Source organism: Macadamia integrifolia, unplaced genomic scaffold, assembly GCF_013358625.1.
Source record: "Macadamia integrifolia cultivar HAES 741 unplaced genomic scaffold, SCU_Mint_v3 scaffold94, whole genome shotgun sequence".
Lineage (NCBI taxonomy): Eukaryota > Viridiplantae > Streptophyta > Magnoliopsida > Proteales > Proteaceae > Macadamia > Macadamia integrifolia.
In genome coordinates, this window is record NW_024870588.1 from 543,605 (window position 1) to 613,176 (window position 69,572).

The 69,572-nt window shown below is 38.7% G+C and overlaps 1 protein-coding gene and 1 long non-coding RNA gene across 4 annotated transcripts; both read left to right on the forward strand.

The window, feature by feature from the left end:
• Positions 1 to 8,712: 8,712 nt before the first annotated feature.
• LOC122070514 (beta-glucuronosyltransferase GlcAT14B-like) lies at positions 8,713 to 27,781 on the forward strand. Of its 2 annotated transcripts, none has more exons than XM_042634680.1 (5): positions 8,713 to 9,253; positions 9,440 to 10,476; positions 25,679 to 25,754; positions 25,869 to 25,984; positions 27,031 to 27,781. In XM_042634680.1, exons 2-5 carry the CDS (start codon positions 9,876 to 9,878, stop codon positions 27,576 to 27,578), a joined length of 1,341 nt encoding a protein of 446 aa, XP_042490614.1. In that variant the 5' UTR covers positions 8,713 to 9,253; positions 9,440 to 9,875; the 3' UTR covers positions 27,579 to 27,781. The 2 variants fall into 2 exon arrangements, with proteins under 2 accessions (XP_042490614.1, XP_042490613.1); XM_042634679.1 differs by having other exon boundaries at positions 8,713 to 8,898; positions 9,061 to 10,476.
• A 24,811-nt stretch (positions 27,782 to 52,592) lies between these two features.
• On the forward strand, positions 52,593 to 54,524 carry LOC122070506. Of its 2 annotated transcripts, none has more exons than XR_006137807.1 (4): positions 52,593 to 52,731; positions 53,019 to 53,322; positions 53,420 to 53,493; positions 54,295 to 54,524. It is a non-coding gene; the product is annotated as an uncharacterized LOC122070506 (long non-coding RNA). The 2 variants fall into 2 exon arrangements; XR_006137808.1 differs by having other exon boundaries at positions 52,638 to 52,731; positions 52,874 to 53,322.
• Positions 54,525 to 69,572: the final 15,048 nt, after the last annotated feature.

Here is a 69,572-nt window from a genome sequence, read left to right on the forward strand (position 1 = left end):
AAGAAAAAAAAAAAAAGGATATAGTAAGAGGACTTGGCAAAGGGATGAAGTGTTAAAAGGAAATGTCATTTACCAAACAAAGAGGTGGTTTGAAGGTATTGTCTTTTAAATTCTTATTGAGTATATTCATAGTGTTTTGATATGGTTTTTATTAATTTTGTAACTAAGTGTGGATTTCTTCATGTGTGGAGAAAGAAACATGATTTTATTCAGGAATCAAGATGCAACAAACAACTCTCAAATAGTAACTAGATCACAACCCACTTTTGTAGGAACTTAACCCAGTGTTAAAGAAAGACGGAGGGAGAGAATGGATAGGAATGCAACATCAATACAACAAAGAGAGTTAGTAAAAGAGGAGAGGTACATACCACCATACATACTGACAATCGACAAAATACATCGATATTAAGGCATCAGAACTGCTGGCTAGATACATACTAGCCGTATCAATCTGCCAATCATTGTAGGCTTCTAGTAGTTGTTCGATGCGGGGGTTAGGCAGTCTGCCTATTTGATGGAGTTCCCATGTAGTATCCATTCGAAGAAGGAGAGGGGCTGGAACTTGACTTGGAGAGACATCATTTGCAGCACACATAGTGTGTGAAAAGGATCTCCATTCATCTCTGTGCTGAACTCGGGTGGCAAAGAGGTCATAAGGCTTGATGTTTAACACATGAAAATCAGGAGTATAATGGATGTAATGGCAAGGTTGGTGATTTTCAAAAGTTTAGTGAATGAGTGGAGGTCAATGGAAAAGGATAGTAATGTAGTGTTGGTTAAGGTGTTCTTCTGTGGTTTCTAGGAGATGAGAGGATAGGAGATTAGACCAATGGTTTATGAGAGTAAAAAGTTGAAGGAAGGTAAGGATTGTGAGATTAGGTCACGGAAGGCCTCGGTTGGGTAACATCGTTCGGAAAGTAAACCAGTGGATGGTGGTGAGGGAAAAGCTTAAGGCAATGGTGTAGACTGAGTAGAGGTGCCAAAAGATACATTTGTAGATAAGGGGAGGATCCTGAAGTTCTAATAGGGTAGTAAAGGCAAACAGGGTCAGAAAAGGGTAGTCTGGGTGAAAAGAACTTCTAGGTAAGGATAATTCTTATCGTCGAAGAGTGACTTCGAGAAGGTGGATTGCTGTGGTTTTACTATAAGACATAACCTTTCGCAGGGTTAGATCTTGTAGTATTTCAGGTGGGAGGCTTGGTGGGAGAGAGCAACAAAGGTTATGGTGGCCAATTGGGGGTTGAGAAGAAGAGGAGGCTCCTAAGGTTATAGGGAAGATCAAAGGTATGACTGAAAAGGTTGAGGTTGGTCAGGAGAGGAAGTCTGCCAAAATATTATCTTTTCCTTTGATGTGCTTTACGTCAAATGACTATTGAGAAAACCACTGAGCCCATCGGAGAAGTTATGCATGAGGAAGAACTTTCTACTGGAATTCAAGCATGCGGGGAAGCTTGACATGCCTAGTACAACAAGAAACTTATGACCAATGAGATGGAATTGGAACTTTTCAATACCTCGCATGACTGCTAGAATTTCTTTGAAAGTGGAGTGATAATGAGCTTCTGAAGGCTTAAAAGGTCCACTCTTATAACCACAAACAGTTCTTATTTTTGTTGAATTGTATTCTTCAAGAAGGACTGCACCCCAGTGAGTGTCACTAGCATCTGTTTGCAAAATTCTTTGACCATCAGAGGGAATTTGGAGGGTAGGGAGATTTTTTTAAATCCTCTTTAATGCTTGGATAGCAGCAGTATGAGCTGAAGACCAAGGAGGATCTTTCTTTCTCAAAAGCTGATGAAGCAGGGAGGTATACTTGATCTGTTATAGGAGAAACTCTGTCATGTAGTTCACTATTCCGAGAAAGATTTGAACTTGATTCTTCATCAGAGTACCATCAGGAAACTATTGGAGAGATGTGGCAATATGAGGTTGAAGTTCATATTTTCCTTTTGAGATGGATACTCCGAGGAAATCAATGCAAGAGACTCCAATTTGCATCTTTGTGGGTGAGAGTATAAGACCATATTCTTGAACAATTGTATGAAATTGTTGGAGGAGATGTAGATGTTCTGTCTCATCTCTGGAGAAGAGAAGAATATCATCAATATATATATGAGTGCATGGTCTTGAATAGGGGCAAAGATTTTCATCATGGCTCTCTGAAAGATTGATGGAGCTGTTTTAGACCGAAAGGCATTACTGTCCATTGCATATGGTATCCAGGAACACAGAAGGTTGTTTTTTATCTATCTTCTGAAACTATTCCAAGCTGCCAAAATTCTGCTTTGAGATCGAACTTGGAGAAGATATTTGCATGGGTGAGTTGGAGAAGCAAGGCCAGACGAGTTGGGAGTGGGAACTTATCATCAGTAAAGAAGAAATTTAAAGGCTAATAATTAATCACCATTCTCATTTTTCCACGAATCTGTTATGTTCGTTTGTTAACATAAAATGTTTGACATGCCCATGTGGAGAGAGTTGGTTCCAAAAGACCTTGAGACTGCAACTGTTGGATTTCCTGGACTGCTAATGAGAGATGTTATGGAGTCATGCCAGGATAGCTGGCCTTTGTTGGATTGACATCTTCATTTTTCTTGAAGGGAAAAGTAATGAAGGAGTCAGAGTTCTGCCATAGAGGATGTGAGCACTTAGTGAGGAATTCTGTATGAGAATCTGCACAAGATGTTGAAAGAATATTTCTTTTGATATTTTCAAACTGAGATAAATCTATAAGAAAAAGGTTAGAAATAGGGGACCAAGGAAGAAATTGTTGTTTATAAACAAGACCTTGGGGAGTCCAATGAAGGGGAAGATGGCTAAGAACATCAAAACCTATAATAAGGTCTTTTCCAGGAAAATGGGTTCCTAAAACGGTATGGGTACAGAGTAAGCAGGAGCCGGATTTTTATGGGATGTTTAGACACAAGATTGATATGGAAGGTATCCCTATTGGCTGCCAGAAATGGGAGAGGAGGTTCTTGAGACTTCCAAAGATGATTAGGAAGAACTTTTGGGGCCATAATGGTGGTATCCGCTCCTATATCTAAAAAGGCTATAACCTTAATGGATTTGGCATATGGTTCAGGTATAATTTGGACAGACACATATGGGAGGGAGATAGTATGACAAGGTGGGGGAGATTTTGCAGAAGGGTTACTAGATGAGGGACAAAAGGGATTACTTGGTAGAGGGGATCAGATTCCTCAGACTCGGAGAAAGAAGATTCTGGGTCTAAGTCTGTTTCTGGGAAATCAATAGCAAACAGGGAGAGATCTGAGGGTGATTCATCAAGAGAATACAAAGATTCAAGATCTGCATCATGGAGATCTTCGTGGTGAATGGAAGACAACATGTGCATAACCTTGTCCTTTTTCCGAGAGAGGGGGCAATTCTTGGCAAAATGTCCTTCTTTTCCACAGACATAGCAAGAGGAGGATTTATTTTTTCCTCTAAACTGCTTCTTTCGAAGGAATCTCCATTTTTTCTTGACCTTTGGAGATTTGAAGTGGAAGTGTTTCTTCTTGTGCTTTCGATGTTGTGGAGAGAAGGGTGGAAATCTTCAGTGATGAGAGGACTTCTTGGTAGAACAATCATAGGAGTTGTCACCTTTGCACTTGATCTTGAGATAAGAGGTATCATAGGCAGAAGAGACCTTATTAGATCTATCTTGTAAATCCTTCCAAACTTTTTTGATGTTGCAAAGTTTGTCAAGGGCAGTAAGAGCATAACTGTAAAGAGAACCAATAGAGTAGGAGGCTAAAGAAATGTTTTGGATTCTCAAAACTGTTGAGTATCTGCACCAAGTGGTTCTAAAAGAAAGTTCAAAAAGATCTGCTTAAGGTTTTGATCATCAAGACCGCCAATCTTGTGAAATCGATCTGTCATTCTGGAGAAATGTTTATCAAGATCTGATCTATTAAGTGAGCAGCACTTCATTTGAAGAAATTCATCACAGGCCTTTGAAAGATCATTTGAAACTGGACCCAAGAATTCTTCATAGAGAGTGGTAATAAACTGGCTTTTTATGAGCTGGACAATTTGAAGTTGTCTATAAGACCCAAGAGCTAAATACCATTCTCTGAGTTTTCCTTGAAGTTTCGCAACAAATTTGGACAAGACAATTCTGGTGGTAGCTCCTTCCTGGAGTAATTCTACATTTATCCAGGAGTGAAAATCTGCAATTTGTGATGCCCATTTGGAGATAGGAATATCATCCAGGGTGAAGAACTGTTTTGGATCTTGGTTTTGGTATAGGGTAAAGGGTGGAGGTGAATCAGGATTAGGCCTGTGTTGGGTATTGGGAGGATTGTGAATTTCAGGGTCATCATCCATTGTGGAGACATGGGGAGTAGGTGGGTTAGGACCTTCATTCATGAAAGAAGGAAGTGGATTTGATAGGGTTAGGTTTGTAAGAAATTCAGATAAAACATTTTCTGAGGGGCTGATGATGGTATGGATGGGCTGGGTATTTTGTGTAGAAGGTGTAACAATACCAGAAAGAGCAGATGGCTGAGGTGGAATAGGTAGGTTTTTTGGTACGGGGGGTGGAGGAGCTGGGTAAGAAACCATCATAGGATATGGGGTAAAAGGAGGTGGAGTGTCTTGGGGGGCATTTGGATCGTCATCAAAATCATCACAGAGATCCATCAAAGCAGCAGTAGATGTCCAAGCCGGAGGAAGTCTACCATGAGTACGTCCTCTAGTAGCTCTGGTTCGTCGTGGCAAAGAATGTTGTTGTCTTTGAAGTTCTTTAAGTTCGTCGATTGGAAATGTTCTTGGTGACGAGACAACTGGAGGAGCCAGAGGAGCATACATAGCAAAGGGATCTTGTGGAGTGAAACTTGGCACTATAACAGGAAGGGGCTATTGTCGACTTGTTGCAGAAGAGGGAGGATGTGTCCTTTGAAGACTATAGAATTGAGCTTCAAGGTATCTGAGATGTTTTTCTTTTTAGCCAATAAGGGCAAAGGCAGTAGTGGTATTTACCATACTTAAAGAAATTTCAGCCAATTCCGCATAAACTTGATCAATTTCTCATCGCAAAGACTGGAGAAGATGATCATGTTGAGTCAGTGTGCCTTGAGTTTGTTGAGTTTAAGCAAGAATGCGCTCAAGGTATTGATTTTGGACGATAGCATTCTCTGCTTGCCAATTTAAGGCTGCTTCTGCTGGGGAAATTTCTGAAGGTTACCCAGTAGGACAGATTGGAGGTTTAATTTTCCAAACATTCCGAACACCATGAGTATCAGGACTTGAGTCTGAAGGACCGGGGAAATTTTTAAGAGGGGAAGAAGATGAAGAACCTGGGGTGTACATACAACATGGAGGAAGTAGGAAATGGAAGATCTGGTTTTAGGGTAGGTTTGCAAGTAGAAGGTGAAGGTTGAGGAGTGACCTTGTCATCACCATACTTGACAAAGAAAGAGTATTTGGATTCATCACTAAGAGGGCCACTGTGGAGTCTCCTGACTCATAACGGGCTCGTAAAGTCTGTTGGGAAGACTTACGTCTTAAAGAACGATACCTAGTGGAATAGGTATCTTCATCATCTGAGTCTTGGAGGCAAGATTCACAGTCACATAAAGCAAAATATTTATGACCTGTAACTGGATCTTGAAAATAGTAAATAGGGAAGCCTTGAGAATCAAAAGATCGTATGGGAATGTTTTCTTGGATCATTCCGAAATGAACTAAGGAATTTGTAATATTTTAGAGATATTTTGGTTGTAATATCATCTTTGTATGGATGAGATGAAACTTGTTTAATTCATGTCTTCTTAATTGTTATTAGAGGTGACTGGAATACATTGCCCTGAAAGTTAATGGAAATGTTGTCATTAAACTTGCTTTTTCTAAGTCATTTGGTTGAACATATGATAAGTTCATTTTTTTTTCATATAGGTAAGCATGGATGATAGCTTATGAAACACATATTGTAAAATATTTAGATCCAAATTCTCATTTCGTTCATAGTAAGGAACCACATAGTTCTTTAGAAATTTAAACACAACTTATCCACTCAAATATATAAAAATCACTACTAGTATAGCTATTACAATTTGACCTATCGCATTTAGGGTATTATTCATACTACAGATCTCTTCAGTAAGACTTTTCAACTCTTCCTTCATCTGGTCTGTTTGTACATTTCTTTCATCTACAATTGTTGAGGTAGTATCTCTGGACACAATAAACCCATTTGGTGCATCTATGGGTTCACATCAGGAGAAGAAGCCATAACCTCCTTTTGGCATTTCTGGGCAACATTAATATGGTTTGTTCATATTCTAGACATAATCAGAAATTCCAACTTCTGCCCTTTTTTGACAGCCACATCTTAAGTTCTTATACATTAGTAGAACTTGGGAGCTATTGGTTTCACTGGCATTGCTTGATGACATACTTTATCTACAAAATAAACAATAAAATGGTAGAAATTAGATTCCCTCTTTGGCTGCTAATAGATTTCAAAAATAGGAACACCACTATCTCTCAACAATGAAATGAGTCTTTAATAATGTCTTTGGCTGTATTTGTGTTGTATTAGACTTCCTTTTTCATTGCATTTGTGCTATATTGCTGCAAATAAGAATCAACTATGTCTCTTAAATTGAGGGTAATAATCTTCTCAGTATCCAACCTCAACATCTTTGTATGACAATAATTCCTATCAAGATAGTCATGGTCTCACTAGAAGGGGACTAAAATCAAGCACCCAATAATTTACTCTATACCATTAAACGTCTAGAAGTGAACAAGCCCCTTTAGAGTAGAAAATATTTTCATTCTTGAATCCCAAATTTGCAATTCATATCTTTAAGCCCATAGAAGGAGTATTCCTAGTGGAGAAAATTCAAGAACACTTGTATGATTATTCACTCCTCCCTGAGGCATGGTTAAAAGGGAAGCAATACAAGCATTCATAACAGTTAACAAATCCTTGTGAATAAATCTAAAAACAAATAGAAAAAAAAAAACCCTATGATCACTACATGAAGCATTTAACGGAACTAGGTACCAGCAGATTGGGAGAAATAATACCTTCTTAAGATGGTGTTTGAAGCAACAATCCTTCAATCACTGGGTACCAGCAAATTGGGAGAAATAGAGACTTGGGTTTTCAAAAATTAGAAACTAGAATGGCTACTCAACAAGGACTCTACTCGGAACTAACGAAACCTATTTTGGTCGATGATTGTGCTTTCCTTCGATAAGGGACTCATAATGGTTGCTCCTTCTTTCCACAAGACCCAATCAATGGCTGCTCATTCCTTCCATAGACGCAACGATTAGGTGCTCCTTCATTCTAGGGTTCAACGGTAAGTTTGTTTGATAAAATTGGGGTAGAATGAGAGGAAATGGGTGTTTATATTGAAAGACATAACATCTAAAAAGGGTCTTTTCTAGTTCTAAACTAATAGTGTTATGCTTCAAGGGTGCGGTTGATATTTTTAGAAAACTAGGTTGGTACAAGATAATTCTCCTTATAACAGTGAATGTACCTCTATTAGTTAAAACGGGAACGGCAAAAAAACATTGTTCGGTACGGGCATGTTTTAAACGGATCAAAACGTGAACGGGACGGTAAAAAATACGGTCAAATACGGTAAAAACGGGAAAAAATAAAAAACGAACGATACGTGTTTGAAACGTTTATAGTTAAATAATACGGTGTCAAAAAAACGGCAATATATAGACATAAATTGGCATAATAATTCTTTAAATACCTAGATAACAATCAAAACAAATAGCCCCGTTTTAAACGTTTCTATTTTAAAACGTTTATATTTTTTAAAATCCGTTTTTTTACTATAAAAAAACGGGATGGCGTTTAAAACGGCAAAAAAAACTTCAAATAGCCCCGTTCCCGTTTTTTACCGACTTTTTGTGAAAAATTCGGCAAACGGCATTTAAAACGGCAAAAAAAGGGGACGCCGTTTTAAACGCGTTTTAAACGCGAATAAACTAACTAGGGAATGTACCAATAGAGATTTTCTATGTGGTTGAGTTAGGAACCTTTACCTACATGGTCCTAAAAGCTACCACGTAATAGATCAAATGGGCCGAAATTTTGTAGATAGATAAAAGACCTCATAGGTTTCTTGTTCTCATGCCTGGTTTCAGTCTAATTGGAGTTTTCTACATGGTAAAATAAAGCTTTGAAAAAAAACCAAGAGTACGAGAGACTTCAAAGTATTGATAAAAATAACACAAGAAATACACATAGGGATGCATGCCAATCTATGGGAGGATTTGATTGAATTAGGCTCTCAAATTTGACATGCGGATTATCAGGGCAATGTCCTATCTAACAAACAATTGGATTTACCACATCACTTGTCCACGTGGCTCAAAATGCTAAACCATTTATAAACACTTCAAAAACAGGTCTGGTAGGACAATTTACCTAAACGTGTCATGCTATCATTTTTTTAGGGAAAAAAATACTTATTTGGTTGCATGCCCCTATGAAGAGACATAAGGGAGGTGAAAAGACCATTCTGCCCATGGCTAGATGTTTGTTTACCTCCCCTAATTGGCCTCACACTAGTACAATTATCCAAAGACTAGGTAGTCATCCCCAACCCTATTTTTTAACGGTAACAAAAACAGCTATACTAATTAAAATTAATTAGTTATACTATAACCATTACTTGCATTTAACAAAGCACTGCAACTATTATAATAGCATTCCCTTCTCCCTTCTCCCTTCTCCCGAAACCATAAATAAAAAAGTTAAAAATTCGAGAAACTTCTTAGGATGGGGACAGATGAAAAGCTTCAATTTTTTTTTTTTTTTTTTTCGGGTAGACTGCTTCAAAGCTTCAGTTCTCTGGAGAAAAACACCGAACACTTCAGGACACCAACGAGTTTCAATCTTTTTTTTATTTTCTGGTAAGAGTTTCAATCCAATAACTCAAACCAGTTACCAAACCCACTGGCTATCTGGCATAGTAGAACTACTTAGCTTTATTAAACTATTCTTTCTCCTCGTTTATTATTATTGTTGATCTATCTTTGTCAGTTCTCACTTGTCATTGGTTTTATTCTTGCTAGCGTTGCTACCTATTCCTTTCGTTCTCGGCTGCATCTGGAAGCTTTTCTTGTGCCCTAGCTTTTCTTTCTTGTGAGCGAAGCTCAACTTAGGATCTGAGAACTGGGAGGAAGAAGAAGATCATTTAATCAGTTCCATCTCTCCAAGGCCTAAAATATTTCTATTTCTTCTATTAAAATCAGACATTTTTTTCTAGTAAGCATTTCTATCCTTTTCATTATCAGTTTGTAGCTCTTCTTTTAGTTTTTTTATTTGATCCTGAACTCAAATCAAAGGTCTTTGTTTGCCCTTAATAAAGTTTAAAGTTTCTCCTTTTATATTCCATCGATCTGCTTTGGCTTTCTTCCAAGTCAATCTGATTCTTGACTCTGGACCTTGCAGCCCAAGTGTTCCAGTGGCTTCGACTTAGATATCATCTAAATTTCTTCAAGTGTTACTCTTTTACGGAATGTGTGAACAGTTCTAAATACAGTAAATCTTTGCGTCATCTTCGTTTTTCATTTCCATTTTGGATTGAAGCGAGTTCATATTTGGGTAGTGATGGTTTCGTGTTTGCACTAAAGTCTATGGGTTTGACCGAAAACATATGTTTCTTCACAAAAGAAAATTTGGGCTTTGGCTTAAATGCTATTCTTTCTGCGGAAAAGGCGGCTTTGGTGCGGTTACCGAAGCTACTTGCTTCTCTTTGGTTTTCTTATTCTTCTGTCCGGAGCTTCTCTGTCGCTTCGTAAGATTGGGGCTGTGTATTGCAATTGCCAGAAACCAGCAACTAAAGAAACGACCATTTCAAGATTTACCTTGACTGATTGGAGCAACTATGAGGAAATATGCCAATCTTCACGCAGTAAGGGCGTTTAGTGATAGGAGGTGGATTCTTCCATTCTTTGCGAGCCTGCTTGTTTCTGTTACTCTGTTTTTAGCTGCAGTGTTTGGTCTTTTTTGCTCACCATATGCTGGAGATCCACTCTCTCTTGACTTCGTTTCATCAGCTCAAATGGAGGATTCCAGTGATTATTTTGTGGAATCAGATTTAAGGAGCTCTCTGGACCCACCTGGTGATTCGAGAATGGAACCACCCAGGATAGCTTATCTGATTTCTGGGACAAAGGGTGATGCCCAGAGAATGAGGAGGACGTTGCAGGCAGTGTATCATCCCAGGAATCAATATATTTTGCACTTGGATCTCGAGGCTCCTCCTCGTGAGAGGATAGAACTGGCAACGTTGATCAAGAATGATCCTACGTTTTGTAAGTTGGAAAACGTGCAAGTAATGGCTAAATCCAACTTGGTAACTTACAAGGGTTCTACGATGATCGCTTCTACCCTTCAAGCAGTAGCAATTCTGTTGAAGTTTAATGCTGATTGGGACTGGTTTATAAATCTCAGTGCTTCAGATTATCCTCTGGTCACACAAGACGGTCGGTATTTTTTTTTCCTGGTACTTCATGGTGGCATTTTGTAGATTAAACTTTTCCAATTGTGTAATCTTTTGTTGCCTGTTCTTGATGCTGAGAGTTCCATCTTCTTTAGGCTTTGTTGAGAAATAAAATGCTTTGCATACTAAGCTTTCTTCTTGCACCATTTTCTTCTGAAATTGTCCAAGTGGTTGCTTTCTTATTAGAACATGCCACGGCTCTTTAGCCTCATATGACAAATACAACCCAATAGAAGCCAAAATAGGATACAAAAAACTGAATTTTGATAGAAACACTGAAGGTAATTGATAGGTACATGGTAGAGAGACGGAGAGAAAGTAGGAGATAGAGAAAAAATAGGGTTTTGGCTAATTATAAGGTGCTTGCCTCTTGGCTTTACAAACGAAGCCGGACATCTGGCTAATTAATAGGTAGTCGCCTCTTCTCAAGATAAAATTAGGAGAGATAATTTAGGATAATTTTCATTGCTTCTTCTATTTCATATTAGTTCCTATTAAATAGGACAAACAAGTAGTTACAAACCCTTGCTTCACGTATTCCCACACCATACACTCCATCTACGCTCCAGTACTTCCACTTCCATACTTTATCTCTAACTTCTACTAACTTATCAATTTCTATTAACTACTTAACACTCCACCGTGGCAATAACTCCTACCCACATACAAATGCAATAATAATGATAATAATAATAAACAATACAATAGTAGTAATTATAATAATAATAATAATTATAATGTGGAAGTTAGGTACGTAACAATCCTTCACCCCCAAATTATCCTTGTCCTCAAGGACCACCGGGATCCCATATCTTGATAGTAAAAGTTGTAGTCAATGAATGTAGAATAGTCAATTCAAGACGCACGAATCTAGTTGTAAAGATGGGCATCTCCTTGAGGGAATTGATGAATGGTACATTCCTCTTCTTCTTTTTCTTCATTATCATCTTCCTCTTCTTCTTTGTCTCATTTTGCTTCTTTTTCTTTTTTTCCTCCCTTGTTGGTTGCTCTTGGTACACAACGTTTGAGATCTCGTTTCGTTTCAGGATTTTGGTGGGTTCATGACCATCGAAATACGGTTCATGACCACAGAAATACAGAAATTTCGGCGAGATTTCGGCCGAAATTGTGTAATATTTTTTTTTTTTTTAGGTTGGCTGTTTGGGTGGTCAAACAGTGGTATTTTGACCTGAAACTTGGGGGATAGCCTATTTTAAGGTTAATAAACATGCTAAGAATATCAAAATGCAAAAATATTAGAACATGATATTGTTTTAGAGTTGTACATTTGTTTGGCAACAACCGTCTAACTGTTCTGAAAATTGTACCTACTTCATTGCTAGAACAAGATGTAATATGATAGTAAAACAAATAAATAATGCATTTAAGCCATGATCAAACATACATCAACATTAATTAGCTAACATTTAGAGTAGTATACTATGCGACTCCCTAACTCACAAGTTCCAACTAAAGTCAAACACTGAGCATGTAACTTACACAACAAAATGTAATATGATAGTAAAACAAATAAATAATGCATTTAAGCCATGATCAAACATACATCAACATTAATTAGTTAATATTTAGAGTAGTATACTATGTGACTCCCTAATTCACAAGTCCCAACTAAAGTTAAACATTGAGCATGTAACTTACACAACAGTACAACCGTAATCATAATGACTATGTAGTATCTACTATCTACTGGAAAGAACTGTGACAGCCTGGCTGGATTCCATGCTTAGTACGGTGGAGTCGACATGCATTTTCCTCTAATTGCGCCACAAATGCATGCCAGGTCATAGTTTGAGAGAAGAATCGAACGTAGTCCTCCACAGCTGCCAAAAAGACTGAATCATCTACATACTGAAGATAATCTATTCGAGAGTACGTATCACCATCATAGTATGAAGAAGAACCTGCTATTGAGTTACTGTCAACTGATGGTTCCGGCAATGTGTACGGGTTGGTTGGGTATGAGAATACACTGTCCACAAAGCCACTACCATGTGACTGGGTCTGGGAGCCATAGTCAGTACTACTACTAGGAATGGATGAACCAGATGTATGCCCCATCCTAGTGAATTGACCATAAAGTCTATGATACTGCGACCAGGTGCTCCCTTCAGTAAATGATGGAACCTGCCATTGCCCACTCCCTCTACTCTCACTGTCCGAATGACTATCCCCTCCACTCAAACTCATTCTGCCAATAGAAGTAGATAGACTATCAATGTCCATATAATCTCGTTGCCCTTCACCGAATCGGCGACGAGGCCCTCTACTGTAACCTGAACTCCTCCCTCCACCTGATGGACGTGCACCATGATTATAATCTTATGTGGCATATTCAAACTGACTCTCCCCAGTGAACCGCTCCGGCTCTGGCTATGGATCGTCTAGCTCATACTGCTCTCGAACTCCTTAAAATCTATCACCACCACCTCCCCCATTATCATCATCATCATCACCATCATCGTCACCACCATCATCACCCTCTTCGTGACCTCCTCAATCTCCACCACCATCGCCATCGCCACCGCCACCGCCACCGCCATCACCATCACTATCACCATCATCACCACCATCACCATCACCATGTGTCTGTGTATGTGGCTGTGTCTGAGTCTGGGTGGGTACGATCACCCGATAAAATGGACCAATCATCTTCGTCATCATTATCCCTACCAGGTGCAGGATCGAATGGTCGAGGGGTCTGTGAATGTATCCTTCCATCTGTAGCCATATAATCATCAACATTGACCGCCATCTCTCACACTAGATATGGGTCCAGTCTACCTCCTGGTTGATTCATCAACGGCTCGCCTCTATCCCTCACCCAATCCACTAGGGGATCCTTATCATCTGAGTCGATCTGAAAAATATCAGCCAGCTTGATCTAGCCCCTATCATTATCCTGACCCATGTGTTTGTGCTGCATCCTCAGTCTCATATGATAATGCACATACACCAAGTCATTCAGACGTTGTGAACCCAATCGATTCCACCTCTTCGAATGGATGAGTGAAAATGTGCTGTAATTTCTCTCATAACCATATGCAGAACATGTGTGGAGAGTACTTTGATGGCAATCTTCCTCAATTCCAGAGACGAACCCCTATACAACACCCACCATTCAGCTACATTATGAGTTACAACAAGTGTAAAAGATTATTTATGTTCCAAAATACTTAACACTTGTATAAGTAACATACTAAAGTTTGGATTTCAAACCAGGATCAGTATTCATACGACCCGCATATGCTACGGGAGCCCCGAAGCTGCCTAATGCATCCTTGAATTCTTTCGTCTATAAAAAATTTGCAAATAGGACCCTAGTTAACAACCATTGTACTGAAATTTAGATTCCTATAGTATAATAGTAATAGTAGTACAAAACTAACCTCAGTATTGGCTTTGGCTTATAGATCAGGGTTTGATTGTAACTTAGCAACCACCTGCTTCACTGCTTCTAGAAGATCCGGATCCAATGCAAGTCTCTTGTTGTACTGATACCTAGGGTTTAAATAGTATGCTAAAATGTGACAAAACATATTATTGTCAATGTGAACATTAATGCATTTTTATATCACATAAAAGAATATCTTCAGCTTTGCTTACCAGCCTTATGCAATGGATGCGAAAGCTGGCGCTCCCAATGGTCTTCTATTATTTCCACAAATTTCCTACTTTCACATGGGTTGGCAGCGTAGACATTTTCCTTCATCATTGCAATAGCAGTCCATAGGCTTGGCAATGTGGGTTTGAAAGCAGAATCCACCAATTTCAACACGCCAACAATTGGTGCCAAGATTTTAACCACTTTACCCAATTGTGTCCAAAATTCCTCTGATGAAATGGTTGCCTGTGCCTCCCTACCACCAGCTGATCCTACTTCCTTCTAACCAAACCACTCCTTAGATGCGAACATGGATCGAAGACCAATTTTCTTGGATTCAAAACTCTGGAGTGCAATATAGTTGGTAGCAAATCTTGTGAGACCGGGCCTGACCAAGTGACCCCCGCACTTCTCCCTCAATAGGTTCAATGAAAACCCATGATTATAGACAAATGTGCTCACTTGCCTAGCCCTTTCAACCAAAGTCTGCACAATTTTAAGTTTCCCCATGTCCTTCAACATTAGGTTAATGTAGTGTGCTGCACAAGGAGTCCAAAAGAGTTGGAATCTAGGGTTCATCATTTTAATTTCGGCCTTCTTGTATCTACTTCCATTGTTAGTCACAATCTGAATAGCATTTTGTATCCCAACTTCTTCCACAACATCTTTCAAAAGCTTGTAAATATGTTTTGCATATTTTCTTTCCTTGGATGTAGCAATAGACTTCAAGAAAATGGTTCTACCATCACAATAAACCATAAAATTGATGATGAACTTTCTCGTGGGCCCTATCCTACCATCACACATTATGGTTACCCCATAGCTTTTCCACGTAACTTTTAACTCATCAATATATGCTTTCAACTCAGCCTTCTCCTTAGGTAAATATACATTCATCACCTCATATGCAGTCGGCCCCTTTATCCTTGGACCGGCCTCAGCCTCAGCCTCAGCCTCAGCCACAACATCAAGCATTGGTTGGTAATAGGGACCTGTGGTGGCGTTTGTTGGGATGCTATGAAATAACATCCACTTAGACACAACCTCCCCAACATAACCTGCATATCTCCCCACATCCCCTTTATCTTACGCTGCTTAGTACCCTTTTTCCTGTATGCATGAGGATCCTATTGTAGCACGGCGTTCACACGAGGTGGAACCACTGGAGGTGAAGGTGGAGGTGGGGCTACCTCTGTACTCTGTGATTTCCTAAAAGGCAAAGGCATCTGAAGATCTACTACCTCCTGCTCTGGAGGACCAGCCCCTCCATGTTTACGCCTTTCCGTCTCCTCTTGATGACTTTGTGGCTTAATGCTTGCTCCTGCCGCAAATCTCTAGCCTCTTGCTCAGTTTTTATTTCATCAGGCATATACACTAGGTCATCGCTGTCATCATCACTATCATCAAAATATCGATGCACGAGAGCATGAGTGCCTCGTCAAACTCTATCCTCATCTTCTCCTTTGCCGCTTTTCTCTTATTCCCCCCTTTATGTCTTCAGCTATGGCCTTGGCAATATGATTAAGCACTTCTTTACATCTATTCACATCTGAGGAATTTCTAACCAAATGTTGCTTTAGTCTTGTGGCCCCACCACCCATAATCCTCTTATGACAGTAGTTGCATTTTGTATGCCTTTTATCGCCATTAATCAGCTCTTCATGTTTCCATGCAATCTCTCCATTATCACGACTACTGTCATGTCTCCCACGTCCTCTCCTTCTTCTCCCACCTTCCTCATCGCCTCCTCTAGCCATTTTATGTCACCCTGATGCTGATGCATAGAAAAAAGAATGTCATTATTAACTTACAAGTATATGGTAGCTGCTTATATTTATTCTTACATAAAATTATTTTTTAATCAATTTTAGAAAATATTTTAATGACATAATACAACAAAATCAAAGATGTTATAACATAACAAGCATATAGTACTCTCCAAAACACTTTAGTATTAATCTCCTATTTTTCTTTTATTTTTAAAATCAAAACAGAAAATTTTCCCTATTTTTAAAATTATTTTTCAATTATTATCTATTTTTCATATTTTTCAAAAATTAAAATAAATAATTTACCAGCTGGAAAAAAATTTCACTCCGATGGAGTCGTAGAACAGCCATTGGTGACTAGCATATATATAGTTGACAACCATCAAAGCAATATTTAGCATTAAAAGTAACAATTTATGTTAATGGAAAATAAATTTTAAATGAGAAAAAAAAAAAAAATTTATGTACCAAAAAAAAAAATTCGACTTTGTGAGGTCATAGATCAGCCTCTAATGTTTAACATATAAAAAATCTACAAGCATCCAACAAGTATTTATATACTATTTAAAAAAAATTAGAGAGAGAACTTTACCTTCCTTAAGCTTTGAATGTATAGATCTTCTTGTAGGAGTCCAATGGAAGTCAAAGTGTGTGATGATGTGGCTAATTAGAGGATGGAAGGAGTGTTTTTCCTTTAAAATAGGCTCCTTGAACCGAAACCACCGAGATAGCCGAGACTGAGTCGAAATGGAGTATTTATAACCCATGGGTTGTACCATTTCGGTGAGATACCGAAACGGTACCGAAATGATATTTTTTTTTTTTTTACCGAAACAAAACTAGCTACGAATTAAGGGTTGTACAACATTTCGGTCGAAGATAGGAGATAAAAAAAGCCGTGAGTTCCTTTGGTCTTATTTATCTCTATATCCCACTTTCTCTCCCTCTCTCTACCATGTACTTATCATCTGGTATCAGAGCCGGTTCCACATGGAGCAGATTTTCAACAAGATTAGAGATACTCAATTGAGAAATCTCGAATTGTTGGAAAAAATCTTGAAAAAGGTTGAGTCCATGGCTACTACTGTACCTATGTATAGGAAGTTATGATCAAAGAATGAAATGAAGCTTTATGGAAGCTCTGCAGTACAACAACTACAGGCCTTGGTTGATCTCCCTCAAAACTGTGACAATACGATGGAAATCGATTCTTTTCTTGGCTGCCTTCAAGCTGGTGTTTTGATGGAACTTCTGAACTTCAACAAACTTATTTTGATCACTCAAACACTCTCTTGTAGCAAACAATTAAAAGAAAAATAAAGAAAAGAAAGAGAATCAATGGAGGGGTTGAGAAGGGGGAGAAGAATTAGTGAATGGCCATCTCACCCCTCAGGTTTTGGGTATTTCACCCATCAAGGTAATAGCTTTCCCAGCCATGAGTAAACACTCAATTTTCATAAACTTCAATCTTTTTTTTTTTTTCATTATGATCAGGGCTTTAAATAACCTTACAAAACATGGACACAAAGAAGTAACAAAAATGGAAACTAATGGACTGGAATAAGACTTTCTAATTTGTGTCTGACTTGCTAACCAAACTTAAACAAAATTAGAAAGTAACAACTAATTGATAAAAGGAAACTAACCTAAGTTACAAAATAAAAACTTCTTTGACTAACAAAATAGGAAACTAACTTCACTAACTGAAAAAAAAAGAAACTAACTAAAGTGAACTAAATAGGAAACTAAAATGGAAGATATTGATCCAAAAGTACTGCTCATGTGAACACTGTCACATGAACAGTGTTTCGTGAACAGTATTTTCTGACTCTTGTCTTTGACTTCTTCTTCAAGCTCTGATCTGCATCACAAAATGGGTGGTTGATTGTGGAGATCTAAAGCTTCTTGGTTGAGGACATCAACTAGGAAACTTTGGTGAGATTACAAGAACTAGAGATCTAGACCTCTGTTGATCAACTGTGCCGGTCGAGTGTCCTCCCAGGTGTGATGAACAAGTCCCTAGAACAAGGTCAACAATGCAGCACAGGTCAGGGATTTAGGCTGGCTCGGAAACCTGCTCAGAACTGGTCCTCTAATGGCTGCCGCAGGTAGTCTTGTGTCCCCAGATCAGCTGCTGGGTGGTGTCTTGACGAGCAGCTCATCTAGTGTTCTCAATACTCACAAGGATGAGGAAAAGAAAGAAAAGAAAATAGAGTCGATTTGAGGGGGCTGAGAAGGGTGGAAGAGAGTTAGGAATTGGTATCTCAACCTCAAGTTTTGGGTATCACAACCTAAATGGGTTAGGCATCTCACCTCTCAATCATAGCTTTTCAGCCAAGAGTTTGCACTCAATAATTTCATTAATCAAATCTGTCTCAATTACAATCAGTTAGCCTCTTAAATAGATAGCAGTTCCTTCAAAATATAAGGTTACACAATAGGAAACTAACAAGAAAAGGAAAGCAAGTAACTTGGAAACTAACAACTAAAACATTCCTAAAACTAATTACTTGTCTAACAAAAGACTCTAAACACCAAAAATGTAACAAATCCTTGAAGATAATGAGCTGGTTACAGTTCACATGAAGAGTAACTCGTGAACAGTAACTTTCCTTTTTCTTCTTCCAGCTGTATCTTCATAATAAGACAAGATAGTAGTCCAATGCTGAGATCAGTAGCAAGGATTTTGGATCTTTTAGAACCTTTTCCTGAGATTTCTTCTTGCTTGCTGATTAAGATACACAAATAAGACAAAACAGCACTCAAACTGAAATCGGTAGAGATTTTCTTGAAGATTCAAACAGCTGTTGCTGCCTCCATTGATGGCTGAACTGACTGGGCTTCTAAAAGTTCACTTGAAGACAAAATAGAGGCATGATCTGCTGTATCAATGGAAGGGGCAAGGCTGCCAACCGGCTGGTTCGATGGAGTTAAACCAGGACCAAACTTGGTACAGCTAAACCAAGAATTGATCAGCTTGTGAGCTCTTTTTGACAGCCCTATCTACATCAGAGGGATGGAAGGGCTGAGATGGAGGTCGAGTGGTGTAGGGACTAAGGAGATTGGTTGCTGAAAGTTCCAGCTTAATTGGCTGAGTAAAACAGAACATAGGGGTGAGTCCTAGTGATGATAGGACTAGGGGTATTTAGGTAATTTAGGGCACTGAAACTAGGGTTTGGTAACAGGCAATCAAGGTTCTGTTGCTGACATAGGTAAGAAAGCCACTTGAAACCTAGGCTGGCCCAGCTCAGGCCTGGTTTATTTGTTCCAGACCTTCCGTCAAACCAGACCAGAATTTGTGCAGATCTGGCCTTCTCTTGATCTGATTGAACCAGCTGAATTGTCCTAGTTTCCTGCAGTATTTTGTCTTCAATTGGTGCCTTCTACAAGTCCTTCCATACAGCTATCAAGCCAGCCAAGCAACAGCCAGCATAGAAGCTTCCTTCTTGCCTGCAATTCTTCTTTGAGAGCTGTACTTTGTCTTCTAGTGGCTTGACTGCTCAACCACAGTTTTGAGTGAAGAACAAGTCTTCTAGAAGAGCCTAGTTTTGTCCCTTATTAATGTCTTAGGGAGCAAGTTATTAGTTTTTAGTAATTTTATGTTTAAGTCAATTAGTTTCCAAATTCAGTTTGTTTCTTTTTTTGTTTCTTTCTATGCTTTGAGTCTACCCTATACTATATAAAAAGGTGTTGCTGTAACACAATTTTAAAAAGAATGAATTAATGAAGTTTATTTGTGAGCTTTGCTTATTCTTTGAACCTGATAGAGTTTTGTTCATCAACCGAGAGAGTTGAGGGTGAGAGACCTAGGCTGAGACAACCATTCTCCTACCCCACTTCTTCTACAATCGATTCTCACCCTCTTTTCTATCTATCATTAATTTTTTGAGTGAGAGAGTATGATTTACAGCCTTATTAAAGCCCAAGGACCAATTACAATCATTCAGCTAGATAGTCGAAATCGACAGCAGAAAAACAGAGCTTCTTGGACCAAGGGTCGATTTCTGGATCTCCCTAACCTGAACCCATCCCAGGTTAGCCCTTTGAAGAGACGGCTGCACTTACTTGGTTGGACCATCATGACTGGCTTTGGAAGCCAAGGGCCAAGAAGAACTGGTCCAACCTAGGGTTTTGGTCCAATAAGGGTTGGAATAAATTAGGAGCTTATTTTGTCTTTTATTTTATGCATTTTATTTTCCAGACTTGAACGTAGGAGTTAGGATTTTTTCCCTTCTGCATTAGTTTATTTTATGGTTTTTTCCTAGTTAGACTAGTTTCTATTTCAGTTTTATGTCTCTATTTTCCCTATATAGGCTGTAACCGATGGACAAGTTAAAGTGAATTAATTTTGAATGAGAATTGGTTACAATTTTTGCTCTATGAGAGTGTGCTTCCTCCACCCCCCCTCGTGTGATTCCCCTCTTCCTTGCAACTCTGAGAATCCCTTAGGGATTCCTTCCCTTTCCCCTAACGGCCCTCCATCAACTTGGTATTGGTTACAATTTATGCTTTGTGAGTCTGCTTTCTTCCCCCCCCCTCCCCCCTCTGATTCCCCTCTCCCCTACAACTCCGAGCATCACCTCAGGGATTCCTCCCCTTTCCCCTACTGACCCTCCATCAACCTTTTAGGGTTCTATTCCAGCCATTAAAGGAGCCACTCGACCAGCTTTGCAGGCCTGTTGGAGGCCTCTACAAGTAGCCGCATGGTTCTCTCTATTCAGCCTGTAAAACCCTAATCTGGGTAGCCTTTGGAAAGTAAATGGTTTCTAAACTGCTCTTCAGATTCCATCAAACTTTTGAGGGATTCCTAGGGATACCATCAGCTACCTTCGATCCAAATATGGGGCCTTTCTGAGCCCAAATCTGCGAGTTATTTATTTTCTATAATTTCAGCCATCTACCCAATTTGAGCAGTTCTTCTTGGATATCAGATCTGAGTTCTTAATCTGAGTTTGGGATGGAGCTTGTACAATCATTGGGGTTATTTGCCTAGTTGATAAGGGTGTTAATTAACCCAAAACAGTAGCTGATTATGAAAGGAGGAAACTAGAACTGATAGGGGTTTTTGGAAGGTTTTAAACAAGACTTAAAGGGACAGGGGCAGAATTGGAAATATGAAGATATTTTGAAATCCAGCTGGAAATATGAAGATATTTCGAAATCCAGCCACAAGAATCAGACCAAATTTGAATCGACTCCTTAATTAGGGTTGATAAAGTATGATTAAAAATTCAGATCAATTAGATGGCTCAATTGCTTAACCCGAACAGGCACCTGGTATCAACCTTCTAGAATCTAGAATTTTAATTGAAGAACTTCAAGCACAGTACTTGTTGATGACAACGAGAGGAGATCAAATAAAAATAAGACTGAAGTTCCAACAGCAGTAGAAGAACAATAATAATAACTGATCTGTCTAGGCTTCACACTGCAAGATGTCGATTGGATCATAAAACAATTCCTTCACCTTGATCTAACACAAGGAATATCTTCAAGACAAGAAGAAAAGTTGCAGCAGAAAACTATAAATTTTTAGAATCGTAGGTAAGGTTACAAGACCCCCACGGTTTGCTTTTATTGAACTTGAAAGGCTGAGTTAGAGTTGGTGTGGGAAACCCCAGCCGACTCCAATCTTTGCCAAAGAAATAAAGTTCTGGTTGCTATGGGAAACCCCATAGCCGTCTCTCTTACTTGGCCGAGGAAAAGCTAATTGCTTGGCCATTGCAAATTAACTCATGAAAAAATAAAATCACTTAAACTGAACCAGCAATTGGACCAATAGTTGACCATGGTTCAGTTTATAACTAAAGGACTAATTAGAAAAAAAAAAAAAAAACTCACTAGGTATGAAATAACTAAAGCAGCAACTAGGCCACAGTTTGGCCTCTCTTGGTCTTCTTCGTATGTGAGTAGGTCTTCGAGTCTGCATCAATGCTCCTAATTGTTGATGTGTTTGCTCACATCTTGGTGGAAGAAGGATAAACATCAATATATATTTGCTTTTCTTATATTTCTGCCATAATACTCTTCTTGAAGTTACTGAACAACTGAGTAGAAAAACTATTGAGGTTTTAACAGAGATGGCAAGGGGCAGGCTAAATGGGGTGCAGCCGTGCCCTGCAGTTCTGGGGCTGGATAATATTTTACCTACGTGCTGGTGATTGCCACATTTTTCTTTTGAAGCATATTGAGTTTCATTATATAATATAACCTTGTTATGTCGCCTAAGATGCACAGCTGAGATATAGGTGTACTCCATAAGATTGAAAGTCGTTTCATAAATGGCTAAACTATCAACTTGATTGTTTTCCTTGAAAGATGACGGGGGAAGGGGGGAGGCTATCAAAGACTATGCCGTGGGGCTACTGGGATCCCTTTCTATTGTTATCCACTGCCCAAGGTTTCATTATTTGTCATATAAGATGAATCGCAGTATCTATCAAGGTAGCAATCCTTGCCAATTCCCTAATAAACATTAAGAATTGTGTCGTTATCCATGTCATGATGGCATTCCTATATAGCGTCTCTGATGGGTTTGGGTTTGCTTTATTTTTTCAACTTCGAATTACGTAATCTTATGGGAGATGAGATGTCTAGGTACGTCAACTATGATGATTAAATTGGCTTTTAGTGAAAGATAAATTTGGTTTGCCCCAAGCTGAAATGAAGAAGTAATGTAGGCTTCCAAAATGGTCATAGTAACATCCTTAGGAACTGCAACTGCTGAATGGAACTAACTGTAAGCTCTGGCATTCTTGGTTCTTGGATACTTCAGTATTACTATCTTTACTGCATAATCTATGATTTTCACTCGAGGATGGTTTCAGTCTTCTAACAGAAATAAATCCTCAGACATTCAACAGATTAACAATTGCTAGTTGAAGTTTCGGAGGACATGAAGCAACAAAGGAGCCTCTGTGGGCAAGCAAAAAGCATTGATTGCCTTTACGGTCTTATAAGACATTGTGAACCTTGTAGAGTTGGCAGGCTTTGCATGTTATGTGGTTAGTCTTACTGAAGGGATTATAGTTTATTGAAATCAGGTTGACAGGCTCAGCAAAGTCATGAGACTCGTGTGGTTGATTTTAGGGAAAAGGTTTCTAGTTTATTGAAGACAATTCCAGACCATAATGCCAATACTGGATCTGGAGTCCTGGAAATTACTTTACTTGCTTGCACCAAATAAGTGAATAACTAATCCTCTAAGGTTCTGTGATTTAGATTTTGCATTTTTATGTGCTCAAAATTCTAAATTTTCCAAATACCTCTGTGTTCTGGTCCTAGCATCTTTTTAATAATTCCATGAAAGCACTGCCTGTTTGAGTTCTATTCAGGAACCCAGGTGAGTTGATTAGCCCAAACTGGACGTTGTAAACTCCTTTAGATCAAGCCTTTCTTGTGAACATTGCATTTTCCGATCTCTGCCATCAGCTACTTATTTCTTGGAATCTGCATTTTTATTAACTTTCAATTGGGAAGACTCAGGGAGACTAGAATATGTTGAGATGGCACCCATCATTCAAAGAGTTTTTGGAATGTGGTTGACCAGAACTAAGAGGGAGGTGACTCTTTTATGCGGGCTATTTAGTAGCAAAAGAGATCTCGAACTATCAGAAAATCTTTACTGTAGACCCAATTGTTTGCATGCATCTTGATATTTTTGCTCCCACTCATCCACAGATGGGGGACATGTGCCGGGGAGAGGTATGGAGATAACATGGCAAAAGGTTGGCTGGGTTGCCGACACACGTCAGCTCTGCTGGGTGTTTCATCGAATTGTGCCACATGGAAGGATAATGTGGCATTTCTACGCATGGGATATCTTGGAATGTTCTGGATTGGTCACATGTCAAGTTTCAGTCTCAAATCCAATCATTTACTTTCCCATGTAATGGAAATACCCTCCCAGGTTTGTACATGCACCCCTTCAGTAGTGCATGCACACTATTTGTACTCCTAGATTTTTCAGTGCTATGTTTTGCTGCTTGGAAAAATCTGTTTTCAATCATTTACCCTCCAGGTGTGTCCATGAACCCCCTGTAGTGTAAGCACACTTTTTTGTATTACTAGATTTTTCAATGCTTTGTTTTGCTCCTGGGCAAATTCTGTTGAGGCTGAAACTTGACATGTGAATGAGGGGATTTTTTATCTATCTGTCCACAAAATTTCAGCTCCATCTGACATGCCACGTGTTAGAAATAAGTGACTTGACAACCCTTTCCCAATGCAAAAATACAACAACAATAACAACTCAGTCTTTTCCCAATATAAAAATACAATAACAAACTCAACCTTATCCCAACTTAATGGGTTCAGCTACATGGATCCATACAAAACACAATAAAGAAAATTGGGGGGGGGGAGCGGGATATGGGGGAGGGTTGAGGCGAAAAAATTAGAGTATAGCAGTGAGAATAAGAGGAAAGAGGTCCAGCCCACAGGGCAGGAGAAACTCGGGTAAATGGTGTTGGGAATAGGAATCCTAGCCCTCCAATAGGCTCTATCCAAGGTCATACTTGGGACAAGGCCGAGACTAAGCATAGCATGCCTCACCACTTCGTTTGTGGTTATTTTAGTCCTGCACGTAGCTCTTTTAGCTCCTTCAAATTGAATCGAATCACTCATCCTTACTGGGGCATCCTCAGGCCTGTGTTGAACATGGTCAAACCACCTCAAACGACTTTCACGGAGCTTGTCGTTGATCAGGGAAACTCTCTCGTCAACTCTAATATGCTCATTCCTTAATTTATCCTTCCTAGTTTTGCCATATATCTATCTTAACGTCCTCATTTCCCAGTATAAAAATATTTCAGTCAAATCTGCATTAGACAAAAATCCATTTGTGGGGTTTATATTAAATTCAGTCTTATGCTATCTAAGAAATAACCTTTCTTTCAGGTTGCCTTTGTTTCGTTTTCGCTGTAAAATATTTTACAGGATTTGTTGGAAACCAATACAAAACTGTATAAGGATTAGAAAGGGGGAAATATTTTATTGACATTTAATGCAAAATGTTGATAACATCTATTTCAAAATTCAGGATGTTTTATCATAGTAGTGATGGTATCTTGATCACTGTACTCTTGGCATTCATAGATGACTCCAACCCCATCATATTTGGATTTTTTCCTTCACTCAATCATGTTTAAATGTGCTTATTAATCATGTCCAACCAAAAAAATGGCAAATGGAAAAAAATAGAAAATAAAACTATTTGTTCTTAAATATTTTATGGTGAAACAATCACAACCCTAAACTGGTTCTGAAATGAGCTACTTGTGTGAAGGTATTCTTTGGGTGTCTTCACTTCTGAGGCTGTCAATTGACATTTTAAAATGACTGAGGGAGGAGGCATGCAAATGTCCACCTGGATTTGGGATAGAATTTCTTCAGTCTAGAATTGTAGGATTATGTATCCCTCAATGAAGTTTGTGAATCATCTTTTGGTTTTATTTCTGGTGTGAAGAATAAGTATTATCTCCCTGATGCAAATACCATGGAGTGTCTTCTTTGGTGGTGGCTGGATTTGGTCTATCTCCTTCTCGTACTTGATTTATAGGTTTTCATTAATTATTTTGTGATTTTATTGAAATTGTGCCTGCTGTAGTTCTTTTGCTTACCAGATATCAGCAGTTTAAGTTGGCAAACTCTTGGAAGAAGTCCTAAGTTCATCATGTTTTTTCTATTGATTCCCTTCCGATGTACTCCTGAGCTTCTGTATCATCATGCGTGGGTGAATTATTTACAACTAATATGCTCGTATGCAAGAAATCTTATCTTCTTTTGATGTGCAGATCTGCTTCATGTTTTCTATAATTTGTCAAGGGATCTCAATTTCATAGAACATACAGAGATTGATGGGTGGAAACTGTAAGTAGACGTGGCAAACAAAATACATGTTACCTTCAAAATATTTGCTTCTTGTCCACTTAATTGTCAAAACTCACCCTGCATCTTACGTGTCAATCTTATGAACTTATGTAGGAAACACAGAGCAAGACCAGTATTCATTGATCCGGGTCTTTACTTATCAAAGAAGTTTGAAATTTTTCGGACTAGTCAACGTCGATCACTTCCAACATCTTTTAAGTTATTTACAGGTGAATTATGTTTACATATTATCATATCGTTCCATTTTCTTGTTGGCTGATCCCATGTTCCACTTGATTGGATGCTACTGTTCTCATTACAGTAATATAGTTTCTTTGACATTTTTTTCCACTTTACTTTTCCTTTTGGGATTTGGGGAGGAGGGGGGGGGGGTTCTTCCGCTTAGGTTTTGATCCCAGGTAGTGGTGACTACAAGCAATCAACTATAGCAGCTGGCATGTTTGTTCTGTGAAATGTTCTGTTCCAAGTCTCTGTGAAGCAAACAATTTAAAGATACCACCTTGTCAATTTGGTGGTGTAAGTTTTTTTTTTTTTTTTGGTGCACCATAGACCTTGGTTGGCCAGATTTGTGTATAAACCACTGAATCCTGACCAGATTCCTGTTTTTATCTTTATATATGTTGTGTACAGATAATTCCCACCATCCAGTTTGAATATCATTTCAGCCTTGTTTGTTGAAGTGGGATACTTGGATTTTTTTCAGTCAAAACTAATTTCTATTGAAGTTTTCGCTACCCCTTGCAATATCAAATTAATTCATCCAATAAAAGCCCCTTGTCTCCTTTTTCAAGGTCCCGTGTAAAAATTTGAGCTCCAAGACTCAGAATGGAATCTACTTATAAGTTCCATACCTAAGACATTTCTCTGGGGGTAAAAAGATTGGTCTTAGGAATGCTCCTAATTCAAAATTTTCTCCCTTTCTACATGGATGGTCTAGAAAACCCAGTTGTTGTTCATTAGGGGCTCTATGACTGCATTGATATTCTTACGTATCAGATATTCTATGTGGATCTATCTGTTAAATAAATGGCTCATATTAGGAAATGGACCGTCTTTACCTATAGTACTGTCGCTATGGTGCATTCATCCAATAAATGAAACAAGGGATATCAGTTATTCTGTTATGTTCAACACCTTCTGCAAATCATTTTTTCAGCTACATGGCAAACTGAAATGCAGATTATAGAGAACTTATATCATCTCCATAGACATCATTAGTGTGCTTTATTTAACTCTCCATTTTTTTACTTTGCAGGTTCAGCATGGGTAATGCTTACCCGGCCATTTCTTGAATTTTGCATTTTGGGATGGGACAACTTTCCCCGGACGGTCTTAATGTATTTTACAAATTTCCTCTCCTCCCCGGAAAGCTACTTCCACACTGTAATCTGCCACACTGAACAATTTCGAACAACGGCTGTGAATCACGACCTTCACTACATTGCTTGGGATAATCCTCCAAAGCAGCATCCTCGCTACTTAACTGTTAAGGATTTCAACAACATGGTGAAAAGTGGAGCTGTATTTGCCAGGAAATTTGCAAAGGATGACCCAGTATTGGACAAGATTGATCAGGAGCTTCTAGGTCGGCCTGAAGGCCAGTTTGCTCCTGGTGCATGGTGCATTGGGAGTTCTGATGGTGGGGCTGACCCTTGCTCCTTGAGAGGGGATGATTCAGTTTTTAGGCCTGGTCCAGGTGCTGTGAGGTTGCAAGAACTTTTGCAGAAGCTGTTGTCAGTAGATCTTTACAACCAGAGTTGTTCATCTCCCGGGATAGAACCAACTAATCTAACTGTGCATTAAAGCATAAATGAAATGTATATGATTGGTGTAAATTTTCAAAATCTGATACAAAAGTGTTGTAAGATGTAACCATTGTCTGCATATGACATTTTTTTTTTTTTTCTGAGGTTATATCCCTTCATTGTGGATTCAGGTCGGACCCAGGAAAGAAAGAAGAAAAAAACCGTAGATTGAAAGTCAATAAAATGATATAAATTTATTTATTTTTGGTAGAAAAAAGATTAAAGAAAATAATAATAACGAGGGAGTCGGCAAATTAGTAATGGTGGGCTAAGCTTGAATTCTTATAGGCGACTTCAATTTCATTGCCAAATGATTTAAGCTGTTGATGTATAAATATGCTTGTAGTCCAAAACAAAACAAAAAAAAAAAAAAAAAAAAAGAATCTGAAATTACAATATCTGTTATAACCCTGTCAGTCTGGTGTTACCTATGTCACAAATACGGTAGGGCAAGAAAATATGAAGTTACTCCCCACCACTACCCCAAGTGATGAAGATGCTACTGTCTGCATTCCCCATTGTTCCCCCCGCACTGGTGTTGCCTACACCAGATTTCTCATAAAATAAATTGCAGAAAAAAAAAAAAATTTTGCATCAATAGAGATTTAGTCCCTTCATTTCCTCATCCTAGCATGGTTAGCAACTGGATGAGCTACCTCAAGCCAAAGATCTTCATCAACCTATTGAATATTTACAACTTCAAATTGTTTTAACAGTATGATAGGTATCAGTCAAAAGTGAATAAATCCTTTATGGGCATCGAGATTATTTCCCCTTTTTAATCCAATCCACTAACTGTTACAATCAATCCAGACGATGATGACTGTGGTCCCTGAATTCTTTGGAGGAGTATTCTTGGATGCCAAGAAAAAGGATTGATTAGAAACAATAATTGAAGCCCAACCGGCCTCGGCTGTGTCTATCGTGAAACTCCCATCATAGATTGTATAGTAAGGGGATTAGGGATTAGAAGCCGCCAAACTAAATGTATTCAAGATGGACAAAGGAAGATAGGGTCATGTGAAGTGGGTTGATCATTAGAAGGAAAAGAGAGAAGACAAAGATCATAAATCCAAGGACTGATGTTAGTTAGACATAAATGTTGGGAAAACATGATCGAAGGATCTTCCCTCCTCAGACCCTAGAACACACACTATAGGTGGACGATTGTCACAGAGAAAGAGCAAGAAATAGGAAGCCTTTTTGGGACTGAAACCATACTGTACTGTGGTTTGAGAAGTCTCCACAAACTTTCAGGTTCCTCACACTTATAGATTGGTCCCACAAATAAAAAATCACGGACAAACTAACCCTCTAGCCTCTAGGATCTTCTACCGTCTCCCACAAGGATTTTTCCCCAACTCTGTGAGCAACCTATGTTAAAAAAATATAAATATTGGAAGGATATAGTCTAACTCCTAGCAACCCAAATGAAATACACAATAACTGTGAAAATAGCCATAAATGTGTCCCTAGTCAGTGTATCTAACTGAGAATTAGAGAGAAAATAATTAATAAGATCAAAGATTGATACCGCTTGGAGGTACACAGTGATAGGAAAAGGTGCCAATCGAAATTTAGGGTGCACCTTAAAGACGCCATATATAATGCCAAACCACATGACTAAAACTTTGCATATCAAACTCTGAACATAATAATCAAGCATCTAATTAGTAGAAAACTACTAACATCCTTGGGCAGACGCATTTCAGAACATGGTATAAGTGAGTATTTTTTCTTGTCACGATATCATCCATCCAAAATTTATCATTCAAGGCATCTAGTTTAGAACAAACCTTAAGAGGGAACAAGAAACAAAATTTAGCATTCAAACCTTCCAAAATTTAGCATTCAAGGCATCTATCTAGCTCAAGAAGGAAGGAGTGGAGTACATAAAATAACAAGATTTTTTATCAATCTCTTTAACACACAACCTCGGCAGATCTGGAGTCTTAAGAGAGAGAGAGAGAGAGAGAGGGGTATCTTGAAAAAGATGCAAAATAGATTGAATAGTCGAAATGTCATCAGATTTTTGTAAAATAATAATAATAAAAAGAAACCAAAAAACAAAAGTGTCATCTACGAAGAGTAGGTGGATGATCTTAGGGGAAGATCTGGAAATTTTAATACCCCTAATTAGAATTAAACCTTTATAACCAAATAATAGACGAGACATCTCCTCCATAGCCATGATAAAAAATGTAAAGAATAAGAGGGCATCCATGTTGGATTCCTAAGGGTCAATAAAACCAAAAGAGATGCCATTGAGTTTAAAAGAAAAAGTACAAGAAGAAAATTTAAAAAGAGCTCGAATATACCCCCATTCAAGTGGTATCAATGGAGTTGGCACTTCTACTATAGCATTTAAAGGGATACTTGAATCACCATCTAAAACATATATAAAATGGGGTGAGCGTCCATGAAGCCTACTGAGAGGTGGACATGCAAGCAAGTGCAACCATATATGAATGCAACAACAGCAACAACGCTCAACAACATTAGATGAATGCATTGCCAAGACCCGGACTATTATCACACAAGCCTAGTCAACAGATTCTAAGTCACAAAGGTCTCGTTATTGGCCTTTCAGCCATCCAAACTAATCGGGAGTCAGGAGCAACTGGTCCCTACATGTATACTTTAGTACTCAATTAGATCCTATTCATTATCCCAAATAAACCACAATGTTAGTACCATCCACAACCTTGGCCACGAAAGGTTTGTCACAACACTGGTATTACCCACATCCTCAGTCATGTTGGACAAGTGGGATTAGCCAATACCTAACCCCCTATTGGCAAGGGGTTGTAGCACCCGAGTTTTTCTCTTAGTCCGATGCAATCTAACATAAATTGCATCACACACAATTAACAAGGTGATCATGACTAGGAATGCAGTATTAGTAATTACCTCGGCCACACTACACCCTATAATCATAACCACCCGTTCTCACTTGATGGGCATGCAGTAGCAGTAACTACCTCGGCCACAATATGCACATTCAGATTCTCAGATAATAATAGTGATTAGGATGCCAAATTTTCATGATCACGTGCAGAGATAAACTTGTTATAAACACTCCTTAAAATAAATCCCAACAGCAATTCACCTTGTGTTCCTATTAGTTGCATATTGTCAATGCTCTCGTGCCATGATACCTCGTTGCTCAGCGGCTCTATTCATATGAAACACAAGGGTTTTAGGTCAAGGATCAAGTATGGGAAGGTCTCCTTATAGATCAATTGACCATTCAAATAGAAGGTCAAAGCAGGATACGGGCTATTTCACTGGTGGATGCTCACCGATTAGAGTCATCCACCTGTGACCATCAACCAGTGAAGCAAAAATTAGGGTTTCTCTACCTAGATTTGCTCCACAAGCAACATGGGCCCTCTTGAGTGACTGTGTATATGCCAAACTCCCTATGTGGTGAAAATCTCAACCCCACTTCTCATTTTATACACCTTTGGTTAGTTTACAAGTTAGGGTCTTGAGTTCTAGGGTTAGTTTTCATGTAGGTAGCATCTACATACACTACTTAGTTTAGGAATTGTGTAAATAGCAACTTAGATTGCATAGGTTCTAGGGTTTGATCATTTTCCCCAAGTTTGAGGTCTAGGTTACCCAAAATTCGGGGATTTTAGTTGGAGCTTCATGCAATGGTCTCCAATTTCACTTATGACCACCCCAATCCCTTATTCTAGGTTTATTAAATCATTCCCCAACATAGGTTTAGGTTAGGTTGGTTGATTATAGGGGATTTGGTCAATTGCCTAAATCTAGGGTTTAAGTTGCCTAAATTAGGGCTTAAGATGGGGCCTTTCTATGTTGGGTCTTCCCACTCAATTGTAAGGGGTTTAATTAGCTTGGTTAGGTCTCCTACCCAAAATCCCCAACTTAATTAGTAAATCAAGTAGGTGGGTAGTGTAAAAACCCAATTTTGTCATCTACCCCGACAATGATGACAAACCAAGCATGATCAAGGTTCGTGCTTCACATCGGAACGAAATCTATGTCTTTAGTGATGATCTGAGGTAGCAACTCGAGACCCAGAAGGTAGCCCAAAACCCTAATCCAACCCTAAACCTGACAGTGGCCCGTATCAGCTTAAAACCCTAATGTGGCCCAAAATCCTAATGTAGGCAGAAACCCTAATGTAGCCCAAAACCCTAATCCAGGGGGCCAATTTCAGACCCTATCTCGTGGCACACGGTACTAACGTGTTATATATCGATGAATCAATTCTAAGTACTCCCTAATAGTGCGAAAACGACATGAATCCGGATTTCCAGTAAGACCCTAGCTTGCAAAAGGGCAAAAGACCCCTCTTTGCTATTCTTGATTTTTATGAACAAAAAATGAACTTGAAATCCATGCCATTGGATAGTGCTTGAAAAGAAAATTTCGACGATATATCGCATGAGAAAATTTGACCATTGGATCTCCCGAAATTGCTCTTGGAAGTCAAACTGGGGATTAATTAACATGTTCTGCCCTAGATTCTTCTTAGGCCCGCCAGTTTTACTTGCCAAAAATGGTAAAAAAAAATTGATTTTACACATGAAAATTTGATTTTTTAGGAAATAAAGTCAGCCAGGCGTGCGAAAACTACCATTTTTGGATAGCAAACCTACCATAGAATTTACCACTTTTGGCAGGCCCGCCAAGGTTAGTCTGTACACCTATAAATAGTGTTTGTTTTTCACCAAGGGGGGGAAAAGAAAAAAAAAAGAGGGCCAGAGCAAAAAAAAAAAGAACAGAAGGGAGACAAGAAAAATGTGGAGAGGAGAAGAGTAAAGGGTGGAGAAATTCTTCCATTTGTTGTCCTCAAGAAGTGTGCCAAAATCTTGAGACGACATCAAAGGCCTAGATTCTCTAAAGAAGGGAAACAAGTAACTGAGATCATTCCCACTGAGTTGGGAATCTTCACCAGAGCCACTAATACATCAATTGGCCCCCCCCCTCTTACCTCAGAACAGGGGTTAAGGACATGTATAATTTGTTAATAGAGTAGGTATAATGTAGACATTTTATTTGATATAGTTCCAGTATAATATTGTGCATTAAATACCTAGTGATACATGTGGTTAGGCTATATAAGGGTAATATTCGGATTTATGCATATAATAGGAAGACCGGTTCAACTGGGTGAAGTGAGTGCCTAACACCTTCCTAACTTCATAACCTGACTCTTAACCCAATCTCTAGACCATACTGAGTCAATCTTGGGCCCATTTCTATGAATGAACCCACACCTTGGGTCCTAGGCCCTAACCCTAGGTGGGGACTCCAATTCTTATGTTTCCCAATCCCCGATACTGGACCATTATTAATTTAGAAAATAACCTAAGGGAAGAAAGCCCCTGCAAAATAGGCTCCCATGTTTCTCTGAGTGAGAATGCGACAATGCTGGGCCTGCAGATGCTGAAAAGAGGGTTGTGCTCTAGTCGCTACCCGGTGATTCCATTAGGGACTGCCAAACTTCCAATATTAGATGCTACTGTTAAATGCAAGAATATTCGCTTTATATATTTGTATGAAAACATGTTTGGCTAACCTATGTTTGTATTTGTATGCACTAACTGCATCATGATTCGTGCTTAAAGTGAAATCATATGTCGAGGATACTCTCTGTCATGCCACCACACTCGGGGAGGTCCATGAACTACATACTAAGTATTCTGAGATCACATGATAACCGCTTCCTATACAAGAATGCCTAAAGTACAATCGTACAGTGAGGATAACCATTATTATTCCAGCACCCTCAGGGAGGTCCGCACATCTTATGACATTCTGAGATCATACGGTGGGTACTTTTTGCATTAATTTTTACACCCACTCATAGCACGGTTCCATCCACCCTCGTGGCTAATTGTCTAATCTCCTATGTAGTCACAAGTAATGGGTAAGGACGCCACACCCTTGACACCGTACACTCGGGTATATAAAAGGATCACGTACTTTGAGTATAGATCCCGTCAAGAATAGTCGGTTCAGTCCTATTGCACCCACTACATCCTTGCATCATGTAGGAAATAGAGGAGAAACCCCTAGGAATGCAACAAACTGACTAGTTAGATTTGTTTGAGATCTAGGTTGGAGTATTCTTATGATGTATTCAAGTTGTTAGGGATATACTCTCTCTCGAGTGGGCTGTCGGTTAAAGATTCTTTCGCAAAATAGGGAATGGCACCTTGATTGTTCAGTATGTATGATTTTGGGGTGATTCCCATCAAATTATACAGGATTCTGAATCATCAAGGAGGTGCAAATCATGGACATCCGAGGGAAAGAATCATCAAGTGGGATAGATCATAAAGATCAAAATCTGATGACAGAGAATATCTTATAAGACTGCTTTTTACCAGAATCATCATGTTTGCACTGACTGTGTGAAACACTTGATTGCAAATATATATATATATATATATATATGAAATCCGACCTTCTTTGTGGATCAAGCATGATTCTAAGTCCAAAAGATCCCCCTTCATCCATGTGGACTTTTCAGGATAACCGGTTGACTCGCCTAAGTTCAATATCACTCCGGTTAGATAGTTCTTCATCAGATAATCAGGGCTCAGTCAAAGTGGAAGCAATTGTCAGGGACCCAGTTAGTGGTGATGCACCAGAGCCAATATGGGCTCATCTCTTGGAAGCCATGCAAGCTGAGATGGCCGAATTTAAGAAGAAATTGGCACATATCTTACAAGAGATTAGAAGCCAGCTTTGACAGGCAGAATCGCTTGATGGTTATTGTTATTGTCTGAGTTTGACACCATTTATGTCATTCAAAAGTCTATCAAGAGATAAGCGGTAGAATATCATTTGGCAGCCCACCCTACAGTAGATGAAAGAGTTTTGGACGATGCTTTCCTAGATGAGGGAATAGCCACGATTGAAGAACAGGGTCCCGACCCTGTTCCTTTGTGGGTCGCCCACTTGGGGTAATCATAGACCCACTAGGATTAGGAACTCTAGCTGGCTAGCCTCTATAAATAAAAGGGTTTGGCCACAAAGCACAAGTCTCTCTCTCTCTCTCTCTCTCTCTCTCTCTCTCTCTCTCTCTCTCTCTCTCTCTCTCTCTCTTATGTCTCTCCCAATTGAGAGCGCATGTCTTCAAGGACCTCCATTGTAATCCTTGGATTTAGAGGGTAGAATATTGCTAGCGAGATCGCCGCAACCCTTCGTTCGTCGTTGTTCGTGCGAATCAACACGTGGTGCAACCCGATCCATTCTGTTGCAAGGAAAGCTACATCAAGGTGATTCTTGATCCTTTATTTTACTTTCCATTCTACACAATGGATAGGGACTTTAGTATATAGTTTTTGTTTCATAGTAGCCATTGTTTAAGAGCTTCATAAGCTGGGATCAATTGGTTGTTCAAAACTTTGATATGGACATGTCCATGGGTGCCCCCCAACCTTAGAAGCAAAACTAATAATGTAGTAAGGAACAAAACTTACCAGGTTGAAACTTGTTAGAGTAAATAACCTAGGCTTCACCAAATAAGGAAGAAATTTGCGCTTCACCAGCTTCCTTGAGATTCAACAGCACCGCCATGCTCTCCATGAGAGAGAGAGAGAGAGAGAGAGAGAGAGAGATTAGAAATCAAAGAGATTGAAAGTGAGATGAATAATAGAGGAGAGATTTGACTTATAAAAAAAGAAACTGGTAGGAGCATGGTTTTAAGTATTGGTATCGTATTGTATCGACATCATCTGAGACCGACCCTCGATTCGGATCAGTTACCCATATTGTTTCAGGGGTAAAATAGTAAAAAAGTTTTTTTTTTTGAAAAGTAAAATGGCAAAAGTGACCGATACCCATCGATCCTTCCGATATCAATATCGAGAACTAAATCCATGGGTAAGACTGAGGAGAGATTGTGATTGAAGAAAGCGAGAGAGAGAGAGAGAGAGAGAGAGAGCCGTATTAGGACTTTGGACCCCAATTACATTTTTTAAGGGTATAAAAAGGGGTAGAGCCCGGCGGTTTTGTTTCCCAAGAAATTCAAATTTTTAGGTAATTAAAAAGGGTTTCTACCATTAAAAAAAAAAAAAAAAAAAATGGGAATGAAATGGCCAAAAGGGTAATCATCTTGGATTGAATCGTTCAAAGCCGATTCGGATTTGAACCTGAATCCATCTGATCCAACTGGTTCTAGGGTATTTTGTTGTCAAAAATAGAATTGGCTTAAGAATTGAGAATCGGCTCATTAAATTGTCCAATCAAGGATTTAGTTATTGGTATCAATATTGGCATCTGAATCTATCGATACTGATTCGGATCAATGTAGATCGATCACTTTTGCCCTTACTTTTCAAAAAAGGTATAATTTGTTTATGATTTTACCCTAAAATGATACTGATAACCGCAGATCGATCAGGTATCAGTATTGGTCTTGATCGATTCGATACCAATACTTAGAACCATGTGTCCAATTCAAGGAATTGATTCAGATTTGATTCCAATTCAAGCTATAGTGGTTAGAAATGGTGGTAATTGGGATCGTTGTCAGTTGATTCCGATCTAAATTGGCTGATTCATCAATCCGATTCCTAAATTTTGAAACCCTAAAGTCAGAAAATCGGGTTCAATTTGATTTCTATCAGGTTGAATTGATTTTGGTTTGGGAATGAATGAGTCTAAAACCAGACAGTTAAAGAACTTTGATTCTTAATTGGTTAGTTTCAATCTAGTACAATGTTTTAAATTTGGGGATCGGTCTCAATCTGGATTGGACGGATTTACCCATGTTCTTAGGAAAATAATTTTTTTTTACCCTTATACATTACAACTTACCAGTGGATCGATATGGATTGCTAATGATCGGATCAGTATCGAGGATTGGTCTTGGCTGATCTAATCGATCCGGTCCACTGTTAAAACCATGACTTGGAATAGATTAATTTCCTACATTTTCTTTTTTACAAATATTTCCTATATTTTTTTCAAACCTTATGATGATAGTTTATATATATATATATATATAACACTAAATAGGATTACTTATAATTGTTGGCTTATCATTCTCTCAAGTTGGAAGAAATTTTATCTTCCATCTTTCGGTGAGTACAAAAACTACCAATGAGTATGAGTATTATTAAATAAGATTATCTAAACTAGGTTTCTTGTAGTTTTATTATGTTTAGTTCGATGTAATGCGATTTTCAATCGCTTTTACATACCTCAATAAAAAAATGATCCGATAAGGATTAGTTCAGTTCGGTTTGAGTTTTTTCGAGTCGATTTTTATCCTTTGACCAGTTTGGAAAGTTTTTGACACCCCTAAGGGAAGAGCACTAGGGGAGCAATAGGACCGGGTTGGGCTGGGCTTCTTAAAACCCTAGCCCAACCCTTAGTCCCCTTAACTCGGCCCAAACCCGTCTTGACTCTGACTCAGGGCTGCAAAACTTCAACCAAAGCCCTACCCTTCAGAGTTCAACCCAGCCCTGATTGGTCCTGATTTTTCAGGGTTGGGCTGGGATGACCCTGATCCTGATTGATCCTAACCCTGACCCTGGTTTGCCATCAAGGGTCGGGATGGCCCTGACCCTAGTTTGCCATCAAGGGCCGAGTATACCCTGACCTTAGTTTGCCATCAAGGGACAGGTATACCCTGACCCTGACCCTGACCCTACAAAATATAAAATAACTTAAAAATAAAAAATATTCATAACAAAAAATAGATAAAAAACACAAAGTTACAAATTACTTGTTATGAAGAGAACGTCCTAAAGCAAACATTCAAACAATACAAATAACTCTAACTATTATAGTAAGCAAAGAGGAGAGCATTCTAAGAAAGTAAATAATCCAAAAAATTTCAATTATTTGTCATGATAAACAAAGAGATCATCCTATATACTTATCACACAAAACAGTAGAAATAGTCGCCTAATGAGAGAGAGAGAGAGAGAGTTACCAGTAAATGTGATTCCTTAGACCACGTAGAGAGCCAGAGACATTTTTTTTCAATGGAACACAGAGAGCCAAAGACGCAAAGAAGCTCTACGGTAGAAGGTAAGGAAAATAGATATTCTTCTTTTTTTTTGGTAGAAAAAGCAAAAGAGATTTTTTTTTTATTGGTAAAAAATGTAAGAAAGATTGGTGAGATTGTGAGAAGATATATTAGGAGTTTTGAGGTGTCAATGACTCAATGTGAAATAATATATAAAATTATGTTAAAATCAGGGTCACAACTAGGGTCATAACCAGGGTCAACATTAGGGGCAAAAATCAGGGCCGGGTAGGGCCAAAACTATGGCCAAAAGTCAAGGTACAAAAATCAGGGCCGGGTTTAAAGTGGGCTGGGTGGGTCAAAGACATCAACCCTTACCCGTCCTGACCCTGTCTCAGGGTCATAAGTTTCAGGGCTGGGCCGATCATCAGGGCCAAAATTTTTGGGTCGATACTTGTTTGGGATCAGTGCGGGCCAAGGGCAGGTCTGGGCCGTCATGGCCAAACTTGCACCCCTAAAGAGCACCATGGGGTTTTGTTTATAAGCCAATTTCGTATTTTCCTCCGTTTTCGTAATTAAAGGGGCCTTTGTTACTATGGTTTTAAAATATTGCTGCAATAAGTATCCCATATTACAATGATTTTTAAATGTGTTTATGTTACCGAGTTATAGTGTTCCTGCAATCTTAAACACCGCAGTAATAAGTATCCCATATTATAATGGTTTTAACAGTAATAAGTATCCCATTCTCTTTCATTGTCATTTTAACAGCGATTTTATTTCCACAGTTATAAGGTCCTCTGTTACTACAATTTATAGTATCACAGTAATAAGTATCCCATATTACTACGCTTTTTAATTGTGTTTTTGTTTCCACAATTATAGAATCCTTTGTTATTGTGATTCTTAAACATACTATCATACTATACTATTATATAAAAGCACGAAGTGGCAAATCTTTCACTTGACAATTTTGTCATTTCTTCTTCATTATCTCTTCTTTTCATTCTTTTTTTTATTTTTTTAAATTTTTGGTACCCGTTATATTATTATATTTTTATAATACTTAAATACTCTCTCTCTCATACTTTCACACGATTTTGCCTATTATCCACTTTCCTTTTTTTACTAAAACTTTTTCTCAACCTCCCACTCTCACAAGATTTTATCCACTTTCTATTTTTAATTAAAACTATTTCTTTCCTTTTCTTACTAATACTCTCTTTTTTTTTTTCCTCAAACTCTTTCTTTCCCTCCCAATCTTTCGGAAAAAAATCGTCTGCAATTCCGATCTCGTACAATTCGGTGAAATACCACCTTCAGGGGGTGACACGTGTATTGATACCAATGCAATGGTCCAGATTTGATTTAAATGTCTCTTCACTGATTTAATGTTTTATTAGTTGTACCAGATCTTGACCATTGTATTGGTATCAATACACGTGTTACCACCTGAAGGTGGTATTGCACGGAATTGTACGAGATCGGAATTGCAGACGATTTCAACCCCAATCTCTCTCTCTCTCTCTCTCTCTCTCTCTCTCTCTAAGCTCCTAAGATGCTCCAAGATCAGAAAGAAAATCGAGGTACTATGGTTATTTTCTCTCTCTCTCTATGCTCCAAAGAAGCTCAAACATCAGAAAGAAGATTGAGGTACTACGGTTATTTTCTCTCTCTAAGAAGCTACTTCTGATTTCTGATTTTGATTTTCACATCTCCGTACCTTTCCTGTGCCTTTATATAACATTTGGATTTATCCATGCTTTAGTTCCAGTTTTATTTTTTTTCCATGCTATATCATGGAATTTCTGTTCCTTTATATAACCTTTGGATTTATCTATGATCTGTTTTTGGACATGTCCAACACACTGATATGGTGACACAAAAAATCTCTCAAATCTGGAAATCTGGAAATTTTTTATTGTTTAATTCTGAAGTTTTATCTGTTTCTCTAAATCCAACCGTTGGGTTATCATTTAACTTTGGGGATTTAATCTATTGCTTGGATACTACACTCGACTAGACTTGGACTCTAATCTAAAAGTTTTCCTTCTAGAAACTTCCCAATAATCTGGTTTTGTGATCATCTGTGATCTTATCAAAGGGTGGTTTTGTAGATTTGCCACTTCGTGCTTTGTACTGATAAAGGTGAATGGTGCATACTTCTCTCTCTCTCTCTCCCCACTAAAAGAATGCTTAATTAGCATAATCCTAATGCACATCCGGTGATTAAAGTTGCTTGGCCACTTGAATAGTCATTTATATTTCAATTTGGTTAAATGAAGAATCCCATGACCTATTCTGCTGCCTCCCAAAAGAATTTGGCTCTGTATAGAATGAAGCATGTTGTGCATCTTGATAGGATCAAATTCTAATGATCCCAAGTAGGAACAGATGCATTTTTAAACTTATCCTCCCTGCTAAATATTCCATGTTAGAAGCATTAGCCACATCCAAATATGCAAACAAGTCACTTGAAGACTGCTGATAACCTCTTCGCACAGGTGTCTCTGTCTCATTAAGGAGATCATCAAGCCAAGAGGGTTGCTCCTCTATTAGAAAGCTCTCAAAGGAAGTACATTGGTGGTGTCTATACCCCTCTCTTGGCTTTGGAATACCTTTCGATCCTGTTGCAGGATTGGTGCCCTATTAAGTATAGGATGATGGAATGCTTGGAAAGGGACTTTTAGGTGGCAGCAGTGATTGTTTTCCCGAATATGAAAAATTTCTGATGTTTGAAGAACCTTTTGAATTTGCCATGGCATAAATAGAAACAGTTCCTGTCTGCAAAAAAATAGGCATGAAATGGCAAATATCAAGACTTGTTCAGCAAAACATTACAAAATACAACTACATCAGATAATAATGCGTACGTGTTTTTAAAAACAAAGAGGTTCAACCATATTGTTGTGTCGATGATAACAGAAACAACAATTCATTAAAGTTCCAAGAACTGGAAATCTGTTTGTGTTTCACACTTTAGCTATGCAAGTTATATAGTATATCATGTTATACAAGCAGTGACTTCTAAATAAACCTTGAACGAAATCTCTATAGAAATTCTTTGGAAGTTTGGAAATTGAAATAGAAGTTGGATTTACCATTCAAAGTGGCCAAAGAAAACAATAATTTTGTCATTTGAAGAATGGTCTTTTTTCCATAAGTTTATACACATTTTATACTTGCTTCTCCAAGTTCTTTATATCTATGAGAACCAAAAAGCCATACAAAGAGGAACACTCAAGGGAACTTACAATCTCAGTGACATATTCACATAGTTTGATAGACCTAAAGCACTAAACTTATCAACACAGTACATATTCACATTTTACTTCAAAATGGATGCAAGTTAAATATCAAGACAAATTGTTGCGGATACTATTAAAGAAGGAAGTGTCAATACAAAGAGGATCATAGATGTTGAAGAATATGAAAAAATATATATATAAAAAAAATAATTAAAATATAAAAAGATTAAACAATATTATTTACTCACTATCCTTAAACAATCATTATCTTTTGTTCATATTTGGATCCTAAATTTAATATGCTTTTAAAATTTAAAGTTATGTTAAAAATTAAAAAGGCTTAAATGCTTAACTAGATATTGAATTTCAATTTAATTCCATAATTTCTCTAATTCACATAAACACACACTAATTACCAATGTTATGTCATACATGTATTTGCATATGCGTTTTAACTAAACGTTACTATCAAAGTTTTTCCCTATATTAGGTAATACCTATGGAAGAAACTATTGATGAAACATTACTAAGTGGATCTACTCAACTTTTGAAAGCAAAGGTGGTCATAGATATTTTCTAGGAGAAAATAACTATATTCTAATGGAAATCATTTAAAAGATTTATGAGTAAAAGTTTATCCACATAAACACACTCTAAGAAAAATATTCCGCTACATGTGCATTTGCACGTGTGTATTTACTAGTATATATATATATTCACTGGTGTGCAGTAGGAATAGCTGCAGGACCGAAAGGCGCCAGGCCTGCAAAATAGGGTCACCAAGGGCCGTGAGGCGTGTGTTGCACTTTGGTTCACATCCTTAAATGGTTAAGTTTAGAGCCATAAAATGGCCAAGGCTTTAAGCCCGCCAAGTGTTCTTTCATCAAGCCTTGATAGCTTCAAACGTTGAATACTTTCTGTAAGCACTAAGCAGTAATAACTGTAAGGGTGTTTTGTGCAATTTGTGAAAAATAATGTTTAAAGGAGCTCTGAATTTAAGCATGAGATCCATATCGTATGGCAGAATTTAAATTTCAAATACGTAAATTTGGAGGTGGCTTAAATTCCCACGTGGATGACTTTACTGGTCAATTGTTTCATATTTTCATGTGCCGCAAAGCATGGAATTGATCCCAAAATCGACTTGGGCTGTATTTAATAGTTATTCAAAAAAACGTTTTTCCTTTATATGGGAACTAAAAAAATGGAATAAAACGTTTGATGTCAACTTGGTGTTTTACACAAAATGATGGGACCACAAAAGCTCGTTCCGTCATTTCGATTTCGTTCTAAATACAAAAAAAATGAACAACTAGGGTAATCGTTCCTAAAATTGGTTCACCAAACATTATTTTTTGTTTTAAAATAGCTTTTTGACATAGAAACTGAAAATTTTGTTTTTTGACAAGAACCATCATTTGTTGAATGACGATCAACGCAACCTTAGTGCAAGTTAGGGGTGTCAATCTGTCGGGCCAGTCCGGTTTCGGTCGGGCTTAATCGGGCTTGAAGACTTTTAAAGGTTGCATCGCGGCCTCCCATTTAACTAATCGGGCTTAGTTAGTGAGGGCATGGTACACTTTATATTCGGTCGGTCGGTCTCGGGCTATAATCGGGCTATTAAAATCGAGCCTTAATCGGGTTTTAGTCGGGCCTTAACCGGGTGACGGACATGTTTAATGTTAAACGGGCGTAACCGGTTTTTAAACGGGCCTTCTTTAATATTATTGAGCAACGACGCCGTGACAGATGATGGGGTTTAGTCCACTGTTGTTGAGTTTAATTGTATTATCACCATGAAATCAAAGCCACCCCACCCCCCAAAAAAAAATCATGAAAATAGGTACACTAGACAATGTTCAATGAACTAACAATCATATTTACTAGCATACAAATCCTTGTCTGAGTTGGATACATAACTAGTACCTTTCATTTACCATTTAAGAAGATTGCAAATATTACACAACTAAATATAACTAAATATAGACTTTGGCCAGTACAAACAGTCATATAAGGTTTGTTGCAGATAATGATTTTAAGATTTCAGAGCCTCTCTATCAAGAAAATAGAGAGGAACCTACTCTCTTCCAAGTCACATATTTAAAAACATCACAAAAAATCCAAAGCATTGATAAACATCACTCTCCTCCAAGAAGGATGTACCACTACCTGCGAGAAAGTAAAAACACCTTGAGCAGAGAAAATGCATAGAAACAGTGAAAATCAGAGAGAGAAAGAGTAGGTTCCACATAAAACAATCCATATGCAGTGAGGAGAACAAAAAACATCAGAAAGGGGGAAAAAAGTCTCATTGACAGAGAAAAATCTCAGAGCGAAAGAGGAGAGAGATCCAAAGAAATGTCTCCCTAAATAAAAAACAGTTACTCGAGAAAGCAGAGGAAGGATAAGCAATACACACAAATCAGCCATAGCGACTGCTTGACTGATTCAAAGTTATATTTACATGAAGCTCAAAACAAGAAGCTCACAAATGATCCGGAATCAAGAGAAATGCCATGTAACTTCAAGCACAAAAACAAAGAGGTAGAGTCCAAACCTGTGCTCGTTCTTGATTAAAAAAAAAAACACAAAAGAATGAAAGATCTCTAAAGCAAGAGAGAAGTAGCTCAAAGAATGAACACAGAATCGTTTAAAGAAAAAAAAAATCGTACAAACACAGAGATGAATGTTGCACATAAGAACTGATAGTAAACAAGTAAAAAGAAAACATCATACGCAGTTGACCTAGGAAGTCTCAACTACAGTTCAGTCTGATCGTCACCGGAACCCTTCTAATATTACAGGATCAGACACACCAGCAACTTGGTTCTTTTAACCAAAGGAGGCACATGCAACACGAGAGAAAAAATAAATTCTCTGAACCTTGTAAGAGAAGCAGAAACTCACCGAAATTAATCTAGCTCCAATCCAGATGCGTTTGAATGAAGGAAATGGAAGTAATAGACGGCCAACACCATATATTGCGACAGCAAAGAAATGAAGAACTAAGCTCAATGGGCTTGGCGACTGGCGAATCGGCAACAACGGAGAATGGAGAACCACAGCGGCGGTCGCAGCGCAGTCGCCGTAGTGTCAAATGAAGACTCGAAGAGGAAGGTTGAAGACCGACTTGGGCTCAACGACTGGCGAATCAATAACACTGGAGAATGAAGAACCACAGCGGTGGTCGCGGCACAGTTGCCGCATTGTCAAACGAAGACTCAAAGAGGAAGGTTGAAGACCGACTTGGGCTCGGCGACTGGAGAATCAACGACACCGGAGAATGAAGAACCACAGTGGTGGTCGCGACTCGCGACGCAGTCGCCGCAGTGTCAAAAGAAGACTCGAAGAGGAAGGTTGAAGACCAACTTGGGCTTGGCAAGTGGCGAATTGACGACAACGAAGACCACAGTGGTGGCCGCGGCAGTGTTAAACAAAGAGAAAGGTTGAAGACTGAGGGACTAGGGTTTTTGGTTTCTTTGTTTATTTTTTCTTTTTAACTCTTTCATATGGGGGTAAAATAGGTATCTTACAACCGGGCCAGGCCAGGCTGGTGCAAAATAGACCGGTCTCGATCGGGTATTAATTGGTCGGTCTCGGTCGGGTGCCCGACGGTCCAAGTATCAGGACTGAGACCGACCGTTTATAAACGGGCCGGGCTCAATCCCAACACGTTTAATAAACGGCCGGGTCGGGCCGGGCTTTAAACGGTCGGTTCTGATCGGTTCTATCGGGTCGGGCCACGAATTGACACCCCTAGTGCAAGTATTTAAAGAAGTTGTATTGATTCCAGTGAAATCAATCCTGACCGTTCAATTCTCTTTAAGATTCCATGCTCCATATTGAAGATTCTATGTGAGTGAATTCGGGCACAACAAGTATGTTTTGCTTTTTTATTTTACCTGCCAACCATTAGATTGTGTTAATCAAGTGGCTATAATTAACTATGTGCTCCGTATTTTTCTCTACACATTTCAATGAATTGAAAAGCCCAATTTTGAGGCACCTTTTGATGGTTCCAATCGCATGGCCCATATTTTTCAATTACTATGGTACTTCGCAGGTTCATGTTTTATAGTCCAAAGATTCCATACGGAGTCCTCCTATTAGTCGATTTTTAAAATTATAATATCATCCTCAGTACAACTCAGAATGAGTATATTCAAATTGCATTTTCTTCATATATTTTTGAGCTCTACATTGGCCAAGCACATAGCAGAAGGGATTGGATTGGGATATCTTGCGTTCGAAATCACTATACAAAAAAAAATTAACTATATGGGAACAAACGGTTTACCTTAGAACCGCAATTGAAGTTCCTTCTCCAGATAATAGTTCTTCCATACTTGAACAACCGTAGGGATCGATCTCAACCCTTTGAAACTATGATCCACGTTCAATTGGAGAAGAGCAATCCACCATTAAAATTTTTTCCTTCACACACACTCACTCACAAATGAGAGATAGAAGAGAGAGAAAACATGGGAGAAAAGAGAGGAAGTTTCAAAAAACTAAATCCCTTTCTCCCGTGTCCCTTGCCCCTTGTCCCTTGTCCCTTGTCCCTTATATAATAAAACCCCTCGTAAGATCTTCTCTTTTGGTCAAATCTTTGTTTCCTAAGAAAAAAAAGCCAAATTTTGGTGGTAGAGAACAATTTCCAAAATTGAACAACTACTTTGTTTCTAAAGTGGGAAAATGTAGAATCTAAAAGGCTTTCTATCTTTTTTTTTTTTAAGAGAAAAAGAGAAATATAATTAAATAAGGAAAAATAAATAATTACAACCTTTGGTAGACCCTCCCACAAGCATCTTCATCTAAAAGAACGATCAGATCAGCAGGAAGGTTAAAAAGATCAAAATCAATCTCCTGAGGAGACTAAACAAACCTGGCCAAAAAATCAGCTCACTTATTGATTTCACGAACATGATACGAAAAAACGCAATTCTGAAAGCTCGCACAAAGCTCAAAACTATCATCAAGGAGTGCCAAAACAAACCAAGGAGGGCGAAACTTCCCAGCAATCATCTAAACAATAGCCAGTGAGTCCGAGCGCACCTGAAGGTGGGTACATCGAAGGTCCCTGGCTCTCTTGAGACCCTGACGAATGGCGATCAGTTCAACACAAAGAATGTTATCATGGCATAAAGCACCCACCAACGCAAAGACAGAATAACCCCTTACATCTCATGCGATCGCCATAACCACCCAAACCTTCTCTAATCGAGACATCGTGGTTCAAAGCAAGCCATACGGAAGGGGGTCGAGGCCAAGAAAAAAACTAAAGCATAGGAGAGAAAAACTCAGGTTTGATTTTCCATCGATGAAAAAACTCCTTAGTGGAGGAGGAAGCCACAATTCTAAGCTTTAAATGACAGAAATGACCCCTAGTATCACCAACAATGCGATGAAACAGCTCGTCAACATCAGTGGCCTCCATTTTGAAAATACGACTATTGCGTTCACACTAAATTCGGTAGACCATCGCTAATAAGCAGAATCTCTGAACATAGGAAACTATAGGATCCCCCTTAAAATTCTGACATAGCCATGAGACCTCCTCTGTCCATGATGATAAAGCTTATCTTTGAAACCCACAAAGCTGCAACAGATGACGGCAAATTTCCGAAGTGTATGAACATTGGAAAAATAAGTGATCAAAATCCTCAACAGCCATGTTGCATAGGACACATCTGATATCAACCTCCAAACCCCATGAAGCAAGTCGGGCTCTAGTTGAGAGACGTTGACGAACCGCCAACCATTGGATAATCGTAAGCCATCACCGATAGAGCAGTGTTCACTACGTTTATCGGTGGCTCTTTGTATGGGTCGGCTGTACATATAAATATGTCCACCGCTGGAAAATCCCTCTCCTTCACAAAACGAAGGAGGTTTTCCGGGAACTCCCAACGGCAGACTGGACGCATCCGGAAGGATTGATTGGTGACCCACATAAAGACGAAGATGGCATCAAAGAGAAGAAAGATGAGGGAGAGGAAGAAGGTGATGAAGGAGGTCGATTGGAGGAAAGTGAGTGAATGATGATAGAAGAGTGCAACTATGGCACACGTGTAGACTAATGCCAATGCACGGTTTAACCACATGCGACGCAAGGGCTGAAGAGTGTGATGAGGAGGAGAGATGGTCTTGTTAATCATCTTGCTAGGGCTTTCCATCTCTTGAACTAATTTGCAGTAGTTCCTCTCCACCACTGAAAGGCCACCCTCTAGTACTCATTATTTATAGGTACATTTGAATGACTCGTATGTGTGCATCCAATCATGTTAATACTGTTGAGGATTTTTTCTGCCACCCAATTTCATCAAAGAAATGGAATGATTTGTTTCTCTTATCGGTTCACAAAATATTTTTAAATTTTAATATTTTTCAAAATATCTTTTTAGATTCTATTTCTTTGAATGAGACTTCAGATAATAACAAAATTCTTGCAATCTCGATAGCACCAAAATTTTATAGCAAAAGACTAATTGTTTGGACCAATAATACTTAGAGAGAATGACATCATATGAATTTTTTTTTTTTTTTAAATACTGAAACTCTATAAGAGATTTGTGAACATAAAGATGGAAATGATTAATTTCTATGAAGAAAAACTGTCCTTTTACATATAAAGTAGGGAATAAAATTGGAAAAATTACATGATTACCCACTTTTGGGTTTCCCTTTACAAAATTACCCACAAAAAATTTTGGTTAACAAAAATACCAAAAATTGGGTTTGGGTTTACAAAACTACCCACCCAAAGTTTCAGTTAATAAAAATATCCAAAATCAGGTTTGGGTTTACAAAACTACCCAAAATAGTGAGTCTTCATCTTCCACATATAATCATGTATATTTTTATTACTGAAACTTTGTGTGGGTAGTTTTGTAAACCCAAACTCAATTTTGGGTATTTTTGTTAACTTAAACTTTAAGTGGGTAATTTTGTAGAGGAAAACCTAATTTTGGGTATTTTTGTTAACTGAAACTTTTAGCGGATAATTTTATAAAGGAAAACCCATAAATGGGTAATCAAGTAATTTTTTCAATAAAATTATCACTTTAGGACCCTATCTATTTTTATTCTCCCACAAGGTATGAAGAAGAAAAAAAGCCCTTGACGCAAACCATCAAAAATGATTGTCTAGGTTCACCGCCACTTGCTCAGATACGGATGTTAATGGGCCCATGACCTTTTGCTTAGGCCCAAAAATGAGTGGTGTACAAGACTTTGTACAGGTGACTAGGTGAGTATCATTTACGCCATGTAAATGAATAATAATTGGTGTCGGCCGTTTGATTGCGTTGGGGTTAGGGACGTTTGACAATGCTAGATTTGACAAATGATGAAATTTGTGAGGAAAACAACAGGCTTCCCATGTCATACGAGCAGGTTTAGTCATAGCACGTGGATCGGAATGATCCACTGTGTATTGACATACTTACACCACGCCAAAAAAAAATAAAAATAAAAATAAAAAACTCATAGAAGAAGTCAGATTGTTTTGATTGACCGATGGGAATGATCAACAGCTTGGGAGGAAGCTTAAAACTTTTCACCGCTGCTTGGTTGCGTAGCTCTTTCCATATGAGAATGCAAAATTAACACCCTTACTCTATGAAATAAAAAATTCAATCCATATATATATGCTTATGCGTGTGTTCTTATTGGTTCTTGCACTAGTGCTGGGGCTATTCGATTAGACAATAATCTTTTGCCTTTGGCAAGAAGAATATTTATGAATCTAGCTTATCTACTACATAATAGAGGGGGCAGCTCAGATTTGACACCTTGGAGCATCTTGACACAGAATCCAACATATGGATGCACGCCACGAGACATTCCAAAGCATTAGATCTAAGCTACCACTTCTATTACACAGTAGAGAAACCCTGCCTATTATCTATAGGGTCAAGAGATTATTACTTGATAGTGTGGCTCTTACATTATTGAGAGTGACACCCTATATTTAGCTACATGACAAGATAACTTTCTTTTTCCTATGTATAAAGATACTTGTACTACACGACTCATTATTATTTATTTGTCTCGACCAAATATGCCAAATAATTACAAGCTAGCGATGGTTGCAGCAACCCAACGCTTTCATGGGCATGGCGTGGTTGACTGCATGGCCGTTACTTCCTATCTAGAGGATGTGATTACTCTCCTCAATTAGTAATACAGCATTATAGCTTTATCTCCAAGAATTTGAAATTGTCCTTTGGTGCTACTATTGTGGGAAATTGTGAGCCTTCCTTCACTACAATCACCCTAAGTGCTTCTACATGGAAGAAACCCCTTCATAGTGTATTCAAGGTAAACTTTGATTTGGCATCATGGTTTCAAGTATCGATATTGTATCGTATTGGTATCGATTGAGATTGATTCTGATACCTAACCTATCTAGATTGATTACTCATCTTATTTTAGGGATAAAACAGTAAAAAAATATACTTAAAAAAAAAAGTGATTGATACACACCAATCGATCTGATTGATTTTGACATCAGTAGATACCGATACTTGAAACAAGGGTGATGCAACTCTGAACTTGAAAATACCTTGTTCATATCGCTCATTTTGCTAGTCACACTGAATCCAAATCTTGATATACCAATTGATTTAAGAAAGTAATCAATAGATCCCTTATCATTCACATTCTTTGATTGTTCCACCACCTTTGGATTGTTCCTCCTCCTAGTAAGAAATCTAGTGGGTCTTGTGCATAAGCTCCCAAGAAAAGGAATTGTATAGATAGAACCAAGGGCCTGATACCTGTTCGTTAGTTTCACCATCATAAATCATTATAATAAAACTTAAAATTATAGAATTAAGCTATTTGCGCGGAAAATTTAGATTGCGAACAAGGTTTTAGGAACTTCTTTTTTTCCATTTTAGTATGACGCAATTTTTTTCCAACTAGGATAAATCCTGCCCATTCACATTCCTACTTGAAAAAATTTGCAGCTTTTAAAAATGACACAAATACAATCACCCTAATCTTTGTTTACCTATACAATAAATAGCTTTTTAGAATAGCAATAAATAATAAGTAACAAGTTCTCACTTCATCATTTTGGTGGCAACAAAATGCATCCTAACATTTTTAGTTTTCTAAAATTTTATACTTTAACCTTCAAAATCTGACTAATTATGAATGGGCTGGTCTTAGGCATCGAATAACAGTAAGGGTGGGCATCAAGCCCGTTGGGCACTTTTCAACCCAAACCTAATCCGGGATTACTTCAAGTTGGGTGCAGGTGGGCTTGGTAAACCAGCTAACCATCTTAATTTTAGCATAATCTAGGGTAAGTTCAGTTGGACCCATTTGGACTTAAACCTTTCTAATTCCTACTGATGAATGCCAGCCACGGAACAATGGCATAGAATGTGACTGGAAAGGACCAAATGGCCCAAAATGCTAAATTAGCATAAGAAAGGCCCATTAGTAGGCCCATTGACCGAATACCAATGGTAATTGGGCTGTACTTTGATAAGGCCACCTCTAAAAGGCCCACATATTGCAGTTTTAAGGTTAGAAGCATTGGTGAATTTGTCATGGCCGGCAGCTAAGCTTCAACACACATGGATATTAGTAATTAAAGTGAAGGGGAAAGTATTTCCTGAGGGGTTCAGGAATGCAATTCCTATGCATTTGTGAGGGCCAATGAAAATGTACGAATAAGTAACTACAAAAGAGTCATTTTCCTTTTCATGGAGGTGGGGGTAAGTCCTTCCCCACCGACCATGTGTCTAGGCATGAGGCCATAGGGCCACTTCATCATCCATTCTCAACTAATTAGAACAAATACCATATATATAGATGATAGAACCTAACCATATTACAACTGACCCACAACATAGGATCTCTCAAACCAATCTGTCAAAGGAGTCATGCTCCGATCCACTACATTGGCAATGTACTCATCAGGAACACGCCCTTCATCCATTGCACTCTGAGCATTAGTTTTCATGGTTTCATATATAGTCTGCAACCACAAAGAAGCAATAATAACCGACCATGTTCCTTCTTTTTTTTTTTCTTTTTTCTTTTTTTAATGGATTGATTGAGAATGAAACAAAGCATAAGGAGGGCATGATCTCAATCCCCCTATTTCTTAAAAGGATCAGTTCTTCTGTGCTGTTGGAATGTAAATGAGAATGGCATGAGAGGGGATCATTTCTTCTGTGTAGTGCTATTGAATGTGTAGATAGCACCTTGAGCACATGATAAGATGGTGGCCAACCTCTGAACATTGTGGAACTTACTTGGGATGATGGGCATAACACTTTAGGATGAGCCATATTTCTTGCCGAAAATCTTTTATCAATTAAAAGTCTAACTTTTAAGGGATATACCAATGGATTTTCCACATATGGCTAAGTATTTCGTGTACAAGTCCGTAAAGTTGAGGGGGAAGATATCCAAACATTCCAATGTTGCATTAGACAAAGTAACTACCTTAAACTTTGCGAGCCTGTACATGAAATACTTAGGGCCCGTTTGATAACGTTTCTATCGTTTATGTTTCAAGAAAAGACAGAAACATAAATTTCCGTTTCTAGAAACAGAAACGGAATTGAAGGTGTTTTATAAGTCATGTTTTTAGAAGTCGATAGTAACCAATGAAAGAATGGCCACAAGTCGTTTCCAGAAACGGCGAAACAAGTTCAACTTGTTTCGCCTAGGTCGTTTCTTGAACCATAAATAAGTAAAAATTTCTATTTCTATTTCTGAAAATAAGTGAAACGAAACAGTTTTATCAAATGCTTTTCACTCCGTTTCTGCTGTTTCTGGAAACAGAAACGCGTTTTTTGAAACGTTATCAAACGGGCCCTTAGTGATCTTTCAAAAATCTGTTGGTATATGCCTCGAAGGTTTGAGACTTTAATTAAATTAAATTGGTGCAATCTTTGGGGTAACAAATATGGGTCATCCTGACCAACAAAGAATTTGCAATTTTACCAATATTAATGGCTTTCTACTTGCTATTCCAAAATTTATAAGAAAAAAAAAGAAGCTTTCCACAACAAGATGGTTTCTACAGGTAGTAGTATCCTTGTGATTTCATATGTACTCAGCAAATCTTTATCCTATAATAGTCCTTCCATAGGTGATGAAGTTCCAAAAAAGGTTACTTCGATCATTTGAAATTCAAAAAAACTTTTCAAATTTTCTACTAATTGCATTATTAAAAATAATTGAATTAGGTAATTCTTGTACGATTTGATCCACATACATGGAATTCATGTGATACTCTACTTTTTAAATCTAGTCTAATTACTCGTATTGGCTTGGTTTGATCATGTAGGGGCTGAACCGGAACGAACTGACACAAGTACCATATGGAACATGGTAGCAAGATTGACCTTGAACTCGGGTTGGCCCGACAAGACCAAGTGAGTACCAAGTGTAATATGTGCACCCAAGTCTTGCATTTGCACGCACCACGAGGCCATGTACAAGAAGTAAAGATACGTGCTAGTAATTTTCGGTGCCTATGCAATTTAATTATAAATATGAGTTTGTCCACATTGAAGTCCAAGTGGAACACTAGCAATGGGCTGACTAGAATGGTATACCCACCTGAGATATACCCACATGAGAATACTGACCTGAGAATACCCACTTAAGAATGCCCACCTGAGATATACCCACCTGAGCATACCCACTTGAGATTTACCCACCTATGACTAGAAGATATTTTTGGGGGCCCAGGTATAAAAGAGGAGACATTTATTGTCTTTTCCCTCATTAATGATAGTTGGTCGGTGGGAGAGTAAAGAAGAGAGAGAGAAGAAAGAATAAATGAAAAGGAAGAAGAAGAAGAAGAAAGAATAAAGGAAATCGACCGTAGAGCTTCATCGGAGCCGGATCTTTATATTTTGAGCCCAGATTAATGATCAGCTCGCGGGGATCTTCGATTTGAGGTAGGTATTATACATATTCCAAGGATTCTTAGGAAAACCCCTTTCTTAAACCCTCTTTTTGATTTTTGGGAAAGAACCCTCTTGAATTTTGCTAATCCTACTTGGATAATCAAATCTAAGGTCTAATGGAAGGTGTGTACAGTAATTTTGAAAGATTTGGAAGGAATGTTGGTGAAGATCTAGAGTATTTGAAAGTTCTTGAGCTAAAGAAGTGAAATTTGGGGTTTCATTGGTGTTCTTGAGAAAGAGGTAAGAATCTCATTTTTTTTCTTTTGATTTGATCTTAGATCTAGGTTGAAGATATATGATTGGACCTAAGATGAGTGATTTGAGTCGCCGGATAAACCGCAAACAAGTTCCCCAAGCCGGAGAGAAGATGGGGAAGATGATGGAAGAATTTTGTTTCAAGACTGGGGGGTGTTTCAGACCCACCAGTCTTTGGGTCTCTGGCCCACCTAAGTTCCCATAACTCGATTTATGAACTCTGGTGTAACCGGAAAGCATGAAACCAATGGGCACCAAGGCCCGCCTGTCTTTGATTCATGCCCACCTATCTTTCGAGAATGCCCAGAATGGGTCCAAATTTGATGGGTAATCTCCATTTATGATTCTAAACAGATTTTAGTATTCAAACATGATGATTGTGACCCCAAAATAGTGAAATGATAAACCATTATGTTTATGATAGGTTACACTCATTATACGCGTATCCACACATCGGATCTCTTGAGTGTCGAGTACAAGCACCGTGTACATATACAAGTAAGTGGGGAGTGGACTCTGATTTAATTTTGAAATGTTATGCATCACTTAACATGTGTTAGTCTAGCCATGTCATTATGTCACTTATGTGTAGACTAGACATCACGTATGCCATATCACGCATTGTATATGCATTTACATAACATACTATACTTTGCTTTATGATGAATATTCTTTCTGTCTTGATGTATGTGATGGAAGAATTTCATATGGACATGATATGCATGCTAGATTAGATTCCGTAGACGGGTTCCATCGTGTAATCATACTATGCTCATATAGAAGCATGCGGCTAGGATTTATATACCTATTTGTGCTACGACCCTTCCCAACAGGGATTTACGTGTTAGGTTACTATTGGGGGAAAGCATCGGGTTGCGGTTGTCAACTCCTGCAGATGTTAGAAATACGCCTGACTGATCTCTAGCATAGTCGGTAACCCTGGTGGTATATTCAAAGGGCCGATCGTACTGCTTTTATTTCGGTTGGAGTCACCCATTCACTTTTTGTCATTTATATTTGCCGGGAGTCGGCTTTCATTTTAAATTTTAGAACCAACGGTGGGCCTTCTCCGACAACCCTATTGGCATATCCTAGGATGGGATCCGTGGCTCGTACCCGAGGCATGCACGCACTATGGTTGTTAGTAGCACACTGCCTATGACCTATTAATGTTGTTAGGTGAATAGGGTTAAAATGAATTGCATACATATATATACATTTGTATTGTGACTCCTTGTGTGGTCTTCCTTTTCACTTACTGGGCTAATGAGCTCATCCCATGTGCACAACTCTTTTTAGGTGATTTTACAGGTCACCCGCCTGGAGATTAGGAGCCGGGCCCCACTGTGGAGTTCCCCTCTGAGGACTGGCGGGTCCCTGATGAGTTCAAGCACGGTGTTGATTGCACGTGCAAGGATTGTGCTACATGACAGCAGTGACTCCTGAGTGATTCTTTTTTATTCTTTTGATGTACTCCCTCTTGATGACTTGATACTTAAATTGTTATATTTTTGTGCATATATCATGCCTTCGGGCCCAAATGTATATAACTTTTATAATTCAATTTGAGAAACAATTACAGGTATTATTATTATGAACAGGTCTCCCGCTGAAAATGCAGGTCTTGTCTTAGTTTAGTAGATGTATGTTGTATTACAGTTACTGCATTGTTGATCCTGGCAGGTTTGTGAGTTAATCTGAGTTAACTCGGTCACCGACTTGCTTCTGTGCGAGAGGGGTGTGACAATGGTGGTATTAGAGCGTGATGCTCTACCTGCCTATAGCATACTGCTTAGACCTCATAGAAACTATAATAGGTCTAGGGTGGGTGAAGATAAAAGCCTTATAAAAGTTACAAAAAAAAAAAAAGAGTTTATTCAAATGTAAAATTTGTAACATTTGCATTTCATAGCATGCATGCATTGATAGTATGAATTCTGGTTAACTAGTTTTTAAATTTTTTATAATTAAATTTACTTGTTAGTGGAAATTTTAACAAAATTTGGCAACATAACGGCGTAAAATGAGAAAAGAAAAAATTTTCAACATGAAACATGATAGACAATAAAAATAATAAGATAATAATATATAGTGACCGACACGGCCACCACCAAACCACGCAGTTTAATATAAGCAAACCATTCAAAAATTTACAATTACTATCAAAATCATAATTCAAATTATAAGTACACAAGTAGAAATGACAAGTAAAAGGTAAGAAGAGGGTAATAGGCCATCAGCCTAAATCACTAATCAAAGTCGTCGCTAGAGACATTGAAAGGCTCTCCTAAGTGAACCCTTGAGTCGATACCGAGACGTGTGTCCCTAATGAGTAAATCGATCATGGAGGCACACCACCCTCCTCTATACGCATCGGACATCAACAAAGATGACCCTAGAAGAGTGGTACATATCTCATGTGAGTCGTTGAAACTTAGACTCCATCTTTCCAAAATGTCTCCACATCTGAAGCTCTTTGCCGGTGCTCTCATCCACTCTCCTGAGAAGCTCCTGCTCCTTGGTCGCATTCTCTCCAAGCTGACCTCTAAGCTTAGCCTGACCTTCCCTCAAGGTCCTCAACTCTGATAGTATGTCCTGTAGGACAAATGCCTCTCCGATAAGTGGGGGAGCTGAGGCCTGTGTGCCAGAAGCACTAGGGATATCTGGGCCACTAGTTCTGGCTGATCTGGAACCCCTAGCTACAGGGAAAGCTGGATCTACTACCCTAGTATCCAATGGCACCTCCTCCAAGACCTCCTCCTCTCTGATATCCTCATATTCGTGTACCCCCTGGGAACCCTCCTCCAGGTATGGGAAATAATCCCCGTCATCTCCAATATGCTCAACTTCATCCATGGGCACACCCTCCTCGTGCTCTACATCCTCCTCCCCCTCCTCCTCTGTAGCCTCAAGGTTGCAATAGAACTTCCTCACCAAGCCCTTATAGCATGGTTGGTCGATGTTGAGGATAGACTAGCAACCAAGAGCGGAAAACCTCTCTAAGAAATGAATACGGGAGAAATGCTCCACAACCACCTATTTCTCCAACATCACAAGTAGTGAGCGGAAAGTACCCCTCAAGGATGCAACTCTCAAATTATAGAAGACCATCTCATCATAGTTGGATGAGTCTTCAAGATCCTCCCATTCTCTAGATGGAGATGGGGCTGAAGAACTAGACCCCACCTCTTTCTTCTTGGCTTTGGAAGCTTTCCTCTTCCTTGATGGATCGACAAGTTCCTTGCCTTTTCATGGTGACATCCTAAAAATGCAAAGAAAAGAGATAAGCACATGATGTAAAATGAGAAGTCAAAGTATAAGGGGTACCACGTTGAGACAGATGGTAGAAGTGAAATCAAAGAAATTAATATAATGAGCTATGATAGCATATGGTAGAAAGTTTTAGGAAATGTGATCTAAGATAGCATATTACAAGTTTTCAAACCCGGATACCTAAACCGGCCAAGTGATTCAATACATAGATAAGAAGGATTAAGGTGATGGAAATCACTAAGTAAACACAAGTGATGCAAATTGGTTAATGAGATGATGCATGTGGTGATTGAGGTATACAGTGATCCCAATGAGATGTAGCCTTAATGCATGAACAAGTCCAATAATATAGAATATGAGTAGATCCTTTCAAGAGAACACAAGATACAATACTAGATTAAATAAGGGATATCATATCACTATTGGGTTCAGAATAAGAAATGGAAGGATTTCAAACAAGTATACCAAGCATGTAGGAAATTTCAAATTTGGGAACCTAGCCAAATGAAAGGCTTACATTTCAATAGAAACAATTATTGATGATTCTAATATGCTTGAGGAATTATTATTCAAATGTAAACAATGAATTCAAGAATGGCTAGGTAAAAAATTTTCTAAAGGTGTTGCCCTCTCCTTTTGGGCAAATCCATATAAGTGTTGAGAATAACCATGCCATCCAAATTTGGACAAACTACGCAATGGAATGATTAGTAAACAAAATGGATGCTCCAAAATCACAAATGGAATGCTAGATTGACATAGAGGAGAGAAATGAACAGTAGAAACCCAAAATCGATGGTTAGGGCATAAAAAGGGGAAAATGCTCCAATGTTTCCAATCTATGGATCAAAGTACTTGGAAACTATAATCTAAGCTTTACATTGACATGTAAATTTTTTTCCATGGAGAGAACCAAAGGAAAGACTAAAGTTTCAATTACATTGACGATTTTCCATTCAAAAAGAGAGAAACCCAGATTTTTAGAGAGAAAAAGAGGGTTTGTGAACTCACCTTGATGATTGAATGAGAGAGAATGCAACTTGAATGGATCGTTGCATCGATTCGGTGAGTTGAGTCATAAGGGATCGCTCAAAAATCACCCAAGAACCGCCTGAGTTGGAGTGAAAGAGAAAGGAGAAAAAATGGGGTGAAAAACAGGGGTTTAAACCCTTTTAATCGCAGCTCTCGAGTAACTCCGGTGGGCATGAAACCGATGGGGTTCAGCCAGCCATGCCCACCGGTCTTTAGCCCATTGGTTTTGGCAGTGAGTGCCCGATGCCACATGTGGGTCCTACATGGCCTACATTGGTGGATTTGATGGTCATTTTTTAAGAATTATGAAGCTATAAGGGAGATTTAGCCGATACATATAATGGCATGCAAATTTGGTTTTTGAATTTTCATGTGCACTTTTCCTCAACTGTTTTAAGGGTGTAAGTGCATAAGGTTGCGCACTAAGATTCGAGGGATTATGTAATGAATTGCAATACTAACCTATATAAAATTTTCATGCAAATCAGGTACACTTAATGATGGTACGCACTAGATCCATGGGTGTCGCTCGAGGTGCACCTCGAGGTCCCTGTCCTGTTGGTACGCCACTAATCACTAGGAGGCCTCAACCTATGGAGCAAGTATCTAACCCACAACCTCAAGAGACAATTGATCAGAATGTGGCTCATGAGAATCCACCCATGGCTACACTTCCTGATCCTCCACCGGTACTTACCCCTGGTGATGTTGAGAACTTAATTCAACAATCGAATCAGATTCTCCAGCAACAGTAGGCATTTATGACTACTATGCAACAACAATGGGATGTTGCATTACCATGTCAACCTTCCCAGGTAGATATTACATAAGGTCCAACTGGAGGGCCTGGTGTTGGGGCACAGATTGGAGGTACAACACCTGGCATCAACCCTCAGAACCAAGTTGGAGGTACACCACCCATACTATCTCAGTGTACACCTCCATATATGATGCCACCTCCTCACCCGTACCATCCGACATATGCACCATATTTTTAGCCGGTGGGCCATACCACATGAGTGGTGGAGTCATTTAAAAGGAACCTACTACCTACATTCACTAAGGTGGAAAGTGATCCTTTGGAACCGGACCGAGGGATCCAAGAGATTGAGAAGATATTTGAAGTGATTAAGTGCACCGATACTCAAAAGATTATTTGTGCGGGGTTACAATTTAAGAATGAGGCTAACTCCTGGTGGTAAGCCTCATAATCCATATTGTTTACTACACACCCAGAACCCATATGGGAGCAATCCAAGGAGTTTTTCTTTGCAAATTACTACCCTCGGAGTTTTAAAGACCGCAAGGAAGCGGAGTTCTTGGCCTTGACTCAAGGAAGCAAGTCTATTCTTGATTATCAGTAACAGTTTGAAGCCCTATTCTACTTTGCACCCCCTCACATGAAATCGGCTGAAGAAAAGGGCAAGAAGTTTCTGAAAGGATTGAAGGTATCCATTGGCACAATACTTGAGGCATTAGATCTCACAGACTATGTTTTGATTGTACAGAAGCCCAAAACCATTGAAGACAAGCTGAAAAGTGAATCATCTCTTACACCTGGAGTGTGGAAGAGAACGAATCCGTATGCGGATTCGGGCGGCTCGAGTAAGAATTTTCGTGGATCATACGGATTTGGTCCTTCGTACAGGCAGCCCTACAGGCCATCGGGTTATCCTCCTTGAACTACTAGTGGGCCGGGTATTACATCTTTTTGCCTGAATACTAGTACGGTGCCCACAACTACTAGGCCACCTCACCCTCCACTTGCTACAGGTCAGGCTTAGAGAGCTCCTGCTCCAGTTCAAGCTTTGCAGAACCGTTGTTTCAATTGCCATTCATATAGGCATTTTGCTAAAGATTACCGAGCACGACCAGCTTTACTAGCCAACCAGCCTTCTGGGTACAAACCTGCTTTGACTCAAGGGAGTCAACCACAAGGAAGGATGTATGCTTTGTCAGCTGAGGAAGCTGAAGCTAGCACAGAAGTGGTAGCAGGTACGATTTAATTTGAGAACTGCCTTCTAGTAAATATTGATGACATGCTTTACTTATGTCCATTGTTGTATTAGGTGTTCCACCTATATTAGGTACACCAACATATGTCTTGTTTGATTCAGGGGCTTCGCATTCATTTGCATTAAAGAGATTTGCTGAGAAACTTGACATGACACCCAAGATATTAAAGCATAAGATGATAGTTAGTACACCTATAGGCAAAATTTCACAGTTGAAGGAAGTCATGCACTGTTGAGATCAATGGAAAGCAGTTAGATGTCCAACTCCTCAAATTCAACATACAAAACTTTGATGTTGTACTAGGCATGGATTGGTTATCCGCACATCGAGCAAGCGTGATGTGTGCTGAGAAATCGATTAAGGTGATCGATAATGAAGGGAAGGAACTGATATACCAAGCGGATATGATGAAGTGCGCTAAGAAGGTCCTCATTACCCCATCCAACAAAGAATATAGAAGTGAGTAAGAGGGAGGGGGAAGAGGCAAACAACAAACCAAAAAGAGGGGCAAACCCAATAAGAGGGGAGGGGGAAGAGCGAGACCCCGGGATACAATAATGATATTGCTCCTTGGGGAGTCCCTTACAATGCAAGGGCAGAGAGAAGTTAGTTTGGAGCTGATGTCAAACAGATGGCATTCCAAATCTTATCGTCGGATCAAGAATTGGACGTCCATGTATTAAGATTCCACTCTATGCAGATATGGTTTATGGTAGCACAAAAGGTGAGTTTCCTATTTGTCACATATGGAGGAACCAACAAAAGTCATATCAACCCAGATCTATTCTCTACTAAGGAGTAGAACTAGAGGTAGTTAAAGAGTTCTTAGACGTCTTTCCAGATAATCTGACTCAGCTACCACCAGACAGGGAGTTGGAATTTGCTATAGATTTGATTCATGTAGCTGCCCCGATGTCCAAGGCTCCGTACAAAATGGCACCAGAAGAATTAAAAGAATTCCAAGTACAATTGCAAGATCTATTAAAGAAGGGATTCATACGCCTAAGTGTATCACCTTGGGGTGCTCCAGTGTTGTTTGTTAAGAAAAAAGATGGGAGCCTATGTATGTGCATTGATTATCAGGAATTGAACAAGTTAACCATAAATAATCGGTATCCATTTCCATACATAGATGATTTGTTTGATCAGCTACAAGGTGCTAAGATATTTTCAAAGATTGACCTAAGATCCGGGTATTATCAACCCAAGATAAAGAGTTGTGATATACCAAAGACAACCTTTAGAATTCGGTATAGTCATTATGAGTTCTTAATGTTGGCTTTTAGGTTGACCATTGCACCTGCAGCTTTCATGGATTTGATGAACCAAGTGTTTCACAATGTTTTTGACAAGTGGGTCATTGTTTTTATTGATGATATCTTGATCTACTCGAAGTCAGAAGAAGACCATACAAAACACTTGAGGATGGTACCATAGAGACCGAGAGAGCAACAATTGTATGCGAAATTCAGCAAGTGTGAATTTTGGCTCAAACATGTTGGATATCTAGGACACGTAGTGTCTAAAAATGGAATCAAAGTGGATTCGAATAAGGTGAAAGCCGTAGTAGACTGAGAGGTACCCAAGAGTGTAACAGAAATTAGAAGTTTCTTGGGTTTGGTAGGTTACTATAGATGCTTCATTGAGAACTTTTCTTGGATTTTAGCACCAATGACCAAGTTGATTAGGAAGAGTATAAAGTTTGATTGGTCAAAGGAGTGTGAAGAAAGTTTTCAAGAGCTGAAAAAGCAGCTAGTGTCAGCACCAGTGTTGACTATTCCTAAAGGCACAAGTGGAACGACAGTGTATACCGATGCTTCCAAAGTCGAATTGGGTTGTGTACTTATGCAACACGGCAAGGTGGTAGTATATGTGTCCAAGCAGTTGAAGGATATGAAAAGAACTACCCTACCCATGACTTGGAGCTAGCAACGGTCATTTTTGCCTTAAAGATTTGGCATCACTACTTGTATGGTGAAAAATGCGAAATATACAGTGACCACAAAAGTCTTAAGGACTTTTTCACCAAAAATACTTGAAAATGAGACAAAAGAGATAGCTTGAGCTTATGAAAGATTATGATTGTGATATTCAGTATCACCCAGGGAAGCCCAATGTAGTGACAGATGCATTAAGCCGGAAAGCTCAAACTGTGTCCCTTGCCTATCTAGCTATCAGTCCAGAGCTCATACAGGAGGTGATGTTAATGGATGAAATCCTCTTGTATGAGGGAGCGACCTTGGAATTAGAGCACCAATCAGATGATGTCCAACAGTTGACTATGTCCTTGGCAGCTCTACAGGTACACTCATCCATCAAGGAATAAATCATAATGAAACAGCCTTTGGATCCTGAGTTGTAGCAGATCAGAGAGAAGATTCAAGAGTAAACAATGAATGACCCTAGCTTTACATTAGCCAGTGATGGAGAATGATTATTTTGGGACAGATTGAGTGTACCTTGCGATGAGGTAATACAAGACAAAATAGTAAAAGAAGCACATAGTTCTAAGTACTCTCTTCACCCTGGAAGTACCAAGATGTACAAAGACCTAAAGCAACACTACTAATGGCCAGCAATGAAGTCTACAATAGCTCTGTATGTGTCGACTTGCCTTACATGTCAAAAAATCAAAGCGGAACAGACCGACCTTTTAGCACTCTCAACCACTCCCAGTACCTGAATGGAAGTGGGATAACATTATAATAGACTTTGTCACCAGACCACCACGTACACAAGGGAATGGATGCAATTTGGGTAGTAGTTGACAAGCTTACTAAGACAGCTCACTTCATTACGATCAGAACCAATTACACTATGGATCAGCTAGCACAACTTTACATAGATAATGTGGTACGCTTGCATGATGTACCGGTGAGCATTGTATCAGGCAGAGACCTGAGGTTTACCTCCAGATTCTAGAAAAGCTTCCAGCAAGCCTTGGATCATAATTGAATCTGAGTATGGCCTTCCATCCACAGATAGACGGATAGTCCCAGCGGATAATACAGATATTATAAGATATGCTCTGAGCCTGTGCCATGGGAATGAGTGGCAGTTGGGAGGAATATATACCTCTTATGGAGTTTTCTTACAACAATAAGAAGCAAGCTACAATTGGGATGGCTCCATATGAAGCATTATATGGTAGAAAGTGCAGGACTCCTCTATACTAGGACGAAGTAGGTGAACGTCGAATGCTTGGACCAGAGATGATTCAGATGACATGTGATAAACTCGTTGTCATTAGAGAAAGAATTAAAGCAGACCAGTCACGTCAAAAGGGCTCTGCAGATAGCCATAGGAAGGAAATGGAATTCCAAGAGAGAAAGTGTTCCTCAAAATATCTCCTACCAAAGGTTTACACAGATTACACAAGAAAGGCAAGTTAAGTCTGAGATATATTAGGTCATTTGAGATTTTGAAGCGAGTTGGGGCAGTAGCATACATGTTGGCATTACCAGCTTCACTCAGCAGTGTTCACAATGTCTTCCATGTGTCCATATTGAAGAGGTACATTCATAATCCATCCCACGTGCTACTTGTGGAATCGGAATACTTAGAAGCTGATATGACATATGAAGAACATCCGGCTGAGATCTTAGACCGGAGGGTGAAAACTCTCCACAACCGCTTTATCGCTTTTGTGAAGATTCAATGGGCCAACCACCTGATCAAAGAGGCATCTTGGGAGAAAGAGGATGATATTCAAAATTTGTAACCTCATCTTTTTGGACAACCAGATACTATAATTTCGGGAACGAAATTTTTGAAAGGGGGGTAATGTGATACCCTACTTTCTAAACCCGGTCTAATTACCCGTATTGACTGGGTTTGATCATGTAGGGGTTGAACCGGAGCGAACTGATGCAAGTACTATATGGAACATAGTAGCAAGAGTGATCTTGAACTCGAGTTGGCCCAACAAGATTGAGCGAGAACTAAGTGTAATTTGTGCACCCAAGCCTTGCACTTGCACGCACCACGAGACCATATACAAGAAGTAAAGGTACATGCTAGTAATTTTGGGTGTCTATGTAATTTAATTATAAGTATGATTTTGTCCCCATTGAAGTCCAAGTGAAACACTAGCAATGGGCTAACTAGAATGGTCTGCCCACCTGAGATATACCCACCTGAGATATACCTACCTGAGAATACCCACCTGAAAATGTCCACCTGAGATATACCCACCTGAGGTATATCCACCTGAGAATGCCCACCTGAGATGTACCCATCTATGACTAGAATATTTTTTGGGGGCCCAGGTATAAAAGATGAGACATTTATTGTCTTTTCCCTCATTAATGATAGTTGGTCAGTGGGAGACTAAAGAAGAGCGAGAAAGAAAGAACAAAGGAAAAGGAAGAAGAAGAAGAAAGAAGAAAGGAAATCGACCGTAGAGCTTCATCGGAGCTGGGTCTTGGTATTTTGAGGCCGGATTAATGATCAGCTCACCGGGATTTTCGATTTGAGGTAGGTTTGTACATATTCCAAGGATTCTTAGGAAAACCGTTTTCTTCTCTTTTTGATTTTGGGGAAAGAACCCACTTGGATTTTGCTAATCCTACTTGGATAATCATATCTAAGATTTAATGGAAGGTGTGTACAATGATTTTGAAGGATTTGGAAGGAGTGTTGGTGAAGTTCTAGAGTATTTAAAAGTTCTTGAGCTAAATAAGTGAAATTTGGGGTCTCATTGGTGTTCTTGAGAAAGAGCTAAGAATATCTTCTTCTTTTTTTCTGATTTGATCTTAGATCTAGATTGTGGATACATGATTGGACCTTAGATGAGTGATTTGAGTCACCGGATCGACCCCAGACAAGTTCCCCAAGCCGGAGAGAAGATGGAGAAGATGATGGAAGAATTTTGTTTCAAGACTGGGGGTGTTCCAGACACACCTGTCTTTGGTTTTCTGGCCACCTGAGTTCCCATAACTCAATTTTCTGAGCTCTGGTGTAACCGGTGGGCATGAAACCGATGGGCTTGAGACCCACCTGTCTTTCCAAAATGCCCAGAATGGGTCCAAATTTGATGGGTAACCCCCATTTATGATTCTAAATCCGAATTTAGTGTTCAAACATGATGATTTTGACCCTAAAATAGTAAAATGATAAACCATTATGTTTATGATAGGTTACACTCATTATACGCGTATCCACACCTCGGATCTCTTAAGTGCCGGGTATAAGCACCGTGTACATATACAAGTAAGTGGGGAGTGAACTCTGATTTAATTTTAGAATGTTCTGCATCACTTAATATGTGCTAGTCTAGCCATGTCATCATGTCACTTGTGTGTAGACTAGACATCACGTATGCCATATCACGCATTGTATGTGCATTTACATAACATGCTATGCTTTGTTTTATGATAAATATTCATTATGTCTTGATGTATGTGATGGAAGAATTCATATGGACATGATATGCATGCTAGATTAGATGTCATAAACGGCTTAAAAACGAGTGCATGGTGGCTCATGGAATGGGATGCGGTGCCATCGTGTAATCGTACTATGCTCATATAGAAGCATGCGGCTAGGATTTTTATACATCTTTGTGCTACGACCATTCCCAACAGGGGTTTACGTGTTGGGTTACTATTGGGAAAAAGCATCGAGTTGCGGTTGTTGAACTCCTGCAGCGGTTAAAAGTATGCACGGCTAATTGCTAGGACAGTTAGTAACCCCGGTGGTATATTCAAAGGGCCGATCGTACTGCTTTTATTTCGGGTGGAGTCACCCATTTACTTTCTGTCATTTAAATTTGTCGGGAGTCACCTTGCATTTTAAATTCTGATACCAACGGTGGGCCTTCTTCGATAACCCTATAGGGCTTATCCCGGAATAGGATCCGTGGCTCGTACCTAGGGCATATGAGCACTGTGGTTTTGAGTAGCACATAGCCTATGACTTAGTAATGTTGTTAGGTGAATGAGGTTAAAATGAATTGGATACATATAGATGCATTTGTATTGTGAATCCTTATGTGGTTTTCCCTTTTGTGGCCTTCCTTTTCACTTACTGGGCTAGTGAACTTATCCCACGTGCACTACTCTTTTTACGAGATTTTGCAGGTTACCTGCCTGGAGATCAGGAGCTGGGTCCCACTGTGGAGTTTCCCTTTGAGGACTAGTGGGTCTCTGATGAGTTCGAGCACTGTGCCAATTGCACGTGCAAGGATTGTGCTGCATGATAGCAGTGACTCCTGAGTGATTCTTTTTTATTCTTTTGATGTACTCCTTCTTGATGACTTGATGCTTAAATTGTTATATTTTTGTGCATATATCATGTCTTCAGGCCCAAATGTATATAACTTTTATAACTCAATTTAGGTATCAAGTGTCCAGGAAACAATTACAGATATTATTATGAACATGTCTTTCGCTGAAAATACAGGTCTTATCTTAGTTTAGTGGATGTATGTTGTATTGCAGTTACTGCATTGTTGATCCTGGCAGGTTTGTGAGTTAACCGGAGTTAACTCGGCCACCGGCTCGGTTCTGTGCGAGTGGGGTGTGACAATTCACCACCTAACTTTTCTTCGTGTGGATCAGTCCCTCACTAGAAATGCTTATAAGAAAACTTGCGCTCTATTACAAGCAAATTTTTCCTCTTTTTTTTTTTTTAGTTTTCTGAGCATTTAGAAAATGGGTGCCTCTCTTTTAGTGGTTGTGGGTATATCCTTTGTTGTTGATGGCCATGTTGAAGGTGAGATTTATTGCCTTCACTATATTTTGTTTCAATCATTCTTCCGTACATATTACATGGATTTTTTAGTATCTTTGCATGAATAAAACAAAATTTATGGAACTGAGTAAAAATGGCATTTCTAAAAGGTAAAAAAGAACCAAAACTGTCATGTTGAGAGTGAGAGATGAGTGAAATAGAGAAGGGGAAGATATCGGAGCGGTATAGCGTGAGGGAGAAGAGAACAGAGCCAGAGAGAATACCTTCTTTGCTCAGTGATTTCTAGGTCGATTTCAGAAGTGAGTCGGTGTGGGAATGAAGCCAATGTGCACGGTCTACTTGCAAAAATAATAATAATAATAATAATAATTAATTTAATTAATTAAAAAAAATATATGAGAAACTTATCTTCGAAACAACACAAAGAGAATAGAAGCAACCACATATTATAATGGTCTTCCCTCTTCTAGAACGTCAGTCCTTCTTGTTAAAACATAGAGAGATAGGGCTCTCCATCTTATTTTCATTTTAGATTTCTCCTAGGGCTTTTGCTCCTTGCAGCCACTAAAAATCCCCTTCTTTTATATCTGTGAGAGACCTCCTTCGCCTTCCTAAATCATGAGAGGGCTATAGAATATCCCCCTAGATCTCAATCCCTTTCTCAAAACGTGGAGTCCTCTCTCCTAAAACAGTAATAGGGATGAACATCATAGTCAGAGATGGAAAGAGGGGTGAGAGGGAAAGCGAGAGAGAGAGAGGGACAGAGAGAGGGGTTGTTGGGTGGGAGATATATAGAGAGTGAGAGATGAGTGAAATAGAGAAGGGGAAGATACTGGAGTGGCATAGCATGAGGGAGAAGAGAAGAGGGCCAGAGAGAATACCTTCTTTGCTTAGTGATTTCTAGGTCAATTTCAGAAATGAGTCCATGTGGGAATGAAAGCCATGCGCAAGGTTTCGAGGGTTTTAGGCTTTTAGCTAGTGAAAAGCGTTGTAATGTATATTTACTAATTTATCCTCATTTTCCAGCCGTTAGAAAACATGTTCACCTACCAAATACGAGGCCACTTGGTCTATTTAAAAACCATGGAGAGATCTTTCCTCGTTCTTTCCTAACCCAAAACGTGGAGACTAATGGCCGGTTTTAAGCAGTTTTGCCGGTTTCTGTTTCCGATCCAGTTTTGAAACCAATGATCACTAGAAAATATATATTTTTTAATGGTATGATAAACTAGAAAATAATCAAAAGTGGTTAAACATCACAAACTAAGGAAATTTTATATATCAAGGGATTTATTTATGTCGTCACAATGGTGAAAACTATACTTTGTCACATACACACACACACACATATATTTTTTATAGAAATCTATGTTGCCACAATGGTTATCAATCTACATGTTAAAAAGAAAAAAGCAATGTCATTCTTTCCATTGAATATATCAGTCTCGGCCAATACTAAGTTGATACCAATCCGATTCAATTTTTAGAACCATGCTCCATAAGCAAAATACGAGGACTCTCAAAACCCTAGAAAAGTTAGCTTAAAGCTCATTTTGCACTATTTTGTGGGCAAGAAGATTTTCATTTCCATGAACAACCAAGAAAGAAGAAAAAATAAATATATCTTACAGGACTGTGGTAGCTTGATATCATTGAAGATATTGAGTATCGTCTACCAAGCAATGTAATAATAGCCAACCAAGCTAAGCGAAAAACAATCCGTTTCAATTCCTGCACTAATAGTTGTTCTCGTCCCTGGCCTGAGTGCCAAGGATCCACCCACATTAGTTTTTTTTTTTTTTTTTTGGTTAAGACAACTACAATAGTTGAATCCAAGTGGCGTAAAGATGGTGGACTCAAATCCTCTCTTGCGCTTGAGGTTCCAGCATGCATTTGACGGCTGGAAGTTCCTAGTGGTGTGCATTTGTATGTTGGGAATGTGTGTCTGTATCCTCTCAGCCGTCGGATTGGAAGAAGACAATTGCCTCTAAGAACTCCCATGGCTTTCAAATTGGAAGAAAACAATTGCATCTAACACAAGAGATAAAGGCATGCATCCCATCTCTCTAGGGTGAGGAAAAGAATCAAAAGATATATAAAATTCAAAATATAATTGAACAAAACAACTGTAAAATGCTTTTTTCTCTGACGATTGCATGCAAGGGTATCTCTAGAATGCACACAGATTTTAGGAAATTTAACTACCATAAAAGGTTTTAGTAATCGATATCAGTGTCAGGATCGGCCTCAATCAACACCGATCTAAATAAAAAATATTTACCCCTGGATTTTATTTAAAAAATAATTCCTCACAATTTTTTCGTTGATCTGTATCGATCAACATACACAATGTCTGACAAACAATCAAAATAGGAAATACATTCTTAATGTTTAAAGCTAAATAGCCAACAACATCACACACACATACATACTTACACACATAGAGGGAGTGTTAATTCCTTATCAGAAGATGTCAAATAGTCCCACATACTGAAAGAGCAAGCTAGAATAATCACCAAACTTACAACCTCAATTGTGGTAACTTATGCTGAATTTGCCTCCAGTCCAAGAAAATTTGAACAATTTATACCTGTACATATCAGAGAAATAATTTCTCAATTAAAATGTTGAAGGCTTGAAGCACACAAAAGTATAACGAAAATACAAATTAATTCTACTTAAGTATCGTTGTGAATTTGTGAGAATGATTTAAATATGGGGGGAAAATTTAGTTGCATCAAAGCTCCACTTGTTTCTATAACTCCTTGGCCCCATAAACCTTGCACAATATTGTCCTCTTTGGCCCATAGGCCTCAAGGCTTTAAAACGCGTTGTGCCATGTTAAGGAGGTTAAGGGTTATTAACTAGCCCAGTAATCTCTCCCTAGGCGATGTGGGACTAAAGTTTGCACACCCTCACCGATCTCCCAAACCCTCCGGTATTTGTCGTATTCTTGGTGGGAACACCTCACCGATCTCCCAGGCGGGTCTGGTACTTGCCGTATTCTTGGATCGTCATAGTTTCCAAGTAAAAACCATAAAAAAGGAAATTTCAATTAAATATATCAAAACATAATATTTATATCAAAATTCTCAAGAATGTGAAATAAATAGACTTCAACAAACACACATGACAAAGTCAATTATAGACATTCCATACGTAAAAACCATGCAAAAAAAAAGTCACCCCCAAGAAAGGAAAATATCTAATGAATCTTTTATATATAAATATATATATATATATATAAATTCTTGATAATCAAGTATTAAATTAAAAACCAAAAGGCAGAATTTAAAAAATCACAAGAGATCTAATGTGAATCATAAAAAACCAAATAATCACAAACTGATGACAAACTTACCGAAAATGAAACCATGATCATCTAGCTTCTTCCCTTGCAATATTAATTGATCTTCAAAATGCTTCTTATAATTGCTTTCCTTGCGTTTCCTATGTTGGAGCAGCACTCCTTACTTTGTTTGAGAAAATCACCAATTTTATTCTTAATTAATGTTTCCACTTCTTCCTCTTATGTGACAACCATTACCAAATCAGCATTTCAA

Excerpts from the sequence above, each read along its gene's own strand:
- LOC122070514 (XM_042634680.1), top strand. The coding sequence starts at position 9,876 with ATGAGGAAATATGCCAATCTTCACGCAGTAAGGGCGTTTAGTGATAGG. Across the intron at positions 25,755-25,868 it reads GAGATTGATGGGTGGAAACT|GAAACACAGAGCAAGACCAG; the intron begins GTAAGTAGACGT and ends GAACTTATGTAG. Across the intron at positions 25,985-27,030 it reads ATCTTTTAAGTTATTTACAG|GTTCAGCATGGGTAATGCTT; the intron begins GTGAATTATGTT and ends TTTACTTTGCAG.